At 34.4% G+C, this 65,590-nt stretch overlaps 1 protein-coding gene across 1 annotated transcript; it reads right to left on the reverse strand.

The window, feature by feature from the left end:
• Nucleotides 1–25,275: 25,275 nt before the first annotated feature.
• LOC141540913 (uncharacterized) lies at nt 25,276–50,654 on the reverse strand. The gene is made up of 7 exons (XM_074264889.1): nt 47,795–50,654; nt 41,066–41,155; nt 40,116–40,272; nt 32,923–33,083; nt 31,504–31,593; nt 27,600–27,758; nt 25,276–26,008 (listed from the first exon to the last, which is right to left on the reverse strand). Exon 1 carries the CDS (start codon nt 50,573–50,575, stop codon nt 48,269–48,271), a length of 2,307 nt encoding a protein of 768 aa, XP_074120990.1. The 5' UTR covers nt 50,576–50,654; the 3' UTR covers nt 25,276–26,008; nt 27,600–27,758; nt 31,504–31,593; nt 32,923–33,083; nt 40,116–40,272; nt 41,066–41,155; nt 47,795–48,268.
• Between the last annotated feature and the right edge of the window lie 14,936 nt (nt 50,655–65,590).

Below are 65,590 nucleotides of genomic sequence, written 5' to 3' on the forward strand. Positions count from 1 at the left end.
CACTGATTTTCTTCTCTACTGAGCCAGGACTGAGGGTCTTAGTTGCTGATTTGCTGTGACTAAGAACCTCTCACTGGCTTTCCCAGAGTCTGTCTGATTTGATTTGAACACCCTTTTCACCCCAATAAGATTGACATTTTTTGAAGTTTTTTTCAGTATATCGAGATGGAAAGAGGTTTATTCCATCTTATGTTCAGAGACTTGGTTTCAAGTGTTTTTTGAGGGAAACTGGGAGATCTTGAGCAGCTTCCTGGTTTTACTCTGCCATCATCCCTTCCTTCTTTTCTTCCTTCCTTCTTTCCTTCACTATTAGGAAATTCTCTATACAGATTAGCACCTGTTTTGTCACTAGTCCTCAAAGAGACTGCTCAGGGCCATATAGCTAGTATGTGGTAAAAGTGCTCTTTCTTACTTGTAAGTCAACACTGCATGTTTGTAATTAAAATAAATTATAAACAGTATATAATTTTTCATCATATCATATTTCATTAAAATATATAGTATAAACTTCTATAATTACATGATAATAATTATAATTACACAAGACAAGGTAATGGAAAGGGGGAAATATTCCATTAGAAGTCAGGAGATCAAGGTTTAATTCCTAGGCCTGACAATTCTTAGCTTTGGGCTGCTGTGTAGAGCATTTACTTTCTTTGAAGGTGTTTCCTCATCTGTAATATGGGGATAATAATAATGATAATAATTATATATATATATATATATATATATATATATATATATATATATATATATATATATATATATATATATATATACTATTCTACTCTCCTGGAGTTATTGTAAAGCATGTCCTTTGTAAAATATAAAAGTTCTGGAATATTAAATTATAATAGTAGTATGTCCATTGAACAGCTAAGAACTCCACTCATGGTCACATAACCAATTCACAATTTTTTCAGGATAAAAGACATAACAGACATCTTCATCAATTACTTTTCACTATTGTGATTTAACTGTGATTTAATCACAAGATTAACTCACTGGTAAGGGCATTTCAGGTTTAGGGTTAAGGCCTATCACTTAAGCATGGAAATTCTGACAAAGTATTTGAGAATAAGCAGAGATTATTCTCTGCTTAGTGACAAAGAGCTCAATGTATGAAAATGTCTTCATTGGCTCTTGCCCAGAGGAAATGGCACCCACCTTCATCAAAATCATTTCCCCATCTGCTTGCCTGAGAATTTCATGGCCAAAGACAGCTGCACTGAATTGTATTCTGGGTATATTCCCTAACCAGCCATCTCTCACCTTGCCAAAGCTTCCTGTGGAAACAGTCAGGGAAGGCACTATATCCCCTCCAAAGTCTAGATCTTTGTCTCTATCTTAATCTCTGTGTCTGTGATTCTGTTTCTGTTTGTCTCTCTCCACACACACACACACTCACACACACACACACACACACACACACACACACACACAACACATATACATACATATACATGCTACCATAGCCACTACCACTATCAACCTCAATAAGCTACCTCTCCCAAATTAAAAAAATAAAATAAAATAAACACAAATAGATAGCCATATCACATCTCAAGTCATGTAATACATTCGTGAATTATGAAAAAACACAAATAGAGGTTAATAGCACAGAAACTTCAATCGTTTCAGAATGGAAAACATGCATACAAATACATTAGAGTAACTGGGATAATCAAAAATATAAAGATATACAAACAAAAAACTCCAATCCTTAAGAAATGTGAAACAAATATAGTATATACCTTACAGAGACATGCAACAAAAAATCCACCTCCTTCAGTATGGAAACTACAGGATGCAGGATGTTACTACAAAACAAATAATACTACTTCCATAGGATGAAAAACATCACAGACATATATGAAAAAGCTCATATGGAATATGAGGAATGGGAAGCTAAGATTTACAATAACTGCAATTATTTTAAAGATAAAACATATAGACATTAAAAAAAATTATGGCATGATCAGTACTTTGGGGTCTTCTGAAGCTTCACTGTGACTGAGGCAAGTAATACTATATAGTGGGGAAGAGTTAAGAACAGACTAATCTCCCAGCTGCTCAAGCCTGAAATAAGAATAGTGCAGAGCTCATCTGGAGACTGATGCTGCTACTTAATGCAATTTCCAACAAACTGTTCATTAAATTCATAGCTGCACCTGCCACTCATTAATGTGTTCTTTCTTTTATATTGTTGTTGTTTTTTTCTCAAAATAGACTATTCAGCAACTTCATGAAGCAGCATACATTAGGCCAACCCCAGGGGAAAGAAAGGAGGGGAAACTGAGGGCACATCCCTCTTTATCTGATAAACCAAGGCTTGGGATATAGAATCAACACTTGTAATCAGAAAACTGAGGATTCCTGATTCTATTATATACTTAAGATTTGGGCTTGTGAAAGGGATTATGATCAGCACTTTGGTTCTTTTGCAAAGACATTATTGAATAACATTTGCTTATTCTGGCTTTATAGGGTATTGGAAGAATTTAATCAGAAAGTAATTTTGAAGTTATTTTTAAATAAATTATGTCATAAAATATTATTATAAAGCAATTTTACTAGGCTGGATAGTCACAGAATTATACAATCTCAACATTTTCTCTTTTTTTCAGTCCAATTTAATACATTATATTTCTTTATAACAAAAATGACAGAAAATCATCCTCCTTACCTTGACAAGAAATCATCACTGTTTGAACATTTCCAATAATGGAGACCTCATTGCCTAAAAGGCAACTCATTATGGTCTGGAAAAGCTTTAATAGTTAGAATTGTCTTCTTATATTGAACGATGCCTTTTAACTGTCCATATCTTCTAACTTTTGCTCAGTGGTCTTCATTCACTCTTCTGGAACCAAAAAAGGAAACTAAAATCCTTTTTACCCATGATAGACTATCATAAAACTAAGAAAGCAATCTATAATTCACATACCTTGAAGCAAAACATTTCAAGATTCTTCATTAATTTCTCATAAATTAAATTCACCTCTTTCAACCTTGTACTTTTCCCCTAAGACATAATCTTGCCAAAGTTTTTTTCTTAAAATGTACCTCAAAGAAATGGATGAATTATGAAATATGATTTGACAAGACAGGGTTCTGAGGAACTATCACCTCCTTTATTGTGGAAACTATACTCCAACTTTTATATAGTCCATATTTGCAATTTTATAATTCCTTTATAAACTGATGACTAATTTTGAGCTTCTAATCATTTAAAATATTCAGGGTCTTATTCATAGAAATTATTGGTTAATCATATTGTCACATCTTTTACTATTGCAATTGATTTTTAAACTCTTTTTAAAAATATCTTTCTGTTGTTCAGTATATTGGTTATTCATCAATTCTTTATGAATTCATCAATTTAATAACTGTCATAACCATTTCTTCCTTAAATTAATTGATAAAATTTATGAAAAGAAAACAGGTCATGGCTAGAAGTTCTGTAGTCCTGCAAAGATATTTTCAACAAGGAGATAGGTTTTATGGTAGGGTATTAATTTCCCAAATATGTAGGTCCTCAGCCAGAGACAGCATATAGAAAGAATTCATTTTTCAAATAAGGGGTTAAATTAAATACTTTGAACTCTGGACTTCTAGGCCTGATTTATGATGAAAAATAATAATTTCACATATGAAATCAGTACTAAAGTGTATCTAGTTTATCTAATAACTGAATCAAATGCCCTTCTATTAAGAACAGCTAGGTAGCACAGCAGATAAAGTTCTTGATCTAGAGTCATGAAAATCTGAACTCAAATTTCACTTCAGAATGTACAAGTCATTTATCCATCTGTTTGCCTCAGTTTCTTCATCTGTAAAATAAGGTTAATGATAGAATCTACTTTGCTGTCAAAACCAAATGATATCATACTGGTAAAGGGTTTAGCATAATGTCTAGTATTCAGCGAGCACTATATAAATATTAGCTATTATTGTTATTATTATTATTATTATTATTATTATTATTATTATTAAAATCCTCCTTTACTACCAGTCTACCAATTCTTCACTACTATTTATCTGAAGACCTACAATGAAACAGCTACTACCACCCCAATCACTCCATTCCATACTGGGACAGCTTTATTTGCTAGAATTTTTTTCCTTAATAAGATATGGGGGGCTGGTAAGTTAAACACAACTCTTCACTTTTTGGTAGGAAAAAAGTTTTCTTTTCTTTGCTATCCCATAATTCATGGCATTTAGCATTGGGATAACTATCCAGAAAAAAGACACTTTAGCCATCAGTTCAAGAATATTTGAGCCAGCTGAGGGGACAGCAATATCAACATTCCAAATAGACAGAGATGGACATGAAGATAACCTTTTGATGGAAGAATCAGTTTTAATAATTGTTATATCTGGCTGCAGAGAAAAATACTGTGTATGCATTAAAGACAGACCTGCCAACAATGAGCTGAAATTAAATAAGAAGTACATAAGGAAAAAAATGTTTGGGTCCCTATAATTTGGAAATTGTGAGCTGTTTTGGCTAGATGTATTCCCTATATATTATATCTCATAACCAATATGTTCTAATTTTTATATATTAAATTAAATAATTGCTATTGTTGTTTATGATGATGTTGCTATTGTTTCTCTTTTGTTCTTGATGAGGACCATGAAATCAAAGAGGTGACTCCATGACATGTAAGTGAATTGGATTTAAGTGAGGGAGGACTGGGCAAGTTCACCTGCCTCACTTTCCCCTCCAGAGCCATCTGCATCCAGAGGCCAGATATAGATCATGATGACTGAAGATGTCTTTGACATATCTCAGTTTGACTGAGGTCATCCCATTCAGTGATTAAGACTAAGTAGCAATTGAGGCAAAGAATCTCCTTTTTAACCAGGTCCAAAAGAAAATCTAAATAAACAAACATCTCTTCTCATTGATTGACCACCAATAGGTCCCAGGCCAATCCTCATTCGGTCATTATTTGGATTGATTGACTCAGATTGAATGTAATTAGTAATCATTTCTGAAAACCTGAATGTCTTCTCTTCTTATATTCAAATATATTTGGGGGCCGATGAGAGGTAATGCTGTGTAGGTATATTCCCTATGCATCTCAGTAAATGCTTCTCTTGTGAACTAAAGGTATTTATTGCCTGATTCTTAAAGATGAAAATACCAAAAAAGTCTCATGCAATATCATACACACCCAGAGTTCCTCCTGAACATGAAGGGAGTTGTGTTCTTGGGAATCTAACCAATAACTCATGAATAGGACAGAAGATGTTCTGTCATCTTACAAGAATAACATCAAGAATGCACATACTAAGTACTTGAAAAGGTTTCTTGAAGTAAATAGAATTGTCAAATGACTTGAAATTGTTAACAGAAGTGAAAAACAAGTTTTTTTCAATCTTTTCATTTTTCTATTATTTTATGCTTTGTTATTCCTTATACTAAGGGAAAGTAAATTTATTTATTTTTAAATTTTTTGGTAAATTTATTTTTAATCTACATTGTTTTATGAATCATGGTGGGAGAGAAAAATCAGAGCAAAAAGGAAAAACCATGTAAGTTATATATATTTAAAAAAAAAAAACAGAAGAAGTGAACATAGCATGTGTTGATTTATATTCAGTCTCCTAAGTTCTTTTTCTGGATGCAGGTGGCATTTTCTGTCCAAAGTCTATTGGAATTGCTTTGAATCACTGGACCACTGAGAAGAACTGAGTCTTTTATAGTCAATCATCACACATTCTTGCTGTCATTATGTACAATATATTTTTGGTTCTGCTTGTTTCGCTCAGCATGTAAATCTTTCCAGGACTTTCTAAAGTCAGCTTTTTCATCATTTTTATAAAACGATAATATCCCATTACTTTCATATGCCACAGCTTGTTCAGCCATTCCCCGATTGATGGACATCTACTCATTATACAATTCTTTGCTATCATAAAAAGAGATTTTACAAACATTTTTGCACATGAGGGTCCTTTTCCCTCCTTTATGATTTCCTTGGAATACAGACCCAGTAATGGCACTGATGGATCAAAGAGTATGAAAGTTTTATAGCCTTTTGGACTTAGGTCCAAATTTTTCTCTAAAATGGTTGGATCCATCAATGATATATTAGTATCCCAGTTTTCCCACATCCCCTCCAACATTTGTCATTATCTTTTCTTGTCAGTAGTACCTCAGACTTATTTTAATTTGCATTTCTCTAATCAATAGTTATTTAATCACTTAGTAAATTTATTTTTTAAAAATTAAAAAATAAGATTCCTACTTGGGAGATAGATAAAAATAATAATGAATAAGTGAGAGAAGGAAACACCATCTAACTTTTATTTGGTTTCTGTTTTCCGCACCAATAAAGAGAAGGGAAAAAATGCTTAATCAGGAGCTGAAACTAAAGATTAGTGAGAAGATGGTAGGAAATCACTGAGCTTAACAAAATGAATACAGGTCACCATCACTAAGGCTGGACATCCTATATATAACCCAGCATATAAAAAGAATTGACATATAAAATTGCTGAATGTATATTCTTAATCTTCAAAAAATTAATGGAGGATTAGAAAGATATCAATTATTATGTAAAAGTAAAATTGCTAATCTTCAAATAGGTAAGATGGTGGATAAACTAAAGTATTCTGATCCTGGCATCAATCCATGACAAACTTTAAACTTTTTTTTTTTTTTTTTAACTAAAATTGCTGAGGTGGAATATACTCCAATAATGTTAGGTTCCCTTGGTCACAGTCATAAGTATGGCAAACAAATTCACATAACTTGTCTCCAATTTAAAGGGCAAAGATTTATTATAATTTTAACACCAATTGAAGCAGGCTGAAGTTCCAAAGAAATCTTGCAAACAGCCAAAAGTAAGAAGATATTATGCTACTTGACAGCAGGCTAATTTCCAAGGGAATTGAGCAAAGAGTCAGAATTAAGAAGATAGTTTTATAGAAAAGATAAACAAAGATTAAGCTGATAGGCTAATATTTTGACTTAAAGAAAACAGTTGAGGAGTATGGGGTGGGTAGTTTCCACCATTGAGTTTTAGGGATTACTGACCAACAAGATAGTCCTCTTGCAGACAGCATTGATTGTGGTACTTCCAAGGTCAAGTAGCCCAAGGGTTTCTCAGGAATTTCAACTTTCTCACATCTCATCATTCCCTCCTCAAGCATTCAAAACTCAATTAATTTCAGGCCAAGGGAGTAAGGTCCCATTTCTGGAGGTGCTCCAGAGTGCAGAGTGGGCCCTACTTAGGTGAGTCCCTACCTGGGATCCCTGATGGTGGCAGAGCTTCCAGGGAGTGTAGAATTTTAGGATTAGGTATCTGGTGATATTCTGATTGGGAAATGCATGGCCTGAATTCTGGAAAATACAAAACGCACTGGGAGTGGGGAAGAGAATAATTAACTTGGCAAAGGAAGTGGAGGGCCAGAACAGCAACAATCACAACAAAAAAGCTAAGATAAGATAGACCTGTGGAATTTTTTGACTAGTAAAAAATAGGTTTCACAAGGGATTGGAGGGCATTCTTTCCCAAGTGAGTAACTTGATGTAGGTCATAAGGAAATTTCCACTGCTTTGCCTCTGGGATTAGAAGTTGGCCTGAGAGAATTTAAAACCACCTAGAAGAAGAAAGGATGTATCTGGAATCAGTAGATATGTTCACTCTTCTTTCTTTCTCCAGTTCTAAAACTCTGCTGAGTGTGATGGCTTCAGCCTGCTGGACAGAGGTCCCAGGAGAGGGACTTAGCCTCCAAGCTGATAAGATATAAAGTAACCTGCCTTCCTGTTTAGTTTAAACAGGGCTAAAGCTGGAGCAGGGGTCAGTTGTTTTTTCTTTGAGGCATATTCAGGGAATGACAAAATCACCTGCTTCCTCTCCTCTGTGAGTGAATGGGAAGCAAGAGTAAATCCTGGCCCAAATATTTAATGGATTGTCAGGCGATGTGGGCTTTAAGACAAAGAAGCTTTAAAGCCTCAGGAACCCAGAAATGAAGCATCTTTAAGATCTAAAGTACAGGGAAACTGTCAAGAAACTAAAAGCTTATGCTTAAGGTATTTTTCAATCTAATTTTGTAAATAAGTATAGAAAAATTTCACATATATTGGATTACTTGATGTCTAAAGGAGAATGGGGAGGCAAAGAGTGGGAGCAAAAAAAATTTGGAATACAAGTTTTTGTAAAGGTGAATGTTGAAAATTATGCATATGTTTTGAAAATTAAAAAAAAAACTTTTGTAAAATATGAAATAGTCTAATAAAGAAACTGATAGCAGATTAAAAAAAAGAAAGAAAGAAAAAATTCAACCAGGGGTTGCAAGTGCTCTCTGACCTCTGGCTTCTTGGGGTTTTGGCACCTATAATCCCAGAGGTGCACTAAAGCTGGGGTGACATGAGTATCTTGTTCAGAGATTCCTAGGTCTCAGGCAGAAGAATCTACTACCTCCCAGATTTCACATGGAATATGGAAGTGCTTTTACAAGAACACAAAAAGTGTACTCAGAGGTCTGAGAAGAGAAAATTGGGTCCCCAATTTCACCATTAAGTCACACCCCAACAAGGTGCAGGACAGGAGGAAATGCTAAGAATAAAGTATTTGAATAACAAGTTACCAAATTGACAAGGCAAAGGAAGTTCTCAAAACAGTTCCTAAGTTTCCCTTCAATTCTCTATGAGGGGCAGGGTGGATAGAATACAGGGGAAGATAGAATACAAGGCTCCCATAAAGTCCATGTGTAATGCTAGAAAAACTGAGGCAAGATAGAGATTAGAGAGTTTTTAATATTTAATTTGAGAGGGATAGATTGTGCTGGGGGCAAAACAGGATCCCAGGGCTGGATTAGACTCATGTCTCAAAGCATCCAACAAAGAGTGAAGAATTCCAGAGATTCTTATAGGACTTCAGGGATAAGGGAAACAAAGGCAGAAGGTGGAGAGCACTGGTGAGTGGGAACTTTCAGTTACGGACCATAAATTCAGTTCTGACAGGTTGGGGGTAAGGAAGGACCATAAATCCTGATAAATTGGGAGGGCTAGAAATCACTTAGTCTACGATAGGAAATATCCCCCCCCCCCCCATCTGAAATTAACCATCTGTGATTTTATGGCTGTATGGGATGGTAATGGTCAGACCTCTCAGCCCTAATTTATATTAGTTCTAATGTCAGGAAAGGGTGTTGCAACTAGGGGGATTGAGGCAGAACCATTCAAGGAACTGAAGTATAATAATTCAAGGAAACTGAGGCAGAACAATTAAAGGAAACTATGGCATAACACATGGATTTATCTACCACATCCAAAATTACCCTGGGTTCACATCGTGATGGATTAAAGGGGAGCCTGCCTAAACCCCAGGCACTCTCTCTCTTGGTCCTGAGGAAACCAAAGGACAGGGCATTGGGAAAAGGTGACTCAACCCCACTGTGGGAAGTCTCTCTTCCTGTGCCCTTCCTGGTTGTACTTAGGGCATGGGTCTGGGGGTTTCCTCCAAAGATAGTCTTGAGACCAATGGCCCTGGCCATGGCAGTTGAGACACAAAACCCCACAGTTTCCCAATACAATTTGAATCTATTCTCTGATTCTCCTGATTCTGCAATTTTCCTCCTCTGTTGCAGCTTGTCCCCTACTATTGAAAACTCCAAAGTCTGTTTCCAACAGCTGTGTCTGAGGAGTTTGAGGATCTGTGGCTAACTTCTGCAGCTTCCGCGGAATGTCTGGAGCAGACTGACTAATAAAATGCATGCTGATAGCGGTGGTCCCTCCTGAGAAGTGGGGTCCATGTTAGTGTATTTCTTTAGGGCCTCTACAAGCTGCCCCTGAAAGAGAGCAGGATTTCCCTCAGCTCCTTGTGTAACTTCCTTATTTTTTTTCATAATTAATCTGTTTTTTTAATTCCTTTCTTCATGCCTTCAATGAGACAGATTAGAAAATTATTCATTCTCTGGGTTTCTCTGCTTCCATCCTGATAATCCTACCAGGGATCCCCTACTGGGACAGCAAAAGCCTCTGGAGAGTATCTACCAGAAGAGGACTCAGCCATATCATCTACAAACTTCTGGTCTTTATCCCAGATTCTCTTTTTCTTCTCTATGGTACAATAAGAAGAGATAATGATAATGTCCCCAGGTAAGAACAAATTGCAAGGAAATGGCTTTAAAATCCTCAATATATTTCATAGGGTCCTCAGAGTCACAGCCACATTTTTCTTTAATCTGGGAAAGGTCTGACATTAAAATAAAAAAAGGCACATGCACTCTGATTCTCCCTCCCTGAGAGCCTGCTAACAACAACAAATAGAAAAAAAAAAAAAAAAAAAAAAAGAGAAAGCTACTTTTCTCAATGGACAGAGTTTAGAAGGGGAGGCTATATCAGGATGATAAGGGAGAGAAAAAGGCTACTCCTTGAATAGGAGGGATTGAGAGGCAGGGTCTGGGAGGTGTCAGACTCCCGATTTAGGAGGGGGATCTGAGAGAAGGGTCTACTCTCAATTCCTTTCCAATAGATTTAGGGATAGAGATGAATTGTCCTATCTTTGCCACAAGCCTTAGAATTCCTAATCTTATAGTGCCTCACCTTCCTCTGCTGTACCAGGGAGTGTGAAAGTGACAAAGGGTTCCTTAGTCAAAAAGAAATTTTGCTGAGAGATGACAAGAGATTTCAAGTCAAGGAAAACTTGCAGAGCATAGAGCTCAGATAACACAGCGAAGCTAACCTAGATACTTGGGATGCTACCAACTATATGGGTGAAAAGGGCTCACTTTAACAATGAGAATATATTGGGGGAGGAAGGGAAAAAATCTGAATAGAAGTAAGTGCAAGGGATAACGTTGTAAAAAATTACCCATGCATATGTACTGTCAAAAAAAAAGTTATAATTATAAAATAAAATAAAAATTAAATTAAAAAAAACAATGAGAATATAAAATTGGGGGCCCCACATTTGGGCACCAACAATTTTGAGGCAGAAGATATCCCCATTAATATTAGGGTCCCCCGGTAAATATCAGGGTATGGTGAATTCACACATTATTTGTCTCCAAGTTAAGGGACAAAGATTTATTATAATTGAAGTGGGTTTAAAGTTCCAAGGGAATTAGAAAAGAGTCAGGATGAAGAAGATAATTTTATAGAAAAGAGAAACAAAAATTATGTTGATATGCTAATATTATGACTTACAAGTACAATTGAGGAGTGGTGGGTAGAGCAGCTCCCATTATTGAATTCTATGGTTTATTGACCAACAAGAATGTTCTCTGGCAGCCAGCACTGTTTGTGGCACTGCCAAGGCTGAGTAGCCTTAGGGTTTCTCAGGAATTGCAACTTTCACACACCTCATCAAAGTGATGATTTATGAGTATTTGAGAAATATTTATGACTATTTAAAAAGTGTTTATGACTCTCCAATATCTTTGCCCAGAAAACCTCAAATGGTCTCAGAAAAATCTGACCAAAATGACTGAACAACAAAAGAAAGGGAAGTGAATAAAGAATTAGTATGATTTTATTTAGATACAAAAATTAATATCTATAAATTTTTAGACAATATGAAAATATTTAGGTTAGAAAATAATTCAATTGATGGAGTTAAGAACTGGTTGAATGTCCAAAACCCAAAAATGATCATTAATTCATTGATTTCAATCTTCTACCAAAGTCTCTAATGGAGTACCACAAAGAATTTTCTTTTTTCCTTACATTAACATTTCTATGTATGATGATGATAATCAATATTTAGTAATAATTGAAAGTTTTAAAATTACATGAATTATCTGATTTAATACTTAAAACAATTCTGTAAAATTAATGCTTCAGGTATTCAGACCAAAGGTGAGCTTGTAGCTACATAAGACAAGGAAATATTTCACTTTTTTCCTATACCTACAATCTATGAAAGCATTAGCTAAATAATAGATTATTAATAAATGCATATTCATTGGTTCCCATTTTATAAAGGAGGAAACTGAGTCTGAGAAATTAAGTTATTTATCTCTTTAAGACAACACAACTATTAAGTAACAAAGGAATGATTCAAGCAGAGACTTTCCTGGTTTCAAGGCAATCAATAATTCCTCCAGAAAACATCAATTCTAAAATGAAGAATGGATGGCAGCTTATGAAATTTGATGAACACAGAAAGGTTGGAGTGACAGTTAACATACTAAATGGAATAGCTAAAGTTAAAAAAAAAACCTGTATGAATAGGGTAGAAACATAGGTCAAATTAAATAAGAAAATTAAATGATGATGGCTGTAAAATAATATGCTTGGTCACAAATTATAAAAGTAAAGATACATTCAATAAATCAATATATCAAATAAAGCCTCAACAAAACATGGCAATAAAACAGTTCATGAGAAAAAGCTTTTGGAAGTTTGAGTGAACAACAGTCATAGTGTAATGTGGAAACCAAAGAGACATTTGGTTCTATGATTTAGTAATATAACTTATCAAACAATCAGCAAATACCTGTTACGTGCTAGGCACTGTACTAGATACAAATAAAATAATGGAATATTCTTTATACAAAAGGAGTTAATAAAATCTTAGATTGAATTAAAACAGGAACAATATCCCAAAGAAAAGAGTTGATAGTTATTTAGCATTGTTCTAGTTACTTGACATCTGGAGTGTTTTATTCTGTTCTGGGAAGTGAATTTTTGCAGTATATTGTCAAAGTGTAAAATCCAAAGATGAGAAATAATAATGGGGGAATCAAGGACTGTCATAGAAGTACTGAGGGGAAGAAGTATAGATGAATATTCTAGAAAGAGACAAGAAATAGAGGGGGAAGATGTTTTGTTTGGGTTTTTCTTTTAGTTTGTTGCTTTCCAGTTCTCTTTACAAGTATCTGGAAGCATGGGCTCCTGCTTCCTCTCTCCTCCTCCCCTTCTTCCTCTCGCTCTGTCTCTCTCTGTGTGTCTCTGTCTCTCTCTTCTCTCTCTCTCTCTCTCTCTCTCTCTCTCTCTCTCTCTCTCTCTCTCTCTCTCTCTCTTTCTCTCATCTTTTTCTCTATCTCTCTCTCTGTCTCCCTCTGCATCTGTCTTTGTTTCTAACTCTTTCTCTTTGCTTCTGTTTTTCACACTCACACATAAACACACAATTTTTTTACTTTAAATTAATAGAAACATATGAGGTTCGTGTATAGAGAGCACAGAAAATCATACCATGCAATGAAAAACCTCATACCCCTCACCAGAAACAAACAACAAAAAAGAAACAAACATGTTGTTTCTCTGACTAATAATACTTTATGGGAAGATTGTAGTGGGGTAAATTATTTATTTATTTTTTCACATTAGTGCTTCTCTCTTTGGTTTCCTATCTATACCAAGTTATTTTCTCCTTTCTTTTCCCTAGCCAATACTTCTCCTCAGTGTTTCCCTCTACTATCCTTCACCTTTGCTTCATTCTTTCTTGTTCTCTACAAGCATCTCTGCAATTTGGCTCATAACCAACAAATATCACTTATACCTTTTCCCAGAGACTAAAACTACAACCTTATACATATGGGTCATGTCTCAAAGTTTGTTTATTACAGCTTAAACATGCTCATCTCTAATATTTTTAAGCTATATTTTGCACATTATCTCCAGAGCCCTAAATCTCAAACAATTAGCTTCTAGGTGAAGGGGAAAGATACGGTAAATTTTTTCCTATTAACACTTAATTTTAATTTCTGTTTTTAACTCTATGCAGGTTTATCCATTTCTTCTCTGTTACTCAAGAAGTGCATGCTTTCATTTCAAATTGGCACTACTCTTTATGTTTCAAAAATCAGGAAATATCTTTGCTCTATACTCACTTGCCCTTTATTCCCCACTTCCAAGAGGAAATCTAATTCACTCTAATTATCTAGGGCTAATTCTAGAAAGAAGAGGAGGCAACTCAAATTGTTCTGATTCAGGTACATGCAAGAAAGAATAAGAAGGCATTCTTCATGTTTCATATAAAGAAATAAAAAATACTTGAATATAAAACTTTAATATTAGAAACTGGGTTAAAGGTGCTGATAAAGGCCTCATTTCCAAAACATATAGAGCATTGACTCTAATTTATAAGAAATCAAGCCATTCTCTAATTGATAAATGGTCAAAGGATATGAACAGACAATTTTCAGATGATAAAATAGAAACTATTTCTACCCATATGAAAAGATGCTCCAAGTCATTATTGATCAAAGAAATGCAAATTAAGACAACTCTGAGATACCACTACACACCTGTCAGACTGGCTAGAATGACAGGAAGGAGGGGATTTGGGAAAACTGGGACACTGATGCATTGTTGGTGAAGTTGTGAATGGATCCATGCATTCTGGATTTAGAACTATGCTCAAAAAGTTGTCAAACTGTGCAATGCTACTACTGGGCTTATATCCCAAAAAGATATTAGAGAAGGGAAAGGGACCTGTATGTGCAAGAATGTTTGTGGCAGCACTCTTTGTAGTGGCTAGAAACTGGAAAATGAATGCTTGTCTGTGAAAGGCTGAAACACTTGAGTCAATGTACTGAGGTCAGACAATCGAGCACTTGAGGCTAATTGCTGATTGAACAATATTCTATTAGAATTTGCATGGAAAATGGCCCTTCCCATTATCCTGTGCTGGCCCAGTCGTTTGGTGTATACAGAGAACTGTGGGAGGGACTAGGAGGTGCAGTGAGACTAGCCAGGGTCACTTCTGTGAGAGAGACAATGAGGTGAAATTGCAGAGATCCTACATGTCCACTCTTCACTTCTACCTCTAAAGATGAGGAATAAAGACTTTTGCTTATCCTGACTCCAGCTGATTCTAAGGTACCTAGGGTGCTATAACACAGTCGCCACAAATCAATTGGAGAATGGTTGGGTAAACTGTGATATATGAATGTTATGGAATATTATTATTCTGTAAGAAATGATCAGCAGGATGATTTCAGAAAGGCCTGGAGAGACTTATATGAACTGATGCTGAGTGAAATGAGCAGGACCAGGAGATCATTGTATACTTCAACAACATACTATATGATAATCAACTCTGATGGACACGGACCTCTTCAACAATGAGAGAATTCAGATCAGTTCCAATTGATCAGTATTGAACCAGCTACACCCAGTGAAAGAACACTGGAAATGAGTGTGGACCACCACATAGCATTTAGACTCATTCTGTTATTGTTTGCTTACAATTTTGTTTTTCTTCCCAGATTATTTTTGCCTTATTTTTTAATCTGATTTCCCTTGGGTAGCCAGGCAATTGCATAAATATGTATACATATATTATATTTAACATCTATTTTAACATATTTAACATGTATGGGGCCATCTGCCATCTAAGGGAGGGGGTGAAGGGAAGGAAGGGAAAAGTTGGAACAGAAGTTTTTGCAAGGGCCAATGTTGAAAAATTACCCATGCATGTTTTGTCAATAAAAAGCTATAATAATACCTTCAATGTGAGGAAAATGGTCCTGGATTTTTAGAATTCAGATGATGTGGATTTAAACCTACCTCTAACACTATATGTTTGAGTGATTTGGGGTATTCTTGGCCTTGAGCGTAACTTTTCTGGCTTTCAGTTTCCTCAGCTTTAAAAGGAGGGAATAGAATGGATGGCCTCTGAGCTCTCTTTGAGATCCAAAAGTATAATTCTATGTTTGTGTGAACCAGAATGTTTATTCCTAGAAATGTCAGTCCTAACCTGGTCTTCAGAATACCTATATGTAGAATTATTCAAAGTTGTTAGAAATAGTATCAATTTTGAAACACACCACAAACACATATACATAAACAAACAAACAAAAAACTTAAAGTGTTATGTTCTGACTCTTGAAGAATGAATTTTCTCTGGAAACCCAACTCTGATTTTTCTTATGTCATGGAATATTTCTTCCAAATTCAATTTCTTACTTCCAAATTCAACTTTTCAGACAACCCAACTGAAAGTGATCACTTTTGCCTTATACTTCCCACTATAAGGAGAAAATCCAACACATGTTATCTGGACCTCCACTGAGCACTGATCTCACTCTATCTTATATACTGGCTATGTAAATACTTATCCTTTATCCAAATTAAGTCCTAAGATTTTCAAAAGCTGAAGCAATGACAAATATTATATGTAACAGCAGCTAATTAATAATAAATACTTATATAACTCTTTAATATTTATCTCATTGTATCCTTTTAACAGCCCTTAGACATAGGTATTACTAAATTTTGCAAATGAGGAAACTGAGGCACAGAGCAAAATTACATGATTGCTTCGGGGTCACACATCTACTGTCTGATATTGAATTTGAACTTTGATCTTCCTGAATCCAAGTCCTGAACTCTATCCCCAGCACCACTTAATTGCTCCAATTCAAACATTCAATTACCCCACTTCAGTTATAACTCTGGGAGTCAAGCTTCTGTCAGAGCTAAAAAATGAACAAAATCTATTTATTGGGACCATTCTTTTGATATTGCGCAGCAGAATCTACTCTGCTAACCTGGAAAAGAAAAGTGAGCATCAGAAATATGATCATTTTCAGATCCTAGCAGATCCATTCTTGGTATAATTCCAGATCTATTCCTCATAGAAGGCAAGCTCTCAAAAAAAATTTTTTTCTTTTTTGTCCCTGTGTCCTGTGTCCTCAGTGTCTAGTATAATTTCTAGAATATAGTAGGTGCTTAATATGTACTTGTTGAATTAAAATTAGTTTGAAGAAGACATAAAACTAATTCCCCCAGGTGTTAGGAGATAGAAGAGACATTTGGTGGCAAAATTAAAGTTACACCTCACAATCATAGCAGGGAAGAGTGTCACAATTTTAAAAAATGCTGGCTTTTGAATCTAGAGAATTACTTTTGCATCTCATCCCCAACATTCCTTAGCTATGTGATATAGCTAGTTTACCCTGTCTGCCCTGGTTTCCTGATTTGTAAAATGGGTATGCTAGGACTTGTTCTCATTCCCTCCTCAAGGATACTGTGAGGAAGGGACTTTGTAAATCTTAAAGAGTTAGACAAGTTCCAGTTTTTATTATTAGGCTTTAAACCCCAAGCTAGCTATTTTCTGTATCTCCAACTCAGTTGAATTCAAAGAAAAGCATCAGTAATTTATAAGGAAGAGAAGATCTCTGGAGAGTTTGTTTTTCTGTTTGTGCAGCAGTCTGAGACCTAGGGGGAGGGAAGGTCATTTGATCTGTCAGAGGTATCATTCTCAGGCCTGTCAACCAGTGCTGCTCTGATGCAGGGGCCAGGGTATTGTTAGCACTGCCTCAGAGCCCCATGTCAGCCATCAACACCACTGCCAAGCAGTCAGACTGGCAGAATGACTCTGCTTCAGGTGGGGAGATTTCTAAGGAATCCCAACAGCCTGAAAACCATCAAACCAGCCAGAATGACTGGTTTGGAACTTTATCTCAAGTTAGAAATGAGAGCAACCTCAGAATAGACTTGTCATTGAAGGTAATATACTTTTTGCTTCCTATTTATCTCTGTGTTAATAGTACCTTGGATAATGTCGATTGAGGGATAGCCTAGTAGAGTAGAAAGAATACTGAATTGTGTGTTAAAAGATCTAGTTTGGAATCCTAATGCTTCTACCTCCTAGTTAAGACAATGGGCAAAATATTTGGTTTTTCTGTCTCAATTTTTTAATCTTTAAAATGACCAGTAAATTCTAAATTTCAAAAATAAGGTGAAATGGGAAGAATATTGCTTATATTATATCCCTCACAGGGTCTTGTAAAAGTATGTTGTAAATGGGCAGGTAAGCAGTACTGTAGATACAGTGCTGGGCCCTGAGCCAGACACTTCCTAGCTGAGGGACCCGGGGCAATTCACTTAATCCTACTTGCCTCAATTTCCTTAACTGTAAAATGAGCTGCAGCAGAAAATGGCAAACCACTCCAGTGTCTTTACCATGAAAATCCCAAATGGGGTTACGAGGATTTGGACATAACTGAACAACAAATAGGAAAATGACACCTTTTATCATGCCTCAGAAAAAATTCTGAACCTGAAACCACAAAAACTATGACATTTCTTTGCTTCCTGGTTTACTATACATTCATCAACAAGTCATGGGCAACATTAGTTTTAGTATCAGAAAGAAAAAATAAGTCCTGACTCTGATCTATATTAGTTATATGAAAATGAACAAGTAACTTAAACTGTCCAAGGCTTAATTACTTAATTTGTAAGATGATAACTCTTGTATTTCAGCATTATTTTAATGTTCTAATGAGAAAAGTGAGTACCTCTAATAAGAAGGGTGTTCTAAGACAATCCATTCCCACTTTCCCAAGATTTAACATTTTTTTGTTTTTATTTTTTTTCTTTTCCTGATATAATATATAAATATTATTCTTTTATAAGTCATCTATTTCTCAGTTCTTCGTTTTATGCTAGGCAAAACAAATCTTAACCTTTTCCATATGACAGTCTATTCGGTATTTGAAGACAACTAACACGTCTCCATAGTGACTTCATTTCCACTGGGAAGTGGATTTTGGACTTCTATATTTTTGTTACTACTCTATACATATTGAATATGAGACTGTTATCAGAGATATTTGATGAGAATACTTTTGATCAATTAAAAACTTCCATAAAAGCTTTTAGTGTCATGTAATTACAATTTTTTTTTATATTTTGTCCTCATCTCTATTGCTTATTTAGTTAAAACCTTGTAATAGTTTTGTGAAAGGAAATTTATATTCCCTTTCTAATTTTTATGATATAACCTTTTATAATAAGGTTCCATTTCCATTTTGATCTTATTGTGATGTATGGTATATGATATGATCAGAAACTAATTTCTTCTAGGACCTTTTTTTCATAGGAACTGATATCTAACCATGTGTTCCCCATCTTGTCCTTGTAAATTTTATTTTTGAACCTAACTGTGAGATTTTATATTTATTCATTCCAAGTCAATTCAATTTGACCTTGTTAAATACAATCCATACAATAGACAATTATTAAATAGCTACCACTATATGACACTTCACTTACACGTTAATGATTAGTACAAGAACCAAGCCAGGAGTACACATACAATGTAACATAGTAACATTTAACTTGTTATCCCAGATTATTTTCCTTTTATAATGTATCCTTCATATGAATCTCTTGTTATAATAATGATATATTCACACAAAAATATCCTTAATCCAAATCAAGAGAAAGTTCTGAGTTTATAAAATTGAATGTGTTGTCTTTTAAGAGTGTCCGTTTCACAAGACCTGAAGACTTGGGTTGGTTCTTCAAGCTCACAACTCTATGTGATTCCTTGTTCCTTATTTATCTGAGAAAACTTCCTGTGGCCTATATATTATTTAGTATCAGTCCTCTCCTACCACATGCACATCTTTTATTTTGTTTTCCTTTGCTCCATTTCCTTTAGATGTCAACTTTCTTCTTTAAATAGGAACAATTGTTTATATCATAAATAGACTTTTTACATTGGGAGAGTTGCTTATCCATTCAAGGGAGGTTTTCAAAGAAAAGGGGGATTATAATTTGTGGATGTTGTAGAGGTAATTCATATTCTGGATGCTCTCTGAGTCTACTTATGACTAAGATTCAGTGATTCTGTTAAGATACTGAAGTGATTTGCCATTTCCTTTTCCAGCTTAATGACAAATGAGGAAACTGAGTTGCATAAGACTAACTGACTTAGTCAGGGTCACACAGCTAGTAAGAGTCTGAGACCAGATTTAACAGATCCAGAAATCTATCCTCTGTACCATCTAGCTGCCCATCAAGTCAAAGAAACAAATCAACGTTCATTGAATTGTCCATGCAGAAAGGGAGTAGAAGAGGTTCTTTTTAGGGGAGAGAAACAAGGCATGCATTTCTCCAGTGAATACCTCAAAGGGGGCTACTGAAATTAGGTAGGCAAGGGTTATCAGTTAGGAGTTATATTCTCCAATTATAGGACCATTTAAGAAACGATTAGCAGGATGATTTCAGAAAGGGATGGAGAGACTGAACTGACTCTGAGTGAAGTGAGTAGAACTAAGAGAACAATGTACATAGCAACAAGAAGAGTATGCAATGATCAATTATGATGAATATGGCTCTTTTTAACAATGATGTAATTCAGGCCAATTCTAATAGACTTGTGATGTAGAGGGCCATCTGCACTCAAAGAGAAGACTGTGGGGACTGAATGTGAATTACAACATGGTATTTTCACTTTTTTGTTTGTTTGTTTGTTTGTTTGTTTGGTGTTTGCTAATTTTTTTCTTTCATTTTTTTTTTTTTTTTTGGTTTTTATTAGATTTTTCTTGTGCAGCATGACAAATGGAAATTATGTATGGAAGAATTGCCCATGTTTAACATATATTGGATTACTTTCTGTCTAGGGGTGGGAGGAAGGGAGGGAGGAAAATTTATAACACAAGATTTTGCAAGGGTGAATGTTGAAAACTATCTTTGCATATATTTTGAAAATAAAAATCTATTTTAAAAAGAACACTCAGAAACACAAGATAGTTAATAAAAAAGGAGTTTTTTCCATAATATTTCAAGGATAAAACCTAACCTAAAATCTTTGCTCTGTTAGAGGGGAGTGACATCATCCCAAAAGGGACAGAAAATGATCTTCCTTCAAGGCTCAGCTTAGGTGTCACTTCTTCCAGGAAGCTTTTCAGTTCCATTTAGTTGTTCCTACGATATTCTTCCTTAAATGATCCTTGGCTTGTTTATATTCTGTCTCTCTTATCCAATAGAATCTAAGTTCCTTGAGGAAAGAGTCTTTTCTTTCTGCCTTTGTATTTCTATCTTCCAGCATAGGGCCAGGCATATTAATTGAATTGAGAAAGGAGACTCTAGGCTACAGTAACAGGCCACAGCAAGAGTTTGATGAAAGGTTTTTTTCTGTGTTGTTTTGTTTTTTGTTTTTTGTTTTTTTTTTTGTTTTTTGTTTTTGTTTTTTCTTTTTTTTAAGATCAGTCAAGATTAGAAATGGCAGAGAATTAAAGTAATATGACAATTCAATCATAGCCCTAATGAAATAACATGATGGGTTCATTTCATGTTGGTCACTGTTACCCCCGATTATTTCCTTTTATAATGATCCTTCAATAAACTTCTTGGCTATGACATTCCTTTAAGTTTTCTTCCTAGAATCTCTTTCACATAGCATTTGGTGGATTCTTTCTATTTCTACTTATTTTGTTGTTCTAGAACTTCAAGATAATTTTCCTTAGTAATTTCTTATAATGTATCCAGGTTTTTAAAATTATAACTTTCAGGTAATCTGACACCTCTTATATCTCTGATCTGTTCTCCTGTTCAGTTTTCTTTCTAATGAGATATTTCAGATTCTCTTTTCTCTCCTTTTATTTTAGTTTTATTATATCTTGGTATCTTATGTTATTTGATTCCCTTTGCCCTTCTCTAGTTTTCAAGAAGTTATTTTCTTTCTTAAAATTTTCTATTTTTCTAATTGTTTTTCTTTTCATAATTTTCTTGTATCTTTAAGTCATGCCCAAAGATCTATCATAAACCTAGTCCCTTTTAGAAATATCATTTGAAATCAATTACTGCCTTTTTATCTAGGTAACTTCTAATTTTACATTTATGTTCCTGAGTTGCTTTGCATCTCCATTTGTTTATAGGATATCTCTATCTACTGTACATGTTTCATTGATAACTCAAATTCAACCTGTCCAAAGCCAAACTGATCATATGTCCTAAACCTATTCCTCATTCTGATTTTTACTATTTCTTTCAATGGTATTTATTTTTATTTAATTCAGCACACAACTAGTAAATGTGTAGTTTTTTAATTGGCAAAATTAGAAAGATATAGCTTTCAGAGGGTAGTGTCCATGCGTGTTAATATAACCCAGTTCACAGAAATGAAAGTTATAAACTCAAATGAGCCATTCATGCAATTTAAGAATCTCAGCTCTTAGAGAGTCTGAAGGAGATGATCCAATCCATGAATGCAAGGCAGTGTTAATTTCTGGTGCTGTTTGTACTGTACAGTATATAGGTTCTAAGCAAAGGAATTTCCACTCAGACATGCTTTGAAAAATTGAGAAAGAAATTTAATAAGATAAAGACTCCACAACAATATATACCAAGATCCATCTTCAAAAAATGTTTTAATCACAATCAAATTTCTCCTGAAAGTACATTAGAGTTTGTGAGAATTCAGGGCCCCATTCACTACAGTGAGAACAAACTCTCCCATCTCTTTACAACTATTTATCAATTACTGTCACTGCCAAGTTATAAAAGTGACAAATCTTCATAAAGTATGTTTATGACAACTTTTTAATGTTTTAATCAAAACTTAAGAATGTTCAGCCACAGAGAAAAACAATAGCTCAGCAAGAATGGAATATATTCCAAGTCATTCTTCAAGACATAACTGGAAGTAGAAGGTACTGGTTATTTTTTCTTTTTTCTTTTTTGGATTCAACAAACATTTACTAGATATCTGCCAATTACCCCGGATGCAATCAGAGAGGAGGATAGAAAAAAATAGAAAAAAGTCATAGAGTCTTTGCTTATGAAGGACTTACTATCTAATATAAAGGATATGTCCCATGTAGACAAACAAGCAAGAGCTTTAATTCAAGTATAATTTGTTAAGTATATTGTATAATTACAGTATATGGTTCTGGGTGCTACAGATTAAAGAAAGACAATTGACCTCAAGGAGGTTAAACTTTTTTTATGTAAGTTATCTATTTTGCTCCCTAAAACCTGGTGAAGCATGTGGTGCAGGAATCCCCATTTTACAAATAAGGAAACTGAGTTACAGAAAGGTAGGATGCTTTGCTCCTCATTACACAAGCATCAGAGACTGGATTTCTGATTTGATTTGAACGCTGGCATTTCTAGGGCTAAGTCCCACACATTATCCACTCTACAAAACTACCTTTTAAACAGGGGGTTAAAGTTGATCATCTTTAATCTCCTTTGGGCTGCTACATAAGTAGAGCACTGGCATGGAAATTTTCATCTTTCTGAGTTCAAATCCAGCCTCAGACATTTGTAGCTGTTCGATTCTGGACAAATCATTTAACTCTGCCTCAATTTGTTCATTTATCAAGGAAGGAAATGGCAAACTATTCCAATATATTTGACAAGAAAACTCCAAATAAGACTACAAAGACTCATACAGAACTAAAATGACTAAACAACGAAAGGACACTTTTAATATCAACATTATGTGTTCTAAGATTCTGTGTAATGCTAACATTCTGAGACTCTGTGAATTTCAATTAAATTAAAGTAATAACATGTAAGACTGGTAACAGCCAGACAGGGCCATCCAAACAAGAGCAATTTCCATACATTTGTAAAGGAGATTCAAGAAACACAAAGGAGCTCCCAGATTTCAAAATACCTGAAAGGACCACATCTTAAACCTAGAGGCATTCTACAGGAAACATGATAATAGTACTACCACATGAGATAGCTTATTCTGGAAACACTATAGTAATTAATAAAAGATAACTTTTAGTAATAAAGATCTGTTCCCTTTCTACCTTGGGAGTCAGGGTAGTAGAGTACTTACTGTATCTGAAAGAAATTGAATTAGGAAAATGTGCCATTAGAGAATTTGGTCAAATTCTAACTCAGTGTTAAGTTCTTCCAGCAAATTGTGTTGCAACTGCTTAAGTCCCTGGTCCAGTTATTTTAATTCTAGTGTTTGGTATCATAGAATAGAGAAGAACATGACACAGTATGGACACAGAACTTATTTTCAGGGTTTAGAATATAGATAAAGAAGAGAGAGACAGAGATTGAGATAGATAATAGATAATAGATAAATAGATTAGCTAGATGATAGATTAGATAGGTGTTAGGTCATAGGCAGACAGATACATATAAAGATAAACAGACATGAAGAGAGATGGATGAACAAACTGCAGATGGACAGATAGGATAGATTATAAGACAGAGATAGAAAGATAAAGAAATAAAGGTAGGTAAAATAGAGATATAGATAAATATAGATACATATATACAGACAAATTAAATGATAGATATATGGATAGTTCTAGATAAAGATAGATGATAGACAGATTATATAGATGAGATAAATAAATAGACATAGATAAGGCAGACAGATTAGATAGCTAGAAAGACAGTGAGACAGAGATAGATAAATAGATGAAAAATGATAGATTCAAGGGTGGGTCCTACTTTAAAAAGGGTGGTGCTCATAAGGAGAATGTATCTCAGATATTTTGCAGACTAAAAACTGAGGATTTGTCTTTAGACATCCCCCCCTCTTTCCAAGAGAGAAAGAAGAATTAATGGAAAGAACCAGAGAAAAACTGGTTATACTGGGCTTCAAGGTATTTAAAAAAGCTTTATCTATCTTACTTTAAGTGGCACAATGAATAGGGGATAGATTCAGGAAGAGCTGAACTTAAATCTAGCCTCAGATATTTCTAGCTGTGTGACCCTGAATAAATCACTTTACTCTGTTTGCCTCAGTTTCCTCACCTGTAAAATGAGCTAGAGAAAGAAATGTCATACTGTATCATTGCCAAGAAAATTCCAAATGAGGTTATGAAGAGTCAGACACTATAAAACAATTGAACAACTTATATATTTAGTATTATGTTTGTGGGTAGAGATTTTAACCACTTTTTAAAATGTAATTTTATGAGCCAAGGCACTCCTTTTATTTGTAATTTTTTTTTTCGTTAGCCAATATTTGTGCTTATTCCCTTATAAGAGAGATATCTTGCTGACAAAAAATAAAAAATACACAGCTTCAAAATCTCTCTCTTCTTTCTTCTATGGACCCATTTTCTCAGTTTCCTCCCTTCATTCCTAGTGAATACACACCAATTAACAAATGCCTGCAGTTAACCAAGATGACCACAATTGTCAGCTTAAAAGATAAAGTAAATGTTTATATAAAGGTAAATAAATTCATTAGAAACATAGTTTCAATATGTTTTGCATGATTTCACTTATATAAGTGATATTTTGTTTGCCTTCTGAATTGATGTGGGTGGGTTGGGAGGGAAAACATTTGGAACTCAGTTTTTTGGGGGGATAAAGCAATTGGGGTTAAATGACATGCCCAGGATCACATAACTACTAATTGTTAAGCATATGAAACTGGATTTGAACTCTTGACTCTAGAGTTCTAGCCACTATCCACTGTCATCTAGTTGCCCTGGAACTCAAATTTTAAAAAGGATGTACAAAATAAATAATACACTTTTTTTAAGTACAAAAGAAAAAAAAAAAAAGAAACATACTTTTCCTCATTTAGATGAAGCATTTTGAAAATCTATAAGCTATAATAGAAATTCAAACTATTATTTTTAGGTGCAAATCCTCCCTGGGATATTTTAATTTTTAATGGGGAGTCACTGAGGCCTTGAAGACAAAAAAGCATTTAAGCCTTGAATAAGGCTATAATGATGTAATGTCAGAAAATGAGATTGACATTTTGCCTCATAGATCATATAACAAAAATCAGAACCTTGGCATAAGCAACAACAGAACACATGGGGTGGTGACCAGTAGTCCAAGCAGATCTGTAAGGTTGATTGAAGCCTAGGTGGCAGAATCTGGGAACCAGAGTCTGACTACATGAGAAGCAGGTATTCAGTGACAAAAAGTGGAAAGGAGGTCTTGGAGTGGAGAGAGTCTTCAGAGAGGAAGTTTAAGGGTGGAAATGGGAGTGGTGGTATTGAATGGGGTGCAGGGGAATTATAGAAGAAAGTGTCATTTGCCAAAAGTCCAAATCAAATCCCAAAGTCCGGGGAGGAAAAGATGGGAATGAAGTGTATCATTTGCCAAAAGTCCAAAATGGGTCTGTTATCCAAGGATTCCATGCATCGGGGATGAGGGAATTGGGTAATTGGTGGTGTCCAAGAAGCAAGCTGTCAATCGGCAATCCAAACAGGCAAATGGTCAGCATCAGGGAGATCCAGCAGTGAGTATAGGGGATTCAATCTAGAGGTAATAAAAATTTAGAGGCAGGAAATTGATCTTCCTTGGGAACGAAGGTACCAGGAAAAGTCAGTCACAAAGATGGTAGGAAACCAGCTAGAGAGAGGATTGGAAAGAAAGCACTGTTATTAGCATCAGAAAACCTCAGTAAGAACTTACAACTGCTATTTACTCATTGTGTGAACATAGGCAAGAAAATTAAACTCAATTTCTTCATCTGTAAAATAGTGATGAGAATAATTGTTCAACTTAACTCTTAAAATGCTGGACTTGTATAGTTAGAGCTGGAAGGGGACTTAGATTGTTGTGAAAAAAAGCACTTTGTATATTTTAAGTAGAAATGAGACTTTAATATTATTGTCATCACTATTTATGACTTTAGGCAAATAGCTCACTCTCTGACTCCCAAATTTTCTCTTCTCTAAAGTAAGGAGTTTGAAATAGATCCTGTCACAAATCCCTGGCAAGTTTATCTTCTCTGATACTTGGTATTCTCCTACACTATGAGGACGTAAAGGTGGGGATGGAAGGGGGAAGATAAAGGGAGAGGGGATCCTGCGTTTATCATAAGGAAAGACCAGACCATGCCTTTATACTCTCCTTCTACTTGTCTACTATCTTTTCCTTTGTTCTCCCAGCCATCATCACTGCAGAGATTTTCATTCTTTTTTTTTTTTTTTTTTTTTTTTTTTTCATCATCAAGACACAGCTGCTTCCTGGTCAGGAGGCAATGGGGCAATGGAGCTGAGCAAGAATTATCTGTTCACAGCCTCCATTCATGTGGAAGAATAGGGAATAGGTTGTGGTGATTAAATAATGCATATCCCTATCTAAAACCCCACAGGTATGGTCTGCTTAATAAGCATGGCACATTATAAAAGGAACACATTCAAACCCTCTGAAACTCTTGATCTTTTATTCTTGGATATTTTCTTTAGTCTACTAATACTGCCTTCTCCCTAGATCTTAATGATTATTTGGGGACTACATCTACTTTGGGACAGGTTAAGTAAGGAATAGCATTTAGAGGAAGGTTGGAGGCTCCTTCTCAGGAAAAATTTCCTGGCAATTAGAGCCATTCAAAAGTGGTTTACTTTGCTCTAGGAGGGAATTAGCATCTGACTTGAGATACTCAAGAAAGTCTAAATTATCATTTGTCCCAGGCAAGTCTAGATTGTGCTATACAGTGTATAAACTTAAATAGAAATAAAGAAATGAATAAGGTTCCCTAGTGGTCAATATTAACTTGATTCTAAAATTGAATATTATATTATCTACATTTTATTGTAATTTTACTTTTTGTTACTTATTTTTCAATTATAGTTTAATCTGGCTCAAGATATTGGGAGTATTACAGATGTTTGATACCACTGGATTAAATAATCCAAGACATTCCCTTAATATCTTTGATCCTTCAGACTAGGTATTTGCTAATTTGGTTAAACAGCTTTATAGTACCTCCTTATCCAATCAAACCTTATCTTTGGCTTCCTACAAGTAATTCATTGTATGTATACCCTTGCCAGCTCACAATGGCTTTGAGTCTCATTGGACCTCAGCTATTTCCTTTTGATCTTCAAGTTCAAGAGACCTCATCTAGGTCCTTTAAAAGTTTTCCATGAGGTTACTCTACAAGCCTACCCCTTTCCCTTTTGTATGCAAGTACAGGTAAAAAGAGAATACTCACAATTGAAGAGAAGGTACCAAAAATGGAGAAATTGCTGTGTGCAAACTTGTTCTTGTGGAGCCCAAAAGGGGTCACACACACTTGTGCTATGCCTTGAGGGAGATGGAGAAGCATAAGCCTTGTACCTTGCTGTCTTGTTGCTCACGATCTAGTCAGAGACTGGAGACAAATACATGGGAAGTAATTGAGGAAGATGAAGAACAAGTCTCATTAACCTCATAATACCCTGTATTTTCAGGGTCCTAGAGACAAAACAACCACTAGTAAAGATTTCTTAGAAAAAGAAAGTTTTCCTAAACTATGTTATAATGTTCTAGGAGGTGGAAAATATTATTTATTATTTGTATTCTTTTATTCAATCTAATTTATATTCAACTTAATTTACAATTTTAATTGTAATTAACTTGTTTTTAATTATTAACAAATACAATAGCACAATAACTTGGGTTGACCACTTGAGCTAGCTAGCCCAAATGTTTCTCTTCCTTAAAATAAAGATATTGGGGGCAGCTAGTTTGTATAGTAGATAGAGTATCAGCCCTTAAGTCAGGAGGAGTTCAAATCCTGCCTCAGATTCTTAACACTTCCTGATTGTGTAATTCTGGGCAAGTCACTTAACCCCAACTGCCTCAGGAAAAAAAATGAGCATTTTGGATTAGATGACCTTTAAGAGTCAAGTGATACTGCTTAATGATTTAAGTTAATTTAAATTAGTTAAATAGTTAAGTTAGTTAGTTAATCAAACAGGCTAATCATACCTATTCCTATTATAAACACTAGAGAGCATAGGGATAAAGGGAGCTTTCCTTAAAATAATAAACAGTCTCTATCTAAAAAAAACAGCAAGCATTATTTGTAATGTAGAGAAGCTGGATGCCTTCTAAATAAGATCAGGGGTGAAACAAGGATCCCCGTTATCACTACTATTATTCAACATTGTACTAGAAATATTGGCTCTAACAATAAGAAAAGAAAAAGAAATAAAACGAATTAGAATAGGCAATTATTAACAAATTTTATCTGGAAGAACAAAAGATCATAAGTATCAAGGTAATTAATGAAAAAAATTATCAAGGATGGCATCTTAGCAGTACCAAAGATAAAACTATATTATGAATCAGCAATCATCAAAACCATTTGGTCCAAGTATTTGATACTTGATTCCAGCTTCTGGAATAAGACCTCAGTATTTGAAAAAAAATTGCTGGGAAAATTGGAACATATTATGTCAGAAACTCAGCATAGACTTACATTTCATATCCCATACCAAAATAAGGTCAAAATAACTACATGATCTGGACATAATGGATAATATCATAAACAAATTAGGAGAAAAATGGATAATTTATCTATCAGATCTTTGGGAAAGGGAGGAATTTATGACTAAAAAAGGAATTTATGTCCAAAGAATTTAGAGAACATTATGAAAGACAAAATGGACAACTTTGATTATATTAAACTAACAATTTTTGCACAAACAAAACCAGCAGAAACAAGAATAAAAAGGAAGTACAAAACTGAGAAAAATATTTAAAGTCAATATTTCTGATAAATATCTCATTTGGAAAATATATATAACTATGTAAAATTTATAAGAATACAAGTCATTCTCCAATTGATAAACAAAAGATATGAACAGACAATTTTGATGACAAAATTAAAACTATAGTATGTATGTGAAAAAATGCTCTAAATCACTATTGATTAGAGAAATGCAAATTCAATCAGCTCTGAGGTACCATCTTACACCTCTCAGATTGACTAAAATGACAGGACAAGGGAATGGTAAATGTTGGAAAGTTGTGGGGAAACTGAGACACTAATGCTGTGTTGGTGAAGCAATTTGGAACTATACCAAAAGAGCATAAAACTGTGACCCAACAGAACTGGGTCAACAGAGCAGACTCAACTGGGTCTGCATCCCAAGAAAATCACAAAGGAGGGAAAAGACCCACACATACAAAACTGTCACAGCTCTTTTTGTGGTAGCAAAGAACTGGAAAATAAGTAGATGCCCATCAATTGAGGAAGGACTGAACAAATAGTGGTACCATGAAGATAATGAAATACTATTGTTCTATAAAAAATGATGAACAAGCTGATTCTAGAAAGGTCTGGAAAAATTTACATGAAGTGATGCTAAGAGAAACAAGCAGAACCAGGAATACGTTTTACACAATAACAAGAATGTGCTATGGTCAACTATGAAAGGCTTGGTTCTTCTCAGTGATTCAGTGATATAAAGTGATCCCAATAAACTTTGGACAGAAAAGGCTATCTGCATCCAGAAAAAGAACTATGGAGATTGACTGTAAATCAACACATGATATGTTCATTTCTTTTTTCTGTTTTACTTTTTTCCCTCTCCCATGATTTTTCCCTTTTGCTCTGATTTTTTTTCTCTCCCATCATGATTCAAAGAATATAAAAAATAAATAATTTTTTTCTTAAAAACACAGGGTAATAAATCATCAATCTTGAATGAAAGGAATGCTGGCTAAAGAGAACTGCATAAATATGTACACATATATTCTATTTAATATATACTCTAACATGTTTAACATGTATGAGACTGCCTGCCATCTAGGGGACAGGATGGAGGGAAGGAGGGGAAAAGTTGGACAGAAGTTTGTGAAGTCCAGGCTAGCTCCTCTGAAGGGCTCAGAATAAGTCCTTGCCCCATGTTTGGGCACCAAAAATGTAATGTTCTGTCGTCTCTCAATTGTGATCCTTCTCTGGGAGGAGGTTTCTTTTTTGTAAATCCTTTTCTCTGTGAGCAGGTTTCTTGGGAGGCTTTTGGAGCCTCCATCCAGAGGGAAGGTAGAATCTCAAATCCTCTTCTTCCTGAATCCTGGCTCTGAATCTCCTTGAGCTTCCCTGAAGTTCTCTGGGGAAGTCTTGTCCTTCCCCAATCGCGACTACTTCCTTCCAGACTGCTCCTCCTTTTATCCTCCCAGAGAATGGGCTTATGGTACCCCAGGGGCTTGTGGGAACTCCTTATTGACCAATGAGCAAGCTCCTTTAAAGTATTCCTTCAAAGGTATAAACTCCCTTAAAGATTTGAACTAAAGGTGTGAACTCTGAGGTAGAGAATTGCCAAGTACCAACTTACCACCTAGTTAGAACCTAACAGAAGTATTTGCAAGCAAGGGTCAATGTTGAAAAATTACCCATGCATATGTTCTGTCAATTAAAAGCAATAAAAATAAATAAATTAATATATATATATATATATATATATATATATATTTTTTTTTTTTTTAAATAAAAAAGAAAGGGATGTTGGCACAATAAGCTGCTAACACTGAAAGGCTCTTTTCCTGATCACTTCCACCTTCTGAAAACCTATCTCCATCGTAGTGGACTAAGTAGCACAACTCATACGTGACAAAGTCTGCATATAAAACAAACAATGAACTCAGAATAAGGACACCTGAATTTGAGGTCCAATGGCTTTACTGAGAAATATCAGACCCTCTCTAGGTACCAACTAGACCAAATGGCCTTTTCATACCATTGCCCCAGAACTGTGAACAGACACGGTTTTCCCATTACTTATTTTCATAATCCCTATTATGTACTTTTATATTTGTGAAATTTCATTTTTTTTCTTTTTAGATTCCCCAGGATCTAGTACAATCCCTGACATGTAGAAAGAACATGTTTTCTTAAAATGAAATGGAGACTATACCAAGTATCCAAGCAAGGCCAGGAATATTCCATTAATGGAATGGATTTTTTATTCTTTACATGCACTCACACATACATACATAATATATATACATCTCCATCTCTAATTTATACCTAGATATAGACAGACATGTACACATGTATATATGCACACATACATATACATGCAAGCACATATCAGCACAAACGTGTGTTCATACGCATTTATACTTACTAAAAACTGAAAATAGCCAATGGTATAACCCACATCATTGGATCATATTGATTCATAAATAGGGTCAAGTCAGGGCAGGATATCAGGCAACTATAAGAGAAGTCAAAAAAATAATGAAATTTCCCAAGCAGTCCAAGATCCACTTACCTTAGGTTAGACCAGAGATGAGGATCCTTTATCCTGCAAAGGGCCACATTTAGATATTTATAACATCATTCATGGGCCATAAAAAATTACTAACATATACTTGTACACATACATGTGCATGTATGTATTATACATGTATTTAAGTTTATGACAGGAAAGGAAAATGGATAGAGCACCAACCCTGAAGTCTGGCAGACTTGCATTCAAATGCAGACTCAGACTCTGTTTCCCTCAGTTTCCTCATTTGTAAAAAGGAAACTTGTAAAAGGAAATGGCAAAGCACTATAGTATCTTTGCCAAGAAAAACCTAAAGAAATTCTGAAAAGTCAGCAACAAAGTATATGACAGCTAGGCAGTACAATGGGATAGAGAATTGCAATTGGATTAATGAAACCTGAATTCAAATATTGCCTCAGACTCCTGTAAGCCTGAACAAGTCACTTACTCTCAGACCCACTTACCTACTCCATAAAATGGAGATAATAGCACCTAACTCATATGGTAGTTGTGGGAACCAAATAAGTAAAAAAATATATATATATATGTGAAATAGTTTTATATAAAAGGCAGTTGGCTATCATCATTTGAAAAGCATCAGATCTGAAGTCAGGAAGGCTCATTGCCCTGAGTTCAAATCCATCCTTGGACACTTACTAGCTGTGTGACTATAGCCAAGTCACTTTCCTTTTTGCCTCAAATTTCTCTTCTGTAAAATGAGTTGAAGGAAATGGCAAATCAATAATAATAATAATGATGGGGTCACAAATAATCAGATGTAACTGAACAATTGAAGAAAATTATCATGATTTATTAATGTTGTCATGTTCAATTATGCCATATCATAAGAATGGGAGAAGGAAATGTATATGCTTCCAGCATACAACATAAGTTTGATATGCTTCTTGGAACCACATAATCTTAAGGTCTAGGTCTAGGAGGGACTCTGGGGATCAGCCCTCTAATTCAATCCCCTCATTTTATAGGTAACCAAGACTTACTGAAGAAAAAAGACTTGTCCAGTCCTCATTAAAAGCCTGTGATTGAGGGAATACAACTAGTTTTATGCTCTCTCTGCAGGTGATGAAAGTGAAAGAAAGGCAGGAAGCATCAACAGCTTTCCTGTAAAAAAATGTAGCTTGTAAGTGTTGGAGCTGGACCTCAAATTCAGGTGTCCTTATTCTAAGTCCATTGTTTGTTTCATATGCAGACTTTGTCATGTATGACTTGCGCTACTTAGTTCACTTAATTGAACAATATGGTAGACTAGTTTACCTGTAACAACAGCATAGAGATATAAGCAAGGTTCTTCAAGGAAACTCCATTCCACCAAAGACAAAGACAGGAAAACCCTATCCACAGCCAGTGGTATGTCCCATCTCATTGGATCATACACATTCACAAATAGGGTCAAGTCAGGGCAGGATATGAGGCAACTGTAAGAGAAGAAGTCAATAAAATAATCAAATTTCCTTGGCATCCCCAGACCTTAGGCTAGACTGGTGTAGGGAACCTTTTTCCTACAAAGGGCCATTTGGATATTTATAACACCATTCATGAGCCATATAAAATTATCAGTTTATAAAATTCAAATGGTGAGGTGTACCTTGTTTTCAGCTTATCATAACCAAAGGTTGTTTTAGCAAATTATTTCGAAGGCCCTCAGATCACACATTTCCCAGCCTTGGGCTAGACCAACCATATAAAATAATCCAGTCAAATGGGTGTATATCAGAAACAGCAAATGGTGATGAGATATTATTCTCTTTGATCTTTAGACATAGGTCTCATGGTTTTATGGTGGTTGCTGTCACCAATGGTGGCCATAACCAATCAAGAGATATCTTGAATACTGACAAACCCAGAAGCTCCTGCTTCCCTCAAATGTTTGCATACATGGAGCTGTAGCCAGGGTAAGAAAAATTAGTTTCCTTTTTGGATTTTCCTCATATCCTACTAAGAAGGTAGGGCAAGAATTGCCAATTACCTTATACATAGCAGGAAACTGAGGCTCAAAAAGTGAAGTGCTTTCCTCAACGTTAAATATCTTATAAGTGGCAAATTCCAAAATCAAAACCAAGTGTTCAGATTTGGTATATAATCTTATTTCCATTGTCTTATAGCTGTTGGAGGGGCTCAAGAAAGGTATGAACAAGAGAGTTCAGTAAAGTGGTCAACACAAACTTTCTGTTGCACATTCCCTTTCCCATATAGTCCATTTTATAATTATGCTACCATCCTGCTTTTCGCCATCTGTCCCAGCATCCCTCCCACACTAAAATTAGAAATCCATATTCCCATTCCCTGGACTGATTCTTAGAACTCCAACTTTTGTGGCCACCTTGATTTGAAACTGCATACCAATTGTTTAACTCATATCTAGATTCTAGTTGAACTCATACCCTGAAGTATGCTTCAAATTCAGGTCATCTCATTCAACTATTGACCAAGTCTATTTTTTTGGCTACTAGCTATTAGGTATATACTTTTTTTCATGTCTTCCACTCCAATATTCCATTTTTTGCACTGAAGACAACAATCCAATTAATAATATTAACTAAAAATTTTTATCACTGGCATTTTTATAAATCTTAAAATTTTGCAAAGCAGTCTGCAGAGATTATCTCATTTGATCATTTAAACAATCCTGGAATTAGCTATTATTATTCTTGTTTTACAGATGAGAAAATGGAAACACAGAGAGATTAAGTGTCTTTCCCATAATCTAATAGCCCCAGCTTTGAATTCAAGGGTTTTGTTTTGTTTTGTTTTGTTTTGTTTGTTTGTTTGTTTTTTTTTGTTTTTGTTTTTGTTTTTTGTTTTGTTTTGTTTTGTTTTGACTCTAGGACTATCACTCTAACTTACTACCATCTTGTTACCATTGCTTTTGATAAGACATGTGTCACTTGTATACACACATCTGGCCCTTTATATGGCCAGAACTCCCCTATATCTATTGTTATGCCTTGTGAGAATGTAAGTTCCTTGAGGGAACTCTTTCTTTTTCTGTTTCTTTTTCAATTTGTATTCCAAAGGCTTAACACATCACTTGGCACATTTGTTTTGTTTTGTTTTTTCATTCATTCTTAAAGGAAAGGAGGTTAGTTAGGCCTTCAAGTATATATAAGGCTTTACAGGCAGGAAGAAAGAGATGAGAACAGTCACAACTGAATGACTTCTGTAATGTCAAAGATCAGTCAAAAGTATCCAAACAATAAACACTATTCCCAGTTCTTCTATCTAAATAATTTAGGAAAATAAAAAAGATTATGCATCTCTAAACTTCTCCAAATAGAATGAAACCAATAGCGTGAACAAGTATAGCACATTCATTGGCCTTAGATGAACACGAAATGGTTTAAGTAACCTGGGAGTATTTAGAAGGTGAAAAACAGTTTAGATGGGAATTTGATAAAACAGCACACAAGGTCTTAGGAATTTACTTCTTTCTCTAGATGAAATACGACAGCTACACCAGTTTCTCATTTTAAATTCTGACCTCTTTTTATCTCTCAACAGAGAGATCCAGGATGTAGAAATAGGACCTGTTGTAATGCTGGAGAAACTGAGGCAGGATAGAGATAAGAGTGTATTTAATAATTTATTAAATGGAAAGATTTAATGACACCAAATGGATCCAGGGTTTGGTCCCAGAGCTGAATGAGACTATCGTTTGCAAGAATCCAGCAAACAATGAGAGTTCTTAATGACATATATACATGGCTCAGACTCAGGGGGTAGACTGAGGTGGGGGCAGAATCAGAGTGCTGAGAGCAGGAACAGGACTCTGACAATCCGGTTCTGACAGGCTGAGGGGAGGCATGGGGGGAGGAACCCCTGAGATGGGGAGAGGCATCTTGTTAAGACTGTATGACATTCTGGTAGCTTGGGATAGTGAGAGGCATTCTGATATTCTAAAACATAAGATCTTTTATCCTTATCAAATATTCTGATAAAGAGGGAGGGGAAGTTTTGCAGGACTGAGAAGCAGAGAAACTGAGTCAGGTCAGGATAATTAGAGAAACTGAGAACTGTGACATAACACTATGATGAGCTTCACCCCTTATTTTGGATTTTTTAGCTGGAATTTTTAAAAAGTATATCAGTTACATAAATGAAAGGTGGAAGTATATAGAAATCCAACAAAAGATATTATTTTCTTTATTCTACTATATGCTAACTCCTAATTATATCATACTTTGAAAAATGAGTTTAAGAAACTTTCCTCACAATGAGTGAGTATAATTATCATCATAACAATGTTATGCTTTAAAACATTAACAATAACAACAATAACTTGATAATTGGAATATTGCTGTGACTTGCCTAAGTTCGAACAAATAATAAATATCACAGCCAGGCTTTAAACCCAAGTCCCTTTCTCCTCTTTCACATTCTAGTTCTTGTTTGAAATTATACTAATAAACTGTATTTTGTATGTCTCTTAGATGATTACAAGGGGGAAGGAAAGGGAATCAGCATTTATTAAGTAACCTAATATTTGCTATGCACTGTGTAACATGTTTTACAAACATCTCATTTGATACTCACAAAAACCCTGAGAGTTAGCTCGTATTTTTATCCTCTTTTTACAATTGAGGAAACTGAGGTAGATAGGGTTAAGTAACTTTCTCAAGGTAACATAACTAGGAAGTATCTAAGTCCAAATTTGAACTCAGTTCTTCCTGACTCCAGACTCTCCAGGACTCCAGAGCTCCACTAACTATGACAAATCATTGCTTTGTTTTTATTTTTGAAGGAATCCAAGGTTAAGTGACTTGGGTTACTTAATATAGTCACAGTAAGTGTCTGAGACCAAATTTGAACTCTGGTCTTCTTGTAATCTACTATGCACCAACAGTGTCATTGTTCTATTTTGTTATATTTTTTTCTTAGACTTTTCTACCCCTTTCTACCCATATGATGTTGATGTTTTGAAAACAATACAGAAATTTACATTGGGCCCTACGGTTCTTTAGAAAAAGAGTGAAATTTGGAAGATTAAAAATAGAAACAATATATATGGGGAAGGAAAGGAAGATTAAATATTCATGAAGAAACATGTTTTAAAATTGTATTTAGTTAAATTATAAGTCAATTATTAAGTACCTAATATTTGCTAAGCACTATGCAACATATTTTACAAATATCTCATTTGGATCTTCACAAAAACCCTAAGAGTTAGCTCCTATTTTTATTTTCTTTTTACAATTGAGGAAAGTGAATAGATAGGGTTGTGACAATCTTCTTGAAGAGATGAAGTTCCACATCAGGAACTCTTCCCACCTAAGAAAACCTAGGTTTTAATCTCCATCCCACTAAACAGCATATGGAAATAAAAGTATTTAGCAAAGGATGAAGATGAATGTCTAGCAAGTTCCTATAAGCAAGATATCAGTAATATTAAAGCTCAGAATAAGCTGTGAATAGCTACTAATCTTGCAGACAAGAGAAAGTATGTTTTATTTGTTAATTAGTCTATTTTATTTTTTAGCAAAGTTGAGTTAAAGAGAAAGGACAAATAAGAGATAGGACTTACTGCTAAGAGAGAATGGGACCCCAAGGATAGCCTATGGAGAAAAGGCCTTACTACTCTACTATTCTTTTTATCATAATTTTTTAATATATGAAGCAACATTTATCAAGTGGATATTATGTCCCAGATTTGTACTGATCAATAAGTATATAAAAAAGGGGCAAAAGATAGCTCCTGACCTCAAGAAGCTTACAAGCTAATCAGGGAGACAACATGAAGTAAATATATAGAAAATAAGATACAACAACTATACTATATGTATATTAGAATACTAAAATAAATGAGAACATGGTAAAACTGGTTCTATTTGATTTTTTAGATTTCTTGAAGATTACTTGAAGAAAATTTCATTCATTTCATTCAATCATTCATTCCATTCCTCCCTTATTTTCTCTTTCTTTTTCTCTTTCCTCTTTCTTTCCTTTTTTTTTTTTTTTTTTTAAGATGCATCTATTATTGCTGAATTACTAATAATCATCTTTGAAAACTGGAGAACAGAGGAAGTACTAAAGGACTGGAGAAAGGGAAATTCCCTTTTTTTCAAAAACAGAAAACAGGGTATAGTGTAAAATGTGTAAGCTATTGATTTTCATTTCTTAGAAGGCAGACTACAATATATTGTTAAAACGATGCTTTGAAACCAATTAAACTGGGAAGCAGTCACCACTGAGTAATATATGAGGGGAATTATCTCTCCTCTCCTCCTCTCTCTCTCTCTCTCTCTCTCTCTCTCTCTCTCTCTCTCTCTCTCTCTCTCTCTCTCTTTATATATATATAATATATATATATATATATGTATGTATGTATAGCGAGACAGAGACAGAGAGAGAAAGAGAGAGAGAAAAGGAGGAGGAGGAAGAGAAGAGGAGGAGAAGAAGAGAAGAAGAGGAGGAGGAGGAGGAAGAACAAGAATAAGAAGAGAATGAAAGAATGAATGAAATGAACGAAACAAAACAAAGGCAGACAGACCAGGATAACTTCAAGAACTTTATTTTAATTGACAATGGTACTAGAGAAACAAATCAAAGACATGCTAAAGATGTAGTATACTTAAATTTCATCAAAATATTTGGAAAAATCTTTCAGCTTATCTTCATCCATAAGAGAGAAAATTGTAGCATATGTCATAAAATAGCTAGGTGAGAAGTTAGACCTGATTAAATGGCAGATCCAGAAGTTAAATGACAGCACATAGAGTGGACAACAGCATAAATGCCAATTTAGAGAGAGGTCTTTAATGGTCTATATTAGAAAATATATCTGTGGATTTTAGATGTTTAATATTTTTTGTGACTTTTGTAAAGTCATAGTTATGATTAATATACTGAGTGCTAGTCAAAATGCAAAAGTTTTCATTATTGGTAAAATCTAATAAGATGAATATGAATGGATAATTTAAGTCCCATGTTTGGGTTTTTTTTAAAAAAAAAACAGGATAAATTTTAAAAATAAGAACCGTTTGGAGGTATGTCAGGCACACATCAATTAATCCTACTAAAGCATAGATCTGACCATATCCCACTTCTGCCAATCCCCAATTTAATTAACTCTAGTGACTCTCCTTTTCATCTGTATTATTTTTTAAAAATCTCTAATTCAAAACTTTCTTTGGTTCACATCTAATTTTCCTTTTTTTCCCTTACACCTTACTCCATCTCATCTCCACGCCTACATAAGTCTGTAACCTAATGACACTGAACTGGGTGCTCAATTTCTGGATTGTGTTTTTTTTTTTTTTAAATGGCTGCTATAGGTGCCTGGAACATTATTTAATTTCATCTGTGCCTCCTGGTTTCCCCTGACCTTAAAATATCAGTTAAAATTAATTCTTTTATGAAAAAAAAAATTTTCTGAGCCCTCTTCCCCTTACTGATTATCTTTGATTCTATATGAGTATACATTGGTTATATTCTTGTTTTATGTTGTTAATCCCCTTAGACTATGAATTCCTTAAGATAAGGAGCTGTCTTTTGCCATTTGTATATCTTTAGAATTTAGCAAAGTGACTGGTACATAACAGACTCTTAATAAATGCTTATTGACTTACTTATTTACTGATTGTATTTTAAAACCACTCATATTGCAAGTTATTGAGAGTGCTTGCAATTTATTGCCATAGACTTTGAAAACAAATTCTATATTCTATAATGAAGAATCATAGGAGTTTGTTGTGAATACTTCTGATACAAAATAATTCAATATATGTCCATAATAGATATAAACAAAGTTTGTTCTGAGGACCAAGGAAAGAAACATTGTTACTCATAGAGGATATAAGGGAATGGTTCTTGGAAAAATGTCTTTAGAAAGTGAGAATTTATATGATTAATAGTTAAAGAGAACTGAAGAAGAATTAAGGAAGAGAATTGAGTTAAAAAGAATTGAGGAAGCATATATGTAGTGGATATGTAATGGGATAGGACAGGCCACTAGATAGTACAGGGCTGGGCCTGGAGTGAGGGATATTTGAGTTCAAATCTGTAAAATGGGCTGGAAAAGGAAGTAGCAAATCATTTAGTATCTTTGCTAGGGAGATCCCAAATAAGGTCATTAAGAGTTAGACTTGACTTAAAGAACTGAATAGCAAAAATGGGATGGAATAACAAATTGTTTCTGGTATCATTTCCCTTTCCATTAAAAAAAAAATCCCCTTCAAACCACTTAATGTTTCGTGGCTACTTGTTTTCTTTTTATATTCTGCATGACACACTGACTTATGAATTTCATACATTCTCAGCTACCGGATTGCTGACTCCCACCCTGGTTTTTCCATGTCACCCTTTACACATAGAGTTCTTTCTGACTGCCTCACTCTGAATTAGCTTGGGTCTTGACACTGATTTTAACTTTCTCAACTCTAGAATATCAACTTCCACTTTTTCCTCTACTGTAGATTTTCCTATTTATCTGGTCCCTGTCTAGATCACTTTACCTTGCCTTCAATCCCAAGGTTCCAATGTGAAGTAATGGTATATCATTGATGGGATCCGATCTGAATTCTTCTCCTACAGAACTCTGATGACCACTGTTGTCAGGAACATTCAGGTTATTTACTTTAGTCCTCATTATTCCTTTGTTCTGTATATCACCTCAGGAAACCAAAACAAGTTAAAAAATGCAAAACATTTTTTCTTAACACTGCAAAGTCAATTTTTTTTTTTTTTTGGTCTCAGAATCGATGTAAAGCCATAACTTGGCTTCCTATTAGTTTCAAGAAAAATTAGGACATTAGCATCTCTTTTGGGCTGTGAGTTGGTTATTTAATACATGGATGCATTATAATTTGTAGCATGTTTATCAAAATGTAATGGCATGTCAACAATTGCTGCCACTTGGAATATTTATTATTTGGCTTTAATCTGGCCTTGTAATATTAGCAGTAAATCTGAATGGGGGATTGTCGTTTTCTTCAATTGATTAAGCTGAATTCATGGATGCAAATTAAATGCTGGTGATTATGTTTCATTGCTGATCCATAATAAGGAATTTATGTAAACCATACTTGCTTTTTTAAGCTTTAAATAACATTACAACTCTGAAAAAATATTCAGAGTAGGAATATGCAACATTTGTGTATCTTTATATTTTCAACACTTTTGCTTGAATCTATTATACTTACTGCTATACATGCCCCAAACAATAATGTCCACAAGATTAATGGATGATAGATTTAGCTATTTCAATCTGTCACCAAGTGATCTTTACTAGGTTAAGACAGCTGGACAAGTGTCAAAGACTGATTCAATCATCCTGTGCTAATTCAGACTTGGGGTAATTAGTCCATATGCAGTTTTTAAATGCTTTTTTTCCAAAATCTTGATAGGTAGGTTGTATGAATATCACTCACTTTTAATAGAAGCACTGGGTCATAAAAATACTTACCTGTTTCATGGTTCTGTGTTTTTCATTAGTATGGCTGGGTATTTCTTGTCTCACTGCAGAATGCCAACCATTCAGATTTTCTCACCAATCCTATGAAATTATTGTTTATCTTATTAGATTTGGTTCATCCTGACTCTATCATCCAGAGTATTTCTAACCCTCTCACTCTTATATCAAGTGGAATTTGCTAAGCATATCATCTCTCTTATTCTAAGTATTAATAAAAAGCACTAAAGAGCATGAAGTCAAGAACAGATCACTGAGGAACCTTTTAGAGATGCAGGAACAATTTAATATCTCATCATTAATAAGTACGATTTGATTTGAACTATTTAAACAGCTATACATTCACACACCCAGAGACTTTTCTCACCAGTATTTCTCCAACTTTACTACAAGAATAAAATGAAAATAATAGATTTAGGGGGGAAGAGGAAGATTGCTCTCATCTCATTATTCCCAGGCTTTTAAAAATCACTGACAATAGCTCAGCATTCAAATCTGCCAGTTCTTTCAATATACAAAGATATCATTCATCTGGGTGTGGTAACTTTGGCTCATCAATAGCTGCTCATATTCCAATTCATTTTGAATATTACTTTTTTTTTACTTATTTCTGTTTTCTCCCTTTTAATCTAAAGATTATTGTACTTGATTATCAAAGCAGGGGTAAAACAAAAGAAAATCACTTTTTCTCCATCACTGAGTATCATCAAACCGTCTCTTTGGACAAACTGTTTTTCTTTTCTCTAATTATTCTTTTCCTCCCAATTAAAAAGATTTTTTTTTTTTTGTAAGAATTAAGTGTTTATGACAAGCGCGACTCATTTTGAACTTTAGTAGAACTAATATCAATCTTAGAGGTCCACAAACATGTTTCAATATTCATCTTTTTTTTTTTTTTACCTTTCTTTCATTCTCACTACAAGTTTTATTTTCTTTTAATCTGGTGATAGTTCTTCTTCCAATACACTTGTCTCTTTAAATAATTCATTCTTTCCAAACAAATTCGATTTATTTCAACAAGAAATATTCTCTTCCCTCTTCTTCCTCATCCTATATCACCAAAATACCTTCTTGCACTATTTCCTCCTGCATCCTTTTCACATGGCAAATAACCATTCTTCTTACCAAGGCAAAACATTCTATATAGACAAATCATTCCATTCCATACCAATTTCTCTAGCAGACTGCTTCTTGGGTCATTCCCACACTTTCATATATGCTCAGTACTTCCTTTTCTACCGGATGCTTCTTTACCACTGAAAAACATTAATACATTTTTCCCACTCTAAAACAAAAGAACCTATCTTTTTTTTTTTTTTTTTTGCTTTGACTAAAGAGCTTTCAATATTGGCTATATCATTCATAGAACTTTGATTTTTGAAGATAAGTAGCTATAGATGATATACTAAATTTTTAAAAGCTAAGATAAATAATTTTTACTAATAAAGATGAAGAAATAATAATATATTTTCATGTATCTTATATCTATATGTATATGTATGGAAAACATGTCTCTACTTATATGTATATGTCTCTTAGCTTTTCCTTCTATTTCTAATAGATCTAGATAGTTTTTATATATGATTATCATATTTCTGGAAATCAGTTGTGAATAACTTTTCTATTTTCATCAATACCATGGTCCCAGACCCTTCTGAAGGACTTATGATGAAGGACTTATGTAATATAATAGGTATGCTATCCAAACCCGGAGAAAGAACTGATTGAAGGATACTTTCTTATTTACTTTATTTTTCTTGAACGGTTTTTTGAGGGGGGGAAATCTATGTTTTCTGTTGCAACATGATTTTTATAGAAATGCTGTGCATAATTTCACATGTACCTTCTCAGTATGGGGGAGGAGAGAGGAGGAAGGGAGGAACAGAATCTTGAACTTAAAGTTTTAAAAACAAATATAAAAATTGTAACTTGGAAAAATAAAATATTAAAAATATTTCTTTGAGTTTATCTAATGTTTTCTGCAATGTCATGAAATCATTGATTTTGTTTCCTTGTTTATAATTTTTAGGAAGTTTATTGCTTTAGTGAAGTTGGCCTCTTTTTTAATGAATTTATTCTCCTTCCAATCTTTTCACTAGAGTAAGGATACTTAATCTAGGAGTTATTCCTTTTTAAAATACAAATATATATTGCTCATGTTATATATATATATATTCTTATAATTTAATTTCAAGTACAACCTATATATCAAATTGCTCACTTTCTCAATGGGACAAAGGAATAGAGGCAGAGAGAGAAAGAATTTGGAAGAAAAAAACAAAGGTTAAAAATTGTTTTCAAATGTAATCAGGGGAAAAATAATATCAAATAGAAAATAATTTTATTTTAATATTTTGGTTTCCCTTAAATCTTTGGTAATTTATTACACACATTCATATAAATTTATTCTGAAAAGGTATCCATAGATTTCATCTGACTGCCAAAGATGTGTACAATACTAATAAGTTTAAGAACCTCTGCTTTAGAAATCTGTTTGATTGTTTTTTTTCATCTCTAGTGGAAAATTATCCCCCCTTCAAGTTTCTAATTGCAATTATTTGGAATCCTTCATTCTGAGATATTATAGTCTTTTTTTTTTTTTTTTTTTTCCCCTTTGTGTTTATATCTTTTAAAGAATGATTGTCATTTTATTTGGTCTACATATCTCTCCAGGCTAAATTCCTTAAGTGAGGTTTTATTCCAGAAAGAGGCTTTGTTTCTTGAAGAGTTAGTTGTTGGGTGGGGTAGGTAACCTTTCTTGGTCTCCTTCTAGATCCTTGGGATTTCTTTTCTAATCTCCAACCTGGGATTGCACCTCAATCCATGTTTGGTATTGAAAGTGGTGAAGTTTTGGGGATTTCTGGAACATCTCAGAACAGCATATAAGAAGATCTCAGAATTTTCAGGAATTTGGACCATGTTGGTCTGTTTGTCTTTGGTTCAGAAAATTAGGGATTTTACAAGGTGATATCTTGACTTCCTTGTGAATTAGACTTAAATGAGGCAGATTTGCACAAAGTCTTCAGCCTCATTCTGTTTCCCAGTCATCAAAGTCCAATGACAAAATCAAAATCAAGATTATTGGCTATGGCCCAGGATGCAATAGATGACCTTATTCTCAGTTGCCAGTTCCACTGGGGGAGATATCGCCCTAACTCACCTTTTGAGGTTTGTTAGTTACCTTCAATCTGGTTTAGCCCATCTCCCAAGACAGTTTTACTGGGATCTGGCCAATTCACATGCTACATTTTCTTGGAGCCATAGGTAAGAGTTGAGTGCCAACTTGACACCAAAGGATTAACAGCCCTGAAAATGGCTGGTCAACCCTTCCCATCAGAGGGCTGGTTCTACCTGAACACCTTGTCTCAGCCATTATTGCACCCTCACTCATTCTAGGTCCCCACCCCTTTGCTCTTCTTGCCACAGACATAGAGCTTTATAGGCTACAAATATCATTTGCCTTTCACTGGTGACCATGAAAGTCTGGATTTGTTTGTCTTCACTAGCACTACATTTATTGAGCTTTCCTTTTTGGGGGCTTCTGCCTGACACTTTGTGAAGTTCTGACATACAAGAAGTCATTCTATTTTCTCATTAGATTGCTAAATCATTATTTAATTTGATACAAATATGCAGTTTTTGTTAGGATGAGTATGTTGGGAGCAGGACAATTTCACCTTTACTTCTTCCATTTCCTTTAACCTGCTTATAATATAGGCAGTGACCCTGTAATCCACTAATACTGCTCTCTCTAAGGTCACCAAAGAGCAAATCCAATTGCCTTTTCTGTCTTTATCTTTTTTGTTAACTCACAGAGAAAATCTAGTTAACAATTTATGATCTACTGTGTTAAATGCAATTAACCAACTTTTCCTTTGGGACATTCCTTCCTTCCAGAGTTCCAATGTTATTGCACTCTTCTAGTTTCCTTATCTGGATAACAGCTTCTTCTGAATTTCTTGTACTTAATTATATATATTATCTTCAGTCTCCTAATGTCTAACTGTAATAGTCCCCCAAGATCCTGTATTCCACTCCCACTTTCTGTCCTAATTCTTTCTGCATTAATGATTACTTTCATGTCCATAGTCATGACCTCTTTGTAGAGTTTCTTAAATCTATAGATTCTGTTTTTTAATTTTTTATTGCCTCAGATTGAATCTACATATTCCTGTTAAACATGCATTTGGTTGTCTTGTTTCACCTTCAACTCAATATGCTTAAATATTAAATCATTACCTTACACACACACACTCACACACACAACACACTTTTTCCAATTTCTTCATAATTACCTCTATCTTCTCAGTCAATCAGGTTCACAAATCCAAAATAACCTTTGACATTTCCACTCCTTTCAATTCTAACACCATTCAATTGCCAAATTGTGCCAATTTTTATACCAAAATTTCTAGTCATTTCATTTTTTACTATTATTTAAGTACCACTAGAGTACAAGCATTCATCACTACTTAATGGACTATTCTAAAAGCCTTATATGATCTCCCAATCTCTTCTTTCTCCAAACAGTCATCATAGAGCTTCAAAAATAACCTTTAAAGTTTAATCTCATCATGTTGTCCTTTAAAAAATCTTTAAGTCCCTCTTTTTTCTAGGCATTTAGATTATAAGACATTATATAATCTGACTAAAAGTATCTTTCTAGCTTTATTGCATTTCATATTACCTTCTTTCATGTATTCTATTTTTAGACTGAAAAAATTTTATGTTAAATATATGTATAATAAATATAATATGAACTGATATAATGTAATAATGTATATAAATATAAATATGTATATGTGTGTATGTGTGTGTATGTATGTGGTATCTGTAAGCATTAAGCATTATATATATATATATATATATATATATATATATATATATATATATATATATATATATACACACACACACATACTTTTACATGTCTATGTTTTTGTCTGAATATTGTTGACTTTTGCCTTTTGTGTTTGGGGTATATTTTAATTTCTTTCTGCTTTCAGATTGTTATTGACCCTGGTAACCATAAATTTAACACTAAAAATGAATTTCTGTTTTTAACTTATAAAATGGGGATAATAACAATTTTACTATCTGTTTCAATCAATCAATAGGAATGAAGTACTTAGAGTTGTTTGAAGAAGAATGTCTTGTAAACTTTGAAACATTATAGGGAAAACATGATAAAATTATGACTACTAATAACCACACACATTTAGAATTGAATTAAAGTGAAGTACTGATACAGATATCAAAGGTTTGAATTTAGTGAGGTAGTATGTTGTATTGAAAAAAGGGCTTAATTATGGAATTGAAAGCAATTTATTTTAACCTTATATCTTCCATTTACTAATAATATGACTAAGGAAAGTACTTAATTGCTCTGAACTTCAGTTAATTCATTTGTATCATGGGAAAAATAGTATTTACAGAGTTTATTTCACAAAAGAATTGTTGGAGAATTACTTGATTAGATACTATGCAAATATGATCTATTATCATCCACTAGTATATATACTGTGGACATAAGCCATGGATGTGGGTACATAGACAGAGAGAGGGCTAAGTATAGAAATGGATCTAAAGACAGAGGAGGTGATAAAGGACTAAGGGACCTGGAGTCACAAATACACAAAACTAATTCAATAACTATCTGGATTTGGAAATCCTGGGTTGATTTTTTTACTCTTTCATTCATGACTTGTGACTTTATGCAAGACATTTCATCTTACATGTATCAAATTCCCCATGCATCAACAGGGAAAAATAATGCTTGATCTGACTAATTTACAGGTTTGTGGTAAGACAGTAACTGAACATACAGTCAGAGATTATGAATTAGAGGCATTGAATTTACAACTACTATGACCTAAGTCAATTAACTTCTCTGGGCCTCAGTTTCTATTTAAGAAAATTAAACTTGTTGGTCTGAATGGTCCCTACAGTTCTATATCTTATTCTTTCAAATTTAAGATATATATATATGTGTGTGTGTGTGTGTGTGTGTGTGTGTGTGTGTGTGTGTGTGTATGAGTACACATATATGGACATATATATGAAATCAAAGATACACATATATAATATACATATACATTAAATATATATACATATATGTGTGTATATATATATATTTAAATATATATACATATATATGTGTGTGTGTGTATATATATATATGTATATAAGTTTTATGGGACAGTAGCAATAGTAGCAGCAGTTGCTGTAATAGTGGTGGTGATAGTTTTAGTAATAGTGGTGGTGGTGGTAGCAGTATGAAGAGGAGAAAAAGTAATACTAGTGGTGGGAATGCTATTAATTTAGAAAAGTTTTTAAACTTTTATAATCATATATCTTTTTGACAGCCTCATGAACTCTATTAATTTCTTAAAATTATAGGTTTTAATTTATAAAAATTATATAGTATTACAAAGAAACCAATTATATTGAAAAGCAGTCACTATAGATACATATGTACATGTCCACTATATACATATATACACATATATATATATATCCATGTGCATTTATGGATAGGCATATTGTAATTATACATACATATATATATTTATATATACATATCTAGATAGATAGATAGATATAAAACATTATATATGCATGTGCATGTTCATGCACTCTAGAATAAGAATCATTGGTTTAGAAGAAGATAGACAGTAGATGATGTATATAAGGACTTGATCATTCTTGGGAATGTTCACTCACAGTTATGTGCAATCCAGGAGCACAGTGTGCAGGGACCAACAACAGATTCTTGTGGTAGATAGTTCCAATAGGGACTGAGATTCCAGCTCTTCACTAGGAAGGGCATCCAAATTTTGAAGTAACTCACAGTGAAAGCAAATGACAGAGACGACTCTAGAGAGGAACTGATGGTTTTCAGATCAGGAAAAGTGTTGAAGAGCCAAACTAAACTCCACAAAGCAAGACTGAAGCTTAAAACCATAGTCCAGGAAACAACTAAAAGGAAGCTGAGATTCCCCAATAAAATCCAACTTATTTCAGGATAGTCATTTCCATGTATTTCACTGATTCTTGTTAAAGTCCAACTGTGTGCGCTGGGTCTGCTTTGCTTTGTTTTCTTATCCAGCTCTTGTCAGCATTTTTAAGTTGGCAAGATCCTGGTGCTTTAGCATATACCATGGAGGTGAAAAGCATAAGTAGACATATAGTTGTTGCTCAGACAGATGTTGAGAGGGGCATGAATTTGCGTGGAAATTCAGGTGTCAATGGGGCTTCAGGGGTGGAAGAAGTTTCAGATTTATGGGTAGCAGGAGGAGATGGTGTAAAATTATATGGAAAGAGAGGGAAAATGATAGATGGTATAGATTTAGAGGAAGATTCTAAGTTAGAAGTGACTACAGCTGGAATTGTAGATGTGTAAATAGGTGTAGCTGTACAGGTAGTTGCAGAAACACATGAAGTCACAGGCTCATCTGTACACATAAGCGTATGTTTAGAGGGAGATGGAGAACGAGGAGTATATTTCTGCAGGGGCATAGATACCGAAGTACCTACAGATTTACAATCAGGTATAGACATAGATATAGATATAGGGGTATTTTTAGAAGAAACTGTAGAAGACGTTGAGACAGGAGCAAATTTTGAAGCTAAAATACCATCAGAGCGATATGAACGTGGAGATGTACAGGGAGATGTGACGATAGGTGGACTACAACTTGGGAACACTGGAGATGTTGAGGTAACAGCAGGGGTAAAATGAGCTTCCTGAGGGAAAAGTATACAGTGATATTTAGGTGTGGATTTAGAGGGTATTGGGATAGGAGCAGATCTGGGGCTCTGTGGAGCTGTTGGGGTAGAGCTGTTGATAAAATTGCAGTGATTTCCAAAGGATAATGTACGGGTAGATGTGGCTTTGGATGTAGGAGGAGATTTTGGGCTAAGTGGAGCTTTTAAGGTAGAGTTACATATATAATTAGAAGGATAATCCTTGGGTAAGTCACAGGTATGTGTAGCTTTGGATGTAGGAGGAGATTTGTGGGTAAGTGTAACTGCCGAGGTAGAGTGCCGGATACAGTTAGAGGGAAGCCCAAGGAACAGATCACAGATAGATGTAGCTGCAGATGTAAGAATAGATTTGGGACTAAGTGTAGATGTTGAGGTAGAGTTACAGATACAGTTAGAGGGATGATCCTTTAGTAAGTCACAGGTAGATGTCGCTTTGGACTTAGGAGGAGAATTGGGGCTAAATGTAGTTGGGGTAGAATTACACATACAATTAGAGGGAATCCCAGGGAGAACCTCACAGATAGATGTAGCTGTAGATGTGAAAAGAGATTTGGGGCTAAATGTAGAAGCTGAGATGCAGTTAGAAGGATAATCTTTGGGTGAGTTAAAAGTAGATGTGACTTTGGATGTAGGAGAAGATTTGGGGCTAAGTTGACACAGTGAGATAGTATTACACATGCAGTTACTGGGAACCCCAGGGCATAGCTCACAGATAGATGTAGCTTTAGATACAGAAGGAGATTTGTTGGAATGTACAGATGTGGAGATAGAGTTAAAGATAGAGTTAGAGGGAATCCCAGAGAATGAGGCAGAGATGGATGTAGCTCTGGATGTGAGAGAAGTTTTGAGATTAAGCGTAGAGGTGGAGGTAGACATAGAGACAGAACTAGAGGGATGTCCAGGTAATAAGACACAAGAGATAGATCTGGAGATAGATGGATTCAATTTGGGACTAAGTGGACATTTTGGGGGAGAGCTACTGACACAATTAGGAGGCTTCCCAAGAGATACTGAAATGGTAGATGTAGCTCTGGAAGTAAGCAAGACTGCAGGTGTTGAGGTAGCAGCACAGGTATAATTAAAGGGAGTCCCGGGGATAACTTCTCCAGCACAGTTAGGTGTAGATGTCTGATCAGGATCAGATTTGGGAGAAGGTTCAGATGGATCCTTCTTAACACCTACACCATCAGATGGAGATTGAGATCTTGGTGAAGAATGTTTGGAGGCAATTGTGTCAGGTGTGGGTGGAATTGTAAATGAAGGCGATGTAGAGAGAAAACTGGCTGCTTTTAAGCTAGATGCCCAAGACAAAGTAGAGGCTAAGCTACAGGTTGAGGGATATTTATGGGTAGGTATACCAGGAAATGTTGTGGTTATAGGAGCAGATTTAGTGGCAGGAGGATATTCTGAGATAGGTGTCAAGTTACAATGAAAAGGAACTTTAGAAGTCATGTTGCCATGGTGTGGATGTTTAGGGATCACCACTGGTGTCTGTGCAGTTGGGAATGTAGGTGCCGATCTAGAGGCACATGGAGGGATTTTAGTACCAGGTTTATATTTGGGGATAGTTATAGAAGAAGAGATAGGGGAAAGCTCAGTGGGAGTCATGACAGTGGGTATAGATGTGTGGGAGGGCATAGAAGGCATAGAAGGAGAGATGAAGATAGTTCTAGGTTCTAGTGAAATGTTAGAGGTAGAGGGAGAAATCAAAGGAGTAAGCGTTTTGTTTGCTTCCATGCCGATCCCAAGGCTCACGCTAAGAGTTGTTTTCTTGGATTAATCTTCAATATTACCAGGTTTGTTTAAGAGTTGGGTCTCCTCAGAAATGGAGTATTGCAAATGTTCATTCCAGGTTATCAAGGTGTCACTCTATTGGTTCAGATGTCCATCACCACTTGGTTGAGTGATATTACAAAAAGAAATTGGGTGGCAGATAGAGGGTCAAGCCTGCTACTCCTTTGAAGAAAGAGAAGAAAAAGGCTTAGAACATCAAGTGATGTCACAATGACACCTTCCCATGACATGACTAAATGTGCAACCTGTTGTATTCTCTTAACTACAGGGAGTGGTGTTCAACATAGAGCATTTCTTCCACAACACTTGCTCACTGTGCAAATTAATAGGGTAAATCTGTTAGGAGACTATGTCATTTAAAAAATAATAATGTTCTAACCCACAAGAAGCAGTGATATAAACACAAACAACCAGCCGGCGATACATACAATCAGAGACAGAGCTCTTCTGCTAGGGCCTCCATTTCCTCCAAGATGACCTTCCATTTACTCCGTACATGTTTTCTATATCCATAGCTGTATGAAAGTTGTCTTTATGATTAGAAAGTGAGGTCTTTGAGGGGAGGAGCCTCTTTTTTTTTTTTTTTGCCTTTCTTTGTCTCCACAGAGCTTAGCTCAATAACTAGCTTATAGAAAGTGTTTAATTACTTATTTATTAAAATAATATACTGCTAACTGATAAACTGACTACTAACAACAACATTTTTGTGGATGCTTCTTAAATTAGGTCATTGAATGACCTCTACTGAAGATGACAAGGAAATACCCTGTTGCAGAGACTACATTTGCATGGAATAACAGGCTATTAAAAGTAAAATTTCCTGAAGGGATATGTGATTTATTTCTTTTCTGTTAAAAGAAATATGGCTTGTAAACTTAGAATGAAAATTTTTAATATGCTTTTTTTTTTCATAAAGGGATATGCCTCCAAAAAAAGAGGAGAAAAATTGAAATAAAATTATTTTTAAATGGCTTCAAAAAATCTCTCAAAAAAAAAGGAAAAAAAAAAAACATGTGTATGAAATTAGCTTCTCACAGCAAAACATCATGGTTCTAGAATCACAATATCCATACATTTATATTATAGTCTTTTACCCATTGTGAGGAAATACTTTGGCATAGTAATTTGAACTCAGGATTTGGTACAGAGACTGAAATCTGAGGCCTGGTTCTAATCCTTCCTGAGAAAAATCACTGTATCTTTAAATTTCTTTATTTGCAAAGGAGAAACATTAATATCTGCATTCAAACACATACATACATCCATACAAACATATGTATACCTATATATTCATATAGATCCATGTAAAGTAATACTATGTTTGTCTTCTGTTTCTTTGATGGTGGATAACATCATCTTTCATAAGTCCAAGTTTTTCCATATTTTTCTAAATCTACCAACTCATCATTTCCTATAACATGGCAATATTCCAAAATTACACCGTTTAGATATTTTAAATAGTCTAAACCAATATTGATTTACATGGAGGACATATAGTGTAGTTTCTCTATTTTTTTCTTCTGATTAAATCTATTATACCTTTAACTTTAAGATCAATGATTGCTACCCCTAGTTTTTTCTAATTTTACTCCTAATCATTATGTTTGTATCTCTTATTTCCTATTCCTACTGACTTCTCTGTTTTACTTCTACTTATTCTTTAATCAATCCAACCTCTAAGGCATCCTCCCTTTTCTCCCCTTCCACACAGCTTTTCTCTCCCTCTTTACCTATTCCCATTAATCTACATACTTTATCCCATTTTTGTTACTCTGCACTCATTCTAGCTCCCTTTATGCTATTCTCTCCTTCCTCTTATTTCTATATAAATTTAGAAGATTTTAATGCTCTTCCAGGTATATATGTATTATTTCCTCTTTAACCCATTCCTGATGTGAGTAGGATTCAGAAACTACCAGTCCTCTTCCACCATCTAATTCCTTTGTATCATTTCTTTCTCTTGCACCTCATTCATATAACTTTATCTTTTCCTACAAAATTTTGCTTTTAAAAATCACATCATATTCAGCTCTACCTTAGTCTTTCTTTCAAATTATCCAATTTCTTATGACAATCTTAGACATCCGGTTTATATATCCATGTATAAAACATAAAAAGTCTGTCCTTATTGAGTCTTCTGAAACTGGTCATTGATATTTACCTTTTATTTCTCTTAGATCTTTTTATCAAATTTTCTAGTAACTTAGTAGGTTCTGGTTTTCTTGCAACAAAATTATGAAAGTCTGGTAATTCATTAAACATTCATTTTTTTTTTCTTTCATGCTTAATTTTGTCAGGTAGGATATTTCTGGTTATAACTCTGAGTTTTTTGTTTTCGCTCTTTAATATTTAGTGTTCTAAGACCTAGATTTTTAATGTAGCCATTGCTAAGTCTTTTGTGATTCTAATTTTGGTATTGCTTTTTTGTCTTGTTCTAATTTGACAATAATGTTCCAATGAGTTTTTCTTGTAGGATTTGTCTCAGATGGTGATCAGTACATTTTTTTTTTTTTTTCTATTTCTACTTTCCCCTCTTGTTCTAACACTTCAGGACAATTTTCTTTCTCCTTTTTTTTTTTTTTTTTCCAATATTCTTATTTTCTCTTTTTGATCTTTTCTCCAAATTTGTTGTTTGTCTCATATTCTTTTTTTTTTCATTCTTTATGTTTTAATTATTATTTCTTGGTCTCATAACTTCATTGGCTTCCCCCTTGTCAATTCTAGTTTTCAAGGAGACATTTTCTTCCTTAAGAATCTCTTTTGCTAATTAGCTTACTTTGTTTTCATACTTGTTTTACTTGTTTGTTTTGTTTTGTTTTTGTTTTTGTTTTTTACTTCCTCATTTTATTTTTAAAGTCTTTTTTGAGTTCTTCTATGAATTCTTTTTGAGCAAATGACCATTTAACACTACTCTGGACTAGGTGATACTTTCTTCCCCCTTTAGCATCTTCCTCTGAAGACAAATCCCAGTATTCCCTATTTCCACAATAACTTTCTATAATTAGGTTTTTTCTCCCTTGTCTTCTAATTTTTTTTCTTTTGGTAGTAGATTATTGCTATGAAGTCCTGGGATATGGGGATAGTGCCTTTGGCCTCAGGTTCTCCTTCAATTCTCCTCTGCTCTGGAATCTGACAAAAAGAGCTCTGCTTCCATGTAAGTGCTCATAGCCAGCAACATCCTTGCCCCCCTGCTCCTGCAGTCATGGAGTTTGTACTGGTTCCTACTCACCCAGGGCCATGTCTCAGCCCCACAGATGGGCCTGGCATTCCTTATCAATGGAGTTCCCTCAATTTTCTGCTATTCAAATATTTCTTGATCATCTAAGAGATGAAAAATCCTGGGGCTAAGTCAAAGTTTACTCCCCAACCCAAGCATCTCTGCTTGTTGTTTCGGTGGATCTGTCCTGGAGATGCTTGTACTTCTTGCAGGTCAAACCTCTGTGCGGGGCTTTCTTTGGATGTTCTCCAATCATCCCAAGGGGACCATTGCTCTGTCCCAACTTTTATTTATTTTTATTGCTGTGTTCTTCCTGAGGCTCAGATTTATTTTGTTTGTGGGGGAAATTTGGGAAGCTTGAAATTTTTCTGACCTACTTTACCATCTTCCCAGAAATCCTCTCCTAAAAATGCATTTTTTTAAAGCAAAAAGCATTACATAACTGTAAGTTACAATTACTACTCACCAAGGATAAGGAAATGAGCTTAGGGGAAATTCAGAGAAGTGACTAGGAGGCTGACATCTAAAAGATCCCATACATGACCTTTTCTTTTCTTTGTGTGTAGTCTGTGTTTACACTATAAAATAGCACAACTGTATGACTGCAGACCTATAAAAACATTCAGAGGAAATACATCTACTCACAACCAACTGCCCCAGGGGATTGGTGATTTGATTGGTCACAGGAAATCTGTGACAAGGGAAAATGCCTAAGCATCATAGGTGGTCTCAGTGGAGCTGCATTGTAGCTCCTATGAGTCCTTGTGTCCTTCTCTTCAGAACTTTTCCCACACAGCCTTCACATGAAGTCTTGTCTTCACATGGACTAGCACAAAAATGATCAGCCCCATTGTTCTATATATCTGTGCTAATTTTGCAGGTTGAAGTTCCAAGGCCACCTGAACAATATATGTTCTTCCCCCAACCCCCTTGGATTCATTCATTTGTTCTAACAGTTCATCTGTAAACTAACTCATTGACATGAATATTAATGGGCACATGTATACATGTGCACATACACAAACTATATATATATATGTATATATATATATATATATATATATTCATGAATATGTGTGCTTTGTACTGCCTGAAAATATATGCACCTATGAGACACAAAGCAAGTGATTTCCCATGTGTAAGTCCTATCAATTAATGACAAGTTTCTTTAATAAGTGAAAGGTTATAGAGCACAGTGACTGAAATTAAGGCACAGCAGGTGGAGTCCAGTGAAGACAAACTTGAATTTGTCTACGACTCAAGCACTTCCTTCCATTCCTTTTACTCCGGATGCTGCCCTCACAAAATCTTATTCTTCTGAAATTACTAAATATTCTTATTCATGTTTTGTCTTGTCCATCTGCTAGACATTAGAAGGAAAAAGAGAAGTAAGCACAATGGATAGAGCAGTGGATTTTAAGGCTCTGGGTTTAAATCCTGACTGTGTCAACTTAGCCAAATAACTCAACTTAAATCTTTTTCCATTTTTTCTTTTATAAGATTAGGGAGTTGAATTAAATGACCTCCAAGGTTCTCTCCATAGCATACTGAAGGCAGAGCTGATCTCATCTAAATTTTCTATTGAGCTCAGCACATATCTCATACTCTGCATGTAGATGGTAAAGAAGTCAGAATGAATTATTTTGGTGATATCTCTATTTTTTTCAGTTTCACCTTAAGTGATTTGATTCTTCACCTCTCACCCATTGCCAACAACCACACACACAAGCTCTTGCATCAGTATAAATGTTTTTGTGTCAACCATATCATTTCAGAGCTAAATCCTACATTACTGGAAATTAGAATAAGGACAATGGAAAAGGACCTTAGAGGCCATTTGCGCTGTTCTCCTTATTTTAAAGATGAAAAAGTTGTGGCCCAGTAAGGAGAAGGGACTAGGATTACAAGGTAATTAGTAGCTGAACCAGGCTTCAAATCCAAGACCTCTAGTTCTAAATCCACCATCTATTGGCATCCCAAACATGATAACCATCCTCTGAGCATTAGATGAAAGGAATGTAATTCATTATAAAGTCAATCCTTGAAACTTTTTCAGAATTCTAAGAAATTCCAGAGCTTTTGTCCTGCTGGCAGAAATTTTGAGAAAAGAAAGTCACCTTCATACCTTCAGTCTCTCCCCCTCCTCAATTCTAATGTATCCTTTACTCAGCTGACAAACTGATTTTCCTATGTTACATCATTTTCCAACAAACTCTAGTGGCTTCCTAATATTGCCAGGGTCAAATATAAAGTCACCTATTTGGCAGGCAGGCAGATAGATAGACAGATAGATGCAAATGTCTGTCTGCATGTATACACACATATTTTTGCCTTCTTTATCCATAGAATATAGTCTTCGAGAAGGAAGGTATTATTTTATTTACATTTGAACTTCCTCAGTTCAACTTCCTGAGTGGAGTCTTTCTGACTCCTGAGCAGATGCACTATCCACTGTGTCTTTTCTCTATGCCCCAATTTGTTTCAAGGTGCCTTCATCTCTATCTCTTTATATGATGGGTTAGGTGAGGGTCTATTCAGAACTTTATATCTAGCTAGCAAATGTGGAACAATTTGCTTGTTTGTTGCTTATTTGTTGCTCCTTATTTGTTTCCAGCAAAATATCCACAATGTCTGATTGACAATATCTTGCTAAAAAGACATCCTGTATACTTACTTGAATGCCCTTATCTGTACCTTGCTCTCCCCATGCTAGAAACTGAGACCCAAGTTTCAGAGTATAAAAACTCCCAAACTCTTCCTCATTGCTAGACTCCCTTAGAGACTAGCCCATCTATTTTGGTGTAATAAAGTCTTTTGTGACCACAAGAGAATCTCCATGAAAGTTTTCAATGTGACTAAGAGCCATCGCTCTTGAATGCTTCATATACACTTCATATACACTCATAATTTTCCTCATGCTATGCCATCAGGGGACTATTTAGTACCATGAACTTATTTTCCTCTTTTTTGGGAATAAATTATCTAGTGCTATACTATTAGTCCAGAGAATTGCATATCAAAGGAATAAATGATGCTAGTTCTATGTAGAGTATGCAGAAGTTTCCTTTCTAAACTTATTTTTGACTTCATAATCAGATACATAGACTCCTGTGTCAACTTCTATCTTCTACAAGGAAAGCTTAATTGTATATGCATTTGAGGGGAAAGTCTCCACATTAACTCACCCTTTCTTTTAATCACTGCAATTCAATCAAAGAAGACATACTAACTAGGAGTTGGTTCCAGTTTCTCTGAATTCAATGCAGACTTTATTTTTAATAATTCATGGTTTTCCAATTGTGCTTGCTAGACCTTTACTATAGCTAAATCATTTCTCCTCCTTTGTGATAGTAATTCTCTAATACATTTACAGAATAAATTAGAATTCAGGAATCAACTGGTCATCATTCTAGAAGAGAGGAGTTCTTTAAAACTGTAGAGAAGTAACAACTTTTTGTGTATAAGATACTACAGTGCTGGCAGAAACAAATGCTTAGAGTCATGGAAGAGAGGTGTGTCAGGAACCTTAGAGCCAGGTGTTCCTTTTCTTTTATTTTTAGTTAGAAACAGCCTCAGTGGTATGAAGACCTGGTTAGAGCTTACCTCTGACATATACTGGTTTTGTATTCTTAGGTAAATAACTAAACATTTCTTTCTCCTCATTGCAGCCTCTTGGTTTCTCAGAGCTTCATTAGGATTCAAACTAATTTTCCCTTCTGCAAGATGTGTATCCCCCACCTCTTTTTTTCCAGCCTCCAACCCAAATGAAATGCTAGAAACATTCCCCTGAGATTACTTCCCATTCACCCTGTATAGATTTTACATGTTCCTAGATATATTTGCTATTAGAATGTGAAGTACTAAGGACATAAACTGTTTCTGTCTTTCTTTATATCCCCAATGCTTACCACAGTGGCTAGATCATAGTAAGCACTTAATAAATATTTTTTGCCTGACTAGCCCCATTAGATTAAAAGCTTTCTGAGGTCAGGGCCCTTGTTGTGTCTCTCTTCATTTTATTTCCATGACTGAACATGTTGCCTTGTATTCTATGTTAGTACTTGGGCAGATCTGTAATCTTATCAATGAAAACTCTTCCTCTTTCAATATAAATCACACCCAATCTGAACCTTTTAACTCAGGTTACTCTTGTTTATTACATTCATTCATTCATTCATTCATTCATTCATTCATTCATCTACCTATCAGTCCATCCAGATACTTAATTATTTATGTATTTATCTGTGATTTCTTCAGATAAAAGAATTCTTTCTGTGCCCACTCATTCAACAAAAACTTTCAAATTTTTAAGTTGTAGCAACTTATCTAAGGAGTTGAGATATTGACTTGCATATGGGTAACATAGGGTACATTAGAGATGGAATTTTAACTCAACTTTTACTGACTCCAAAGCCTGTCTCTCTTCCCTACAGCATAATTCTTTCATTCTTGTTCATATCCTCTTATAAATTTACAAAAGCAGAATAAACTTTTTTTTTAAATTTCTTATCTTGGTATTTTAAGTTTCTTCACAGTTTAGTCTCAACCTAATTTGTAAATCTTACCTCTGACTTAACTGTCCCTTTCTCCTATTTTAACTTATAGTTCTATTCAAATTATCCTCATTTCCAGGAAGTATTTTTAGAATTAGAGTTGGGAACATCTGATTTGGAATTTTTTTCTTGTGTATTTACTAACACTGGTAGCCTGAGCGAGTCACTTAACTTGTCTCATGCTCACTTTTCTTCTCTATAAAATTGGCATAATGTTAGTATCTACCTCATAGAATTGTTACGAGAATCCAAATGCTAGCTATTATAATATTCCAATGTGTTCCCTAATTCAATTCAATTATGCAAACATCAATTAAGCATCTGTTCTATCCAAGGTATTATTCTGGACCTTAGGAATCCAAAGGAAAACAATACATTCTCTGTCTTCAGAGAGCTTACATTATCTTGAGGATAGAATGAAGAAAGGGAAGGTATTTAGGCAGATAAATGAAATATGCATATATCATATACATATATGTGAGTGAATGTGTATATATTGTATATGTTTTATGTATGATAGAGAAAGATATATATAGATATATAGATATATATAGTATGAAAGATAGAGATGATATATGGAGGGGAAAGAGGAGAAGACTTTGGTAGTGGGATACCTCTTTTCTTCTCTTTGTAATTAGTAAAATATTAAAATTTCTTTGAGTCTAATTAACTGAAATTTCTAATTGTTAGATAGGGTATCTTCTACTGACCTATTAGTTTTATTTCAAATAAACCTGATCAGTGGTGGGCAAAAGTAGGATTCTCCATGTCTTGATTTTCTAAAAGTTGAGTAAAGAGTATCTTTATAATTGGTTATTAAATACTTTATTAACATCTAATGATATAATTAGGCTATTTTAGCTAGGGGGTTGGTCAAAACTCCTTTCCCTTAGATCAGTCTCAGAAAGTAGAAAGTTTCATTCTGAGTGCTGCCTAAGGGGAACTTTCTATAGGTATTGTTTGAAATTCATTTCTCCTGCTAACTACAGTTGTGTAATGTCTTGGACATGTCATGTGCAAGTGCTTCAGTACCTTTGTTTTTCATTGTAAATGCCATATATGTTTGAGGGAAAGTGTGCCCCAGTTTTATAGGGAGAATGTTTTGTAGTTACTCTTGTTTATCTGCTATCTTTACCTGAGAATTAAACATATCTACTGACTCTTAATAGAAAACTCACTGAGGGAGTGGGTCAGTTAGCTATGGTTTTATAAGGATAATCTCATATAGTATCCTAGAAACAGAGTGGGTAGCAGTTGACTTGGGACTAAGTTCATGAAGGCAAGTGCTCTTTGGAGAAATTGTAGCAGAGGAGCTGCTATACTGAGATCACAGAATCACTGATCCACATAATTGGAGGCAAACTCAAATTATTTTGGATTTTTTTTCAATCTTATAAATATCCTTCCTAAATTATGGCAGTCCTGAACAATGACCTCAGATTCCCTCCAAGCCAAAATAACCTGTTCCACTGAATGCAGATCATATTAGTCTTAATAAAAGCCATATTACTTTTGAGTTATAGTGATCTTATAATCCAACAAAATTCTAAGATCTTTTACAAATGAATTGTTGTCTAGTTACACCTGAAATGTTTCAAAAATGTCTTAGAATTATGAGGTATCATAGTGTTTCTTGGCATGAAAAAAAATTATTAACCTCACTAGGATAGACACCGGGGAATGAAATAAGGGAGATGAAGGCTCAAAGGTTCCCTTTGATACTATCTAACTGTATGGCCCTAAGCAAGTCACTCAAATTTGTGTGTGGGGGGGGGCGAAGGGGGGCGTCTCAGTTTTATCATCTATAAGGCATTTGATAGGCTCTAAGTCATTTCTAGCTCTGGGCTGTAATTTGAAAACCTGGGCTTCAATTTATTGACTATCCAAACTTGTATAAATCATTATAACCTCTCTAGACTTCAATTTTTCTCTCTTCAAAATGAGGGGATTGGACCATTTTTGTCTTAATAAAATATATTCCTGGGAGCTATGATTTTGTATATGTCATAGGATATAACCAGCTATGTAAGTGAAAGCCATTGTTATTATTGTTGGAGAATTTGGACTCAAGCAAATGGCATAAGGATTAGTGTTACATATATTGGTGGGCTGACATTGCTGCTGGGATGGCTGGTCTCACTTGCTTCTTCTCTTAGTGAGTTCTGGTCCAAAACAAGAAAAAATATCACTGTTTTCCAAAGGCCTCCACTGATTAAACCCATGTGTTTCTTCAGTACGTAGCCAGTTTAGATTTCAAGAGACATCAAGCACTCAAGGTGAGAAATAATAGGTGACCCTAGTCTATCAGTCTATCTGTCTATCTATATGTTCCTCTGTGTGTGTGTGTGTGTGTGTGTGTGTGTGTGTGTGTGTGTGCCTTTTTTCTGCAGTTGTCTGCCTTTTCTCTCTTTCTCTGTAAATGTGATGCATAAAAACTGACACATGCTTCTTTTGGCATTAACCAGTTTCAGGGATGTGATGAAGAGAATAAATGAACTCAGATTTAGGCAGGTAGATTTCTTTCCCTCATCTCTATATGGTTTTTCTTTTACTGTAGCCTTCCAAATATACCATCAGCATGATTTTTGTTTGTCACAGGAGTAAAATAATTGAACCTAGTTTTCTCAGGTGAGTGAAGTGCTCAATGAAAATTACAATTCGCCTTTTTAGAGTGTTTTAAATTTTGCAGCTAGGCAAAAAAGAACATTTAATAAGAATTTCTTACTCTTTGAGGAAGGTAATACAAGTACAGTTATCCCCTCCATATTGTAGGGATGAGGGGTATGGCACACCCCCAATCAGAAAAAAAAATTAAAATTTTTGTTTCTCCTTTCTTACCAGAAAAGAAGTCTGAGTTGTTATAGCATTAAAGGGTAAAATATGATGGTACATATAATACTATACATACATTTTCTGCATTCTAAACTTTTTTTTTCTGTGTAATCTGTGGCTTCTGCAAAATCCCCATAGAATTATTTATGCCAACTCAAGATATATCAAACTCACACTGGAGAAAGTCACGATGTAAAAGGAACAATTGCATTACATTGCTATTTTATAAAGAAATGGAAGCTCAAATAAATTTGATGACTTAAAACATACTAACACAACTAATGTCAAAGCCTAAATTGAAACTAAATTATTTTTTTGAAAATGTTAATGTTTCTCCTTGCTTTTCCATACCTCCTTCCACATTTGTTCAGACATTTTCTGATGTCATATTTTCAAGGAAAAGTTTAGAGAATCATAAAATACCATAACTCCCCAAACTCTTGGGTCTTACCTCTTGCCACAAGACTTGGTTGGAAAAATAAAGAAAAGGGGGGGGGAATTAATGGGAAAATGAAACTTTTAGAGGGAGATATGATTAAATTAGCAAAAGTATTTTCCCTTTCTTATTTTTAATCTTACAGTATTTTCCTTAGCCAAGACCAGAGTTTCACCATCTGCTGTAAGGTTTCCTTTATGTAGAAAGTCCTCTGAGATTCCCTCCTATGTGTGTACTGATGGGAAGAAAAACAATAAAGAAAGAAGAGCTATCAAGTGTCTGAAGTACTAAAGCTTTTGTGCTCATTACTCTTTTTAATATTCCCATCTTGGTGATACTGTATTTCTGTGTCCCTGGAAAAATCTTGCATGCTAAGATATCAAAAAAAAATTGATTGAAATCATAAGATACTAGAATGGGACATATGATGACTACTCTGACATAAGATCAGAGCACTTTTTGTTTTTGTTTTTGTTTTTGCTTTGTTGTTTTGTTTTGGTTTATCTTTTGGTTTATTTTTGTTCTCTCTGGTGAGCTTGGATTAGAGGTAGTAGGATCCTGGAACACAAAATGATAATTGGTTTCATGTAACTGAGAACTGAGAGTGAAGGATGTACCCATTCAGATAACTCATAGATTAATAAGACTCTAAAACCTATGAATGATAAGTTATTTCCATTAGTTTCAAGAGATGTTTGTAAGCTGCTCTGAGATGATAAAAAAAGAGTCATGGTACCAAATGGTACTTAAGAAAGATGATGCATGCTTAACTTAGCTTTGAAGTATAAACAGAAAAGCAATCAAATAGATAACGGGGAAATAATTGAAGTTGCAGTTGCAATAATTCAATCCAATAGGCAGTAAGGATTTAATAAAGAATTGTAAACTTAACATAATGATAATTAATAGAAATTGATGACAGAATCAATTTGGAGGACAAGGGATAAGAGATCTTTAAACATTCAGATCTATATAGAAATATAGAACCTGTAAAAGAGTATTTAGTGTTGGTAGACATCAAAATACATAGGATGCTACATAATGAAATATAGAATTAAAGGAAGTCTTAGTCCAAACCTCATACATATGTGTGTATACATATATATATATACATATATATATGAATATATGAAAGAATTAAAAATAGAAACCAGTGCTCTTAATTTCCACAATATCCAGGAGTAAGCACAGTAGATATAAATATGGAAATTTGCTTAAACTTAAAAAAAAATTGATGGGAAAAGTTTATGGCAGTGAAAAAACAATTCCTGGGGGGAAAAAAAAAAACAAAAAAACAAAACTCTGGACTCCAAATTAATGTTAGGTGTAATCCCTGAGTTTTGGTTTCCTCATAAAAAATAAAAGGAAGATTATGACCTCCATTCTAAATCTATAAACTTCAAGTCTTAAGAAAGAAGAATTAGATACCTCATAAACATGCAAATCAGAGAATTACAAAAAACTAGGACTTTTTTAAATTTAGTGTTTCATTTTCTTCCAATTAAAATGTCAGTACTTTAAAATAAAATTTTGATTTCCAAATTCTTTCCATGTGCCACTCATTGCCTCTCCCACTTGTTTAGAAGGCAAGCAATTTGATGTTATATATGTTCAGTCATGCAAAACATATTTCCATGTAAGTCATGAGAAAGAAAGAAAGAAAGAAAGAAGGAAGGAAAGAAATAAAGAAAGAAAGAAAGAAAGAAAGAAAGAAAGAAAGAAAGAAAGAAAGAAAGAAAGAAAGAAAGAAAGAAAGAAAGAAAGAAAGAAAGAAAGAAAGAAAGAAAGAAAGAAAGAAAGAAAGAAAGAAAGAAAGAAAGAGAGGAGGAAGAAAGAGGGAAGAAAGAAAGAAAGAGAAAGAAAGAAAGAAAGAAAGAAAGAAAGAAAGAAAGAAAGAAAGAAAGAAAGAAAGAAAGAAAGAAAGAAAGAAAGAAAGAAAGAAGAAAGAGGAAGGAAGAAAGAAAGAAAGAAAGAAAGAAAGAAAGAAAGAAAGAAAGAAAGAAAGAAAGAAAGAAAGAAAGAAAGAAAGAAAGAAAGAAAGAAAGAAAGAAAGAAAGAAAGAAAGAAAGAAAGAAAAAGAAAGAAAGAAAGAAAGAAAGAAAGAAAGAAGAAGGAAAGAAAGAAAGAAAGAAAGAAAGAAAGAAAGAAAGAAAGAAAGAAAGAAAGAAAGAAAGAAAGAAAGAAAGAAAGAAAGAAAGAAAGAAAGAAAGAAAGAAAGAAAGAAAGAAAGAAAGAAAGAAAGAAAGAAAGAAAGAAAGAAAGAAAGAAAGAAAGAAAGAAAGAAAGAAAGAAAGAAAAGAAAGAAAGAAAGAAAGAAAGAAAGAAAGAAAGAAAGAAAGAAGAAAGAAAGGAAGAAAGAAGGGAGGGAGGGAGGGAGGGAGAGAAGGAGGAAGGGAGGGAGAGAAGGAGGAAGGGAGGTTGGAAGGAAGATAAGGTAAGGAAAAAGTAATGCTTTAATTTGCAATCAAACTTCATCAATTGTTTCTTTAGAGATAACATTTTTTATCAGAAATTCTTCAGAATAGTATTGAATCATTGCATTGCCATGAATAGCCGAGTCATTCACAGTTGATTGACAAAAAAATATTGCTCTTGTTATATATAATGTTCTCCTGGTTTGTTTCATTTTGTATCAGTTCATATAAGTCTTTAAATATTTTTCTGAGAGCAAACTGTTCATCAGCACAGAACAATCACATACAAGTTGTTCAACCAATCCCTAAATGATGGACATCCCCTCAATTTCTAATTCATTGCCATCACTAACAGAACTGCTAGAAATATTTTTGTACACATTTTAGTTCTTTTATTTCTTTGGAAGAGTAATTTTATTACTTAGTTGAGAGGTATGCAAGGTATGTCATTTAGGCATAATTATAAATTGCTCTCCAGAATGGTTGAATCAATATACAACTTCACCAACAGTATATTTATGTCTCATTTTTCTATATTCCTCCAACATTTGTCATTTTCCTAAAGAACTAAGTCTTAAAAAACCATTACAAGTCATTTCAATCAGATGGAAAAGAGAAGTTGTGTATTCCCAGATAGTAAAAGACACTTACTTGTTTGGATATTATAGACAACACTCAAACTTCTACCAGATAGTTAAACTTATCCCTGAAGGGCCCTTGCAACTCTAAAATTCTATTGTGAACTTCAGACATCATGTCTGAGTTGATAAGCAAGAGTTTTCTTTCAACAAAGATTTATGGAAAGGTTTTGAACATGGTCCTGTGCTAAGTACTGGTGAGATTGGATTAACATACAAAGATATTTAAGATATTTTTCTTACTTTATAGGACTGAGGCTCCAGAACTTACCTTTTAATAATATCTTCAAAGATTCATAGAAAGTTGGAACTTAAAGGAATGACATTAATGATCATCTGCTCAAACTCCATCGCACAATTTACAGAAAAAGAAAATGATTCATCATGTATTTGTGAACCCAATCATTTTTTTCTCCCTTGTCTCATATTAATCTATTCTAGCATACACTTGACTTCTTGCTCTTTCGAGAATATAATTGGAAGTTTCCTGACACAGGGACTTTTGGCCAATGTCTTCTTATACCTGAAATGGATCTAATATTTACTCATGGGCTGAAATTCTTAATCTTAATTGCCAAGGCCTTCAATCTTATCTATCATGGAATTTCATTTGCAAATTTTCAATAGCATCAAAATGTAACATATTATTATTATGATTATTCCTCTCCTAGGGATGTATACATTCTCTTACAAAGCTCATGGTAATGTAATGGCATCTATATCTTTCTCTTCCAGGTTTTCTTCATTCTATCAAATGAACATGTTGCAACTTCCCAATAAATAAAAAGCTCAAGTTAATGTTGTACTTTGGTAAAAGAAGCAACATCCTTATATGGCCTTTTGGGGTGAAAACAAAACAAGTTTCTCA

The sequence above is a fragment of the Sminthopsis crassicaudata genome, chromosome 1, assembly GCF_048593235.1.
Source record: "Sminthopsis crassicaudata isolate SCR6 chromosome 1, ASM4859323v1, whole genome shotgun sequence".
NCBI lineage: Eukaryota > Metazoa > Chordata > Mammalia > Dasyuromorphia > Dasyuridae > Sminthopsis > Sminthopsis crassicaudata.

Coding starts and splice junctions, on each gene's coding strand:
- LOC141540913 (XM_074264889.1), bottom strand. CDS start 50,575: ATGGAAGCAAACAAAACGCTTACTCCTTTGATTTCTCCCTCTACCTCT.